This window comes from Lactuca saligna, chromosome 3 (assembly GCF_052625555.1).
Source record: "Lactuca saligna cultivar CGN05327 chromosome 3, ASM5262555v1, whole genome shotgun sequence".
In the NCBI taxonomy this organism is placed as follows: domain Eukaryota; kingdom Viridiplantae; phylum Streptophyta; class Magnoliopsida; order Asterales; family Asteraceae; genus Lactuca; species Lactuca saligna.
The window spans coordinates 139,582,590-139,654,678 of record NC_136419.1 but is presented as its reverse complement, the minus strand read 5'-3'; the positions used below and the strand labels follow the sequence as shown (position 1 = coordinate 139,654,678).

Below are 72,089 nucleotides of genomic sequence, written 5' to 3'. Positions count from 1 at the left end.
TACGGGTGACAAATGTCATTTCAGTTTTCGCGACGCCTGAGAACGTCGTGGCAGGTTCACATAGTCATAGTATGATTATAGCGACTCACATAGGGATATAACAATCCATAAGTTTACGGGATTTTATTTTTAAAACCTAAATGAGTTTTTTTTTTGTCGATTTAAAATCACTTTTTATCTCTATGAGTACAGATATTACTGTACACTTTTGGTTTTGGTAGTTATGACTACACATCATTTGAAACCACATTTATACCTTTAAGTATGGTCAATGCTTGTTATTATTCGGTCCTCTAATTTAGGACTACATATATATAAAGTATTAACAAACATGAGAACATACAGAAATTTCATTTAATTCAAACGCGTCCATGTCCATTTAAGTACATAACATTTTCTATTAATAAGAAAGGTTACTTATACATTTTGGTCTTCAGTCATAAGACTACATTACACAAATTTTAAAGAAAATATCAGATTTTCTGGATACATATTCTAACGCTTTTACAGGGAAAACGATTTACTTTTCTAACGAAATCTCTTATGAACTCACCAACCTTTGTGTTGACACTTTTCAAAACTACTTGTATTCTCAGGAATTCAGTGAAAACAGGAAATCAACAACGTTTTGAGGATGGGACGATAAATCGTCAAACAGTTCATTTTGTATCATAATGTAATTGATGTGAATCGTGTAAACATGTGCTTTGATGTAACGTTTTCAATTATATTTGTGTTGGTTGTATTTACTTTGAGCACTATTATACTCATTGTTGTGATACTCTACATGAAGTCCTCCACCCCCAGACGTTTCCGCCATCCTTGGTTTGGAGGTGTGACACACTCTTTGACCGTTTGTTCATTCAGGAACAAGCAACACTGTCAAGACGCACAAGGAATACAACAAGTTGATTACTCATGAACAGAAGATGCCACAAGATGAAAAGGACAAGCTATTATGTAATGTGAAGGCCATGAGAATGATAAGATTCGCTTTCCAATCTGACACTTTTCGATTGGTAAGTTCATGCCCGACGGCTAAAGAAATCTGGGACAGGTTGAAGAAGCTTTACTCGACTGATGAAGATCTGGAACACTCCATTCAAACCTCGTTGCTGTCAGAATTTGGAGTTTTCGAATACAAACCTGAAGAGAAGCTGATTCAGACCTTTGATCGATTCAGTCATCTCTTAAGTAAGATGATAAAGCATGGAATAGAGAGGTAGTTGATTGAGCAGAAAGTAACCTTCATGAATGGACTCAGACCAGAATGGATGGCTGTGGTTTCTACTGTAAAAGCACATAAACAATTCAACTCTTACTCGCTAGAGAAACTTGTTGGAATACTCAAGTCCCATGAAAGTTTTGTAACTAAAGAAGCAAAGGTGGTTTCTGGTGTAGGATATTTGGCTCTTGTCTCAAAAGAAAAAGGTGTTGCAGAAGAATAAGAAGAAGAGTCAGATCTGTCTGAGTGTGACCTTACAAGTGAGGAGTATGCTATGATGGTCACCAATCCGAAGAAGTTTGCAAGAATAAAATTTCCGGTCAGCAAGAACCGAAACTAGCAGGGAAGTTATAGCTCTGAAAAGATGAAGGATGAAGCGAATGTCTCTTCTCAAAAGGATGAAGACAAGAGGGAGAGAAAACTTGCAGGAGACTCTGGATACGACTGCAATTACTATCATGGCAAGAACCACTTTTCCAAGGATTGCATGCTCAGAAAGATGGCTGAGAAAAGAGATGGTGAAGATGATGAGGCCTACTACAAGCACAAGCTGGAAGAAATCAAAAACAGGAAAACAGCTAATGGAACAAAAGGTACAATGAATGCTTTAATTGTGTAGGAAGATGCTGATGAAGATGAGTTCGGTGGTGTAAAAGTGTGGTCAACTGAATCTGAAGATGAAGAGGTGAGAAAACCCTTTCATGGAAAGGCTTATGAAGCAAAGGAAGGAGATTTAGATGAAAAGGACAAGCTATTATGTAATATGTGAAGGCCATGAGAATGATAAGATTCCCTTTCCAATCTGACACTTTTCGATTGGTAAGTTCATGCCCGACGGCTAAAGAAATCTGGGACAGGTTCAAGGAGCTTTACTCGACTGATGAAGATCTGGAACACTCTATTCAAACCTTGCTGCTGTCAGAATTTGGAGTTTTCGAACATAAACATGAAGAGAAGCTGATTCAGACCTTTCATCGATTCAATCATCTCTTAAGTAAGATGATAAAGCATGGAATAGAGAGGAAGTTGATTGAGCAGAAAGTAACCTTCATGAACAGACTCAGACCAGAATGGATGGCTGTGGTTTCTACTGTAATAGCACATGAACAATTCAACTCTTACTCGCTAGCGAAACTCGTTGGAATATTCAAGTCCCATGAAAGTGTTGTAACTAAAGAAGAAAAGGTGGTTGCTAGTGTAGAATATTTGGCTCTTGTCTCAAAAGCAAAAGGTGTTGCAGAAGAAGAAGGAGAAGAGTCAGATATGTCTGAGTGTGACCTTACAAGTGAGGAGTATGCTATGATGGTCACCAATCCGAAGAAGTTTGCAAGAATAAAATTTCCGGTCAGCAAGAACCGAAACTGGTAGGGATGTTATAGCTCTGAAAAGCTGAAGGATGAAGCGAAGGTCTCTTCTCAAAACGATGAAGACAAGAGGGAGAGAAAACTTGCAGGAGACTCTGGATACGACTGCAGTTACTATCATGGCAAGAACCACTTTTCCAAGGATTGCATGCTCAGAAAGATGGCTGAGAAAAGAGATGGTAAAGATGATGAGGCCTACTACAAGCACAGGCTAGAAGAAATCAAAAACAAGAAAACAGCTAATGGAACAAAAGGTACAATGAATGCTTTAATTGTGTAGGAAGATGCTGATGAAGATGAGTTCGGTGGTGTAGAAGTGTGGTCAACCGAATCTAAAGATGAAGAGTTGAGAAAACCCTTTCATGGAAAGGCTTATGAAGCAAAGGAAGGAGATTTGGCTGGGAAGTGCTTTATGGTCACTGCTGGATCATCAACCAAAAGTACACTTGAAGAACCGAATCTGACTGATAACAAATGTTTTGCAGCAAAGCCAGTTAGTGAGCTAATCAACGACTGTGATCGTTTGATCAAAAAGGTACAATCCATTCTTGAATCACTTAAAGTTCCAATAACCATTTATGAAGAAGAATTAAATGAATTAAAATTTAAATTCACCAACTAAAGTGGTAGTCTCATGCAAACTCGCTTAGCGAATTCTAACCTAACTAACAAACTCAGTAGGGTGTCTTCAAAGAGTGAGGAGAGAAGAATGTGGATTGAGCTGAAGGAGGCGGAACTAATTAGAGCTAGGGATGAAAGTTTTTATTTGCAAAAAGACAATTTAAAGTTTTTAAAACAGAGAAATGTTTTTTGTTAAATTGCTAAGCGTTTATATACTAATATAGCTCAATTATATTTAAGTTGTGAGGTAGGAAAGAAAATTCACAAGATGATTTTGCCAATCCTTGAATTTCAGGAAGACAATGTAATAGCAGAATGTGAATCTGTAGTTTCATCTAAAGAAACGTCCATGTCATACAAAATTGGATTGGATAAAATCGAAACTTTTATTAATTCAAAGGAACACAAATGCATGTTAAAAGATATTTTAGCTGAAAACAATAGATTGAAAATTAAGATGGACACTATTCACTCATTCGACCAATCCAATGCCAAACTACCTTCTGAAAATAAATTAGACTTAGAACATGCATCTGAATTTGATGAAGAAAGTGAGATGAGCGAGATATCAGTAGAAGATGAAGTTGATTGCTCTTAGTTTATGAAGAGAGAAATTGAGCATGAGCAACCACTAATCTCAGAAAATTCAGTGGAATTTGCTCATCTAGCAAAGGATAAGGAAAAAAAGCTCAAAGAAAAGGTTGTAGTTTATCAAAAGGTTCAAACTATGCCGAACCAAGTTTATGTGACTAAAGGAGTCACTTCTAAACAAACAACAGATCTGAGAGTCTTGGTAGAAAAAGACAATGCGGGAGGGTGCGAAGATTTCTTTTGGTCTGCTCCTATTGATAATGCAGACGAAACTGTAGGCCTATCTGAGCAAACTTCCTGGAGAGTTAAAGGAAGGTACGTAGCTGAACCTATAAATAAACCCTCAAGTTTTGACAAACCGAGCAGAAGTGGAACCAAAGAATTCCTTGTGGAACCAAGAGAAGAACCGAAAGCTCAAGTCAATACAAGAGAAAATCCAATAAAGAATTCAAAGTCCAGTTACAATATCCACAAGTCTGAGAAGGAGCTAGCAGAACAGAAACGCTTAAGAAATCAAAGATATGCAAAGAATACGAATGAGCGAAAGACTTACTGGAACTCTAAATATCCCAACTATTTTCCTCCTAAGAAGAACCCAACGGACAAGGGAAAGGAAAAGGTGATGGAAAATTTCAACCCAAGTTCTTATTATTCAAAGTCTCAAAACCGAAAGTCCACAGACCAGATTCGGTCCGAACGTCACTCAAGATGAAAACCGAAAGTTCACATTCGGTCCACAGACCAAATTCGGTCCGAACGTCACTAAAGATGAAAACCGAAAGTCCACATTCGGTCCACATACCAGATTTGGTCCGAACGGAAACCGAAAGTCCACTTTCGGTCAGTAGACTGGTTTTGGTCTAAAGTCAAGTTTCGGTCACACCAAGTCCCAAGGAAAATCACATTCCAGGGAACACATCAAAGGAAAAGGAAAGCTAACATCTGATTCTAAGCTCAATAATAAGAAGTCATCAGCTGATCCTAGGTGTCAAATTCCATCAAACAATCTAACCAACGAATTAAAATTTAAGCAAGATAAAACCAAAATCAAAGTTTACACAATTAAAAGAAAAGATCAAACCACCTTAGTAAAACGAACATAATTGGTTGATATTTCTACTACAATTCCTTTTTCTGTGAAAAACTCACAAGGATCGAAGCGACTTTGGGTTCCTAAATCTGCTTAAATTTGCAGGTAATAAGTGACGAGTAGTTCGATGAAGAATGGTATATAGACAATGGCTGTTCGTGTCACATGACAGGTAGGAAGGAAGAACTAAGGGAGTTTCGATCTCTGAAAGATGGTGGCTGTGTGAAATATGGAAATAACTCATATGGAACAGTCAAGGGATATGGCATGATAACAAATGGTGACTTCACAATTTGGAAAGTAGCTTATGTAGAAGGTTTGTAGCACAACCTCATTAGTGTGTAACAATTAGTTGTGGGCACAGGTCTGAAAGTATCATTTGATGATGAGGGCTATGATATAATTGAGAAACAATCCAAGAATGTTCTGTTGAAATCTGAACGTAAGGGAGAGATGTATCCTTTAAATCTCAATCCCATACGAGGAAAACCAGCAATATGTTTGCTGACAAAGGCAAATACGGATGATAGTTGGTTGTGGCATAGACGACTATCACACTTGAACTTTAAAGACATTAATAAGTTAGTGCTTGGTGATCATGTTCGTGGACTTCCTCTTCTCAAGTTCGACAAGGACCATCTGTGTGCAGCATGTGAAATGGGCAAACAAAGCAGAAAGAGCCACCCTACTCGAATCAACATGAAGATAATTAAAGCCCTTGAACTCTTGCACATCGACTTGTGTGGACCCTTGGCTATTGAAAGCTTTGGTGGAAGTAAGTATATTCTTGTAATAGTAGATGACTTTTCACGCTTCACCTGGGTTTTCTTTCTTAAACAGAAATCAGATGCAACTTCGAAGTTGAAAACATTCATCAAGCAAGTGGAAGTACAACTAAGGAAAACGGTGCTGAATATCAGAAGCGACAATGGTCTGGAATTTAAGAATAATGATTTTGAGAGCTTTCTGGCTGACAAGGGAATAACTCAAAATTTTTCGGCCCCTTATACACCTAAACAGAATGGAATCGTTGAAAGACGAAACTGTTCATTGTGTGAAGCTGCCAGAACCATGCTCAGTTTTGCTTCACTTCCCTTATATTTCTGGGCTGATGCTGTTGCAACTGCGTGTTATACTCAGAATCGGTCCCTGCTAAATAAAAGATTCTCAATCACTCTATATGAGATCTTGAACAACCGAAAGCCAAATGTCAAAATTTTCCACATATTCAGTTCAAGGTGTTTTATTTTCAACTCTAAAGAGAACCGAAACAAGTTCGATGTCAAAGCCGATGAAGGAATTTTTCTGGGTTACTCACTCACGTCGAAAGCATACAGAGTGTTGAAAAAACGCTTAAAAAGAATTGAAGAAACTTATTATGTAACCTTCGAGGATAATTACATGAAGAAAGTTCAAGGAAGTGAAGGTAACCTGGGAGACATTTTTCCAGAATCAGGACAAGTCTCGGTTCCCATAGCTAACCTATTTGAAGAATACATGCGACTGTTTGATGAACCAGAGAAAGCAGCAACCTCAGAAGCGAAAGCCTCAGACAACAAAATTGAAAGTCTCAAGGAAATTATCGAATAAGCTGCTAAAGAAATGGAAGATCAACCTCAAATTGCTAAGAGTAATCCACCATGTCAAGGGGAAAGCTCAAAAGCATCAGAAACAAAGAAAGCATCTCTAGAGGGGGAGGATCCACTTTCAAATCAATTTCCTAAAGGCTCAGAAGATGGTTATTTTCAAAATCCACCTATCAGTAGTACAACAGAGGGGGATGATTCTACTCCCACATCGAGTGAAATCACCAGTGAAGACATAGATTATAGCTCACAAGTCAAGGGGGAGAAAGAGACCGAAAGTATAACTGATGAAGGCGAAGGTGATCTATCTGAAGCTGAAATCGAAGTGAACGCTGAATTGGATCCAGCATATGACCCAAATTATCCTCCATTTGTGAAATGGACCAAAGACCATCCCAAAGAACAAATTATTGGTGAAACTTCTGAAAAATTCCATACTCGGTCTCACTTAAAAGGCAAAACAAACTATATTGTTCTCTAAAGTCGAATTTTGCATGTTTAATTTGTTTGTTTCCAAGATTGAACCAGAAACTATAAATGATGCACTTGATCATTTAGATTAGGTCCAAGTAATGCAAGATGAGATCCATGAGTTTGAGTGGAACCAAGTTTGGAGGTTGATACCTACACCAAAGGATGCGTCTATAGTTGGCTTGAAGTGGGTTTTCAGAAATAAGTTGGATAAAGAAGGGAATGTAATTCACAACAAGGTACGATTGGTGGTGAAAGGATATTGTCAAGAAGAAGGGATAGATTATGAGGAAACCTTTGCTCTGTTAGCTAGGTTGGAATCAGTAAGGATCTTCTTGGCATATGATGCTCATAAAAACTTCGAAGTTTTCCAAATGGATGTAAAATGTGCCTTCTTGAATGGAGAATTAGAAGAAACAGTTTATGTTGAGCAACCACCTAGGTTCGTAAATGAGAAATTCCTTGATCACTATTATGTGCTACATAAAGCAGTCTATGGATTAAAGCAACCACCGAGACCCTGGTATGAAACATTAAATCATTTTCTAAAAATGTCAAAATTTAAGCAAGGTTCGGTTGACCCTACCTTCTTTCGAAAGAAAGAAGGAGAACATCTAATGACTGTTCAAATTTATGTCGATGATATCAGCTTCGACTCTACGAATCCTAGCTTAACCTCTGAATTCATGAAGTTGATGGAGACTAAATTTGAAATAAGCGCAATGGGTTCAATTAACTTTTTTCTTGGTTTAAACATTAGACAAGGAACAGAAGGCATATTTATCAACCAGGAGGCTTATACAAAGACATTACTAACGAAATTTGGTATGACATGCGACTCAAAAGTGAAGGTCCCAATGGCGTTTAACACTAAATTAACACCATCTCTGGATAAACTTGATGTTGACATAACATAATATCGTCAAATGATAGGGTCACTTATGTATTTAACAGCTAGTAGACCGGACATGATGTTTTCTGTGTGTTATTGTGCTAGGTTTCAAGCTAATCCAAGAGAACCTCACATGATTGCTATGAATAACATATTCCGTTAGCTAAAGTGTACTTCATCTCTCGGTCTTTGGTATCCTGCAAGAACTGGATTCTTCATTCAATCTTATTCTGATGCTGATCTAGGAGGATGTGGACTGGACAGAAAGAGCACTACAGATGGGTGCCAATTCCTTGATGGAAGACTTGTTAGTTGGCAGTCCAAGAAGCAAACTTGTGTGTCATTATCTACAGCCGAAGAAGAGTATATTGATGCAGCCTCTTGCACTTCTCAAGTAATCTGGATTCAAAATCAACTAAGAGATTACAGGCTAATCATGAAGAACATACCACTTTATTGTGATTCTGAAAGTGCAATAAGGATTTGTCACAATCCGGTGCAACATTCAAAGACTAAGCATATTGCACTTAGATATCACTTCATTAAGGATCATGTGGAAGATGGGAACGTAGAAGTAGACTTTGTTCGATCTAGTGATCAATTGGCCGATATATTCACTAAAGCATTACCTGAAGCACTCTTTAACATAATCTTACAAGGCTTGGGTATGATGGAAGCAGAGTCGGTACCGAATCCTCAATCCTTTCTCTAAAAATCAGACAAGCAAAATGGAGTGATCGCTCGGTGATTTCGGCTCCTCAGATTATGAGAACTGAAATGAACCGACCGCTCGGTCTATTTCGGCTCCTTAAAATTTGGGAACTGAAATGAACCGATCGCTCGATCTATTTCGCTTCACTCAAGATAAGGTTTCGGTTGTAAATTTTTTTCTTCTCTTTTCTTATCTTCCGTTTGCTTTATGCTTATTCAAAAATTCAAAAATATTTTCTTTTTCTGTTTTTATTCTTTTTCAGAAAACTTCAAAAATTCAAAAATATTATCTTTTTCTGTTTTTATAATTTTTCAGAATACTTAATCTCTTGAAAATATTTTTTGTTTTGCTTGTGTGGTATCTTTGTTTTACATTTTTCAGAATATTCAGTAACAAGGGTACACATATCATAGAATTTGGAGTCTGGAAAGGTATGATGTTTCTTCAATGAATTAGTTAACGGTCCGTAGAAGCATGCTGCTATTTGTTGACCTAAGCCTCTACGACCAACAACAAGGCCTTCATGATTCAATCAATACCTATCGTTTCTTTCTAATGAGGCTATTTTTCTTTAGTCGGTCTAGAGCCACCTTATTCTTCTCACATGAGTTAAGAGTTTCTCTGCTTTGTCCTGTTATATAGCATAAGGTGCTTCTGTTTCTTTAACCATCCTCAAACTATTCTCCATCTACTCTCAGTTCATAATTGTAACCCTTGAGACTCTCGGTTTTTACCACTGAGGTTTATGGTTGCACAAAATCTGTGTTTATGATCTTAGATGCGTATACCACGTGCTGAGTGAAACCCAAAATTCAACACCTATAATGAATTATCAGTGAATTTCTATATTCAAGATCTTACTTGTTACCAAATGAAATCTGTTTTCTTTGCGAGGTCTTTTATGAATTTGTCTAAAACCAAGACTATTCTTCCCAAAAAGATCCAATTTTATTTTTTTTGAGATTTCTACACACTCTTTTGTCATAACATAATATACCCTACCTACTTGTTCAACAGACCACATCGGTCTCACAAGTACTTCTTCCAACACTCGGTCTTATTTTGAGAATCGGTGTTTGGTTGAAGATAAGCCACCCTGAGCCTATGTTATAAAAAAAAAGCCTTTCAATGTTTATTTGCAAACACTTGATCATATTCTCGGGAATCCACACAAGCACTTCCAGTCATTCTTGACTTCGAAGGAAGCAATTCTTGCCCGGAATCCCCTATTTCGTGTCTAATGATCAGACATCACTCACATCCCATACACATTTTCTTTATTACCTTATCGTTTGTCACTCTAATGCATGAAATTTTTTAATTTTCCCACATTCTGTTGATGGTTTGTTTGAGTTTATTTCTCCTCTAGTGAATCAAAGGCAATTCAGATTCGGATGGTGTCATCTATTTCAAAAGCAGATTGTTGAAATCTTTTTGGGCGCGTGAATTTGAACGGTCACTCTATGCACGCGTGCTGCCGCATACCTAGGAACACTCAACCTATCAAATCCCGCTTTTTCAGGCTACAGTTGAGCTATAACATCACTATCATCATGATTTTCTCTCTCCTGGCAACGGTATATAAAGGGCTTGCATGATTCATTGTCTTCTACTAGTCACAAAATTTCTACACTGTAACGGCGATTATAACTGTTCATCTTCTTCAGTTGTTCAACAATGGCGACCTCATCTTCTACACAAGATCAAACAACTTCATCTGCTTTTCTGACCATCAAACCTAATCAGAATATGATTATAGAACTTAATCCGTTTCTATATGACTGTTATATGCTGCAAGTTGTTTAGTGCTTGAAGTACTTTCCTTTGGTCATTGCATTAACCCGGTTCGATGCTGTTCCGATGTCCTTATTATCTCAAGTTTATTCTTCAGCATCATATGACAAGAACAAGGAATGCATGTATTTTCAAATACACTCCAAGAAAGCCTCTATTTCCAAAGGGAGGTTTTGTTCCTTACTTCATCTGGTGGTAAATTCTTCGGTGATTTCTCAGGAATTTATCACAACAACACAGATCTTTTCAATGCTGTATGAGATGGGCTATACAGACGTATTGACCACTATTTCCAAAGTTAAGAAGTTGTGTCTGCCTTCGCAGTGGAATGGTCTTCTCACCTTACTCATTAAAGGCTTGGCGGAAAGAAGTGCTGGATCGGATGACACAAGTAAAGGGTTCTTGACCATTCTCTATGGTATGTATAATGGTATCAACATGGACTATGGATCCATCATATGGTCTCAGGTTGTGCAGAGCCTTAACACTTCCACTCGTCAATTAGAAATTTCATGTGGAAGGTTTTGGACTCTCATCACGCGATGGGCAATCGATACTCTGGAGGTTCCAACGATGAAGGATGCTCTTATCACTTCCATTGCCACTTTCCATACCAAGATGATCATTCTCTCGGACCCCACAAAGTTTCCTATTATGGTTCTATACCGGAAACCATGTACAGGGGTGTGACAGCCGAAAGCAAAGTGATGGCTGATTACCGTCTACTTCCACCAAAGGAGCCGAGAGTTCTTACTCCTGAAGAACAGGATGCCTTAGAAGATGTTGATAAACCGAGCAACAGGGGGAAATGAGTTGCTGCCAAGAAGGAACCAACCAAGGAGGAAAAACCGAAACCCTCCAAATCGAAGCGAAGGTTAGAGTCAGAGTCCTCTTCCAAGCCAAAGAAGATAAAGAAAATCGCGAGGCGGTCAAAACAATAAATTCCTCCAAGTCCTGATCCTTCTGAATAAGATGAAGAGGATAATGTCCCTCCAGCATCTCCACGAGGTAATACTCCTCCTCGTTCACCTCCGTAAACTGAATCTACACCACATGAAATTCCAACCCCATCTTCATCACCAAAACAAACATCCCCAAAGCCGACACCGAAAGTTGTTGTTTTGGTTGCTCCAATTACACCAACAGAAACTTCTCTACCACCTCCACCAGTTTCTTATGTTCCTATTTCTCTACCATTTTTGTCAACTCCAATCATTATCCACACCATTACCACTACCCTTCCAGAACAATCAGCAAGGGTCAACGTATCTGATACGGGGGCACCTACTGAAATTGAAACCCCTGTTATCACTAAGCTTATCTCTCCAACTTGCTCAACAGAGTCCGGTGCTACTCTTGGAGGAGATAATGACGAGTTTGATTCTACATACTTTAGCCCCTATTGGCTTCAGTCTGATGAAGACACCGATGCTTCTATCAATAGCCAACATTTAGAGAGCATTCACGAGAAGTTGGATAAGCTGCTTGCTGACAATAAAGCTTATGGGTGAGTTGTTCTCAAGACTTTTGTGGAGACAGCTATTAAACAATATACACAAGCCATGGATAAATCCACCGATGCCATCAAGGAATCCACTTTGACTTGCAAGAAAGCATCTGGTGATGTTGCTGAAGTTATTCGCACCACACAGATATTCTTAGATTCTTTGAAAGGGCATGCTGATACGAATGCTGCCAAAATTCATGAATCGGTTGAATCTCTTTCCCAATCCTTAAAGGAAGAACAACAGAAGTTTGAAGAAGTTCGTTCTTCTATCAAAGCTGATAACGCTTCTCTGATTGGTCCGGTCTCTTCTAGACTTGACTCACTGCATTCTTATATTGCCAAAGAGAGTGTCTTGAAAGAGGAGATAGCTTGTCAAGCCTCTACAATTGGAGTTCAGCAAGTTCAACTTGCTCAAACAGAGAAGTAGATTTCGTTATTAAAAACCGAGAGAACTGTCTTTTGCAGCTGTGCAAGTGATGTCAAGGACATGTTGACCAATCTCCTTGGTGCTCATGATTCGATTCTTACTCTCACAATTCGCAATCACTTAACTAGAAAACTCCTCCTTTCCCTTGCAATGCTTCATGAAATGAAAGGTGTTTCAGAGCCTTTCGTTACTCCAAAACAAGGGGAGAAGGACCACAGAAAGTCATTGTTACAAAAGAACTGAAGGTTAATGTAGCTTCAGGTTCTGGTCCAACAGAAAAACTGAAACAAATTATTGACAACACTAATAGTGAAGAAGAAGAAACTATAGCTGATGCGCTTAAACGGAAGAAAAGAGACAAAGAACTAGATGAAAATTTAAGAGTCACAAAGGAGGTTGAAGAGATAGAGAGGCGCAATAAAGAACAAGAAGACATCTTGCAATGCAAGAATGCTCTGTTTCAACAATGGACGAGGGAGGTGTTAATCAGTCAAGCAATTGAGTCACCAAGTATCTATTGGTTGGAACCGATTGCCTCTTTTGACTGGGATAACTCAAAGGACTCACAGTTTGATATGCCAATTACCAGAAAGGCATTTACATTTCATTGTTTTGATTCAACTGTTGAGGTTCCTTTTCCACACCTGAAGGTTGACCGCGAGCTTATAGACTCTTACTTGAAGTATGGCCAACCTCAATACTTGACATGGAGTGCCCAGAAAATTACAACTGTCAAGGTATTGAAACCGACTCCCTCCGGTAAATTTGTGAATGTAAATTTCAAGATCACAAGAGGGTCTACAAATTCTATCTAGACGATATCCTTGGCAGATCTTCCCAATCTTAATCCACACGATTGGATATTGCTATACAACATTCTGCTCACCAATTCTAAGGAGTAAGAGCCGATTTTGGAGCACTTAAAACGAATGTTGGCCTCCTACATCTATGAAGTTGCAACAATGGATCAGGAGATTGCAAGAGTGGTGAATAAGAAGCTGACAGTCAAACCTACTCAAAAGTCGGGGGATGTGAACAAGATGAAGATCGGTCAGATTGATTCTAAGCATTTGACTATGATGTTTACGAAGGGTGAAGTTAACAATTTCTTGTTCGCCTTGGTAGATAAACATCTGTTTTCTACTAACTGCTTGGAACGCATTATTAATTTGATACATCGGTGCAAGCAGAACTCAGATGCTGATAAGAAAATTTTTACTGATATGCTTCGTTGGTACATTATGTTTCGGTACCATTTGTTAGCTATCATACCGAGAGTGTTCAAAACGGTGAAGAAGCCCTCGGGTTCTAAATAAAGTTGAAGTTTCGGTACTGAAGACCCAAAGGGGGAGATTATTGGGCTTATTGTATTGCGTCTTAGGTGTTTTGTATATATCCGGATTGGGCCTATCCATCCGTGATTATCTCTTAGGGTTACACTATATATATGCATGCATGTATCCATTATGCATAGATGTTCTTTTATATATACGCTTGAGTTTTGTAATCCTAATACACCTCTACAGTCGAAGTTCTTAATCAAGCTCTTCTGAGGTTTTGAAGTATTAAATCATTCAACGTATTCAAGCCATATTTGTGTTTACTTTACGTACTTGTTTGTTTGCATGTTTAGAATCAATCGATCCTGATAGAATTACGTTCTAACAACACCCAAATAAAATATTATGGCTAGGACCCAACACAAATCTTCTACAATTCGGAAGAGGGATGTCGTAATCCAATTGCAAAATTTTTAAAGGTAGGTAAATGACGATTTACAAATTTCCACCATGAAAAATTAAATTGAATATTAAGTTTTAAATGAATTGAAATTCCTAGATTCTTTGAGATTCATTAAACTTTTCAATGACATGTTTAAATCTCGATTATGCCCTTCAAGTTTGTAACTGGGATACCGAGGATCACCAACAAGCTTTGAATAACCATGCAAATATGCTTGGTACTCTCGATTTCATTTATTACCTAATCAATGTGTCGGTTAACCACACACACTCCATTAATCTATGATAAAAATCGAGCTACCCTTTTCCACTTTTGATAGTCCAAGTTAGTGTGCTAGTTAACCACACACACTCCACTAACGCCTTGGCAAGGTGCAAAGTACAATTTCATGGAATAGCATCATTTTCACATTTTTTCAAAAGTAACTAAGATTGGGAATTTATGAAAAAACATTTAGGTACTTTATAATATCATTATACTTATTAATAAGGATTAATGTCCTATCCTACGCGTTCGGCTCAAGACCCTCCACCAATCAAGGAAGCGGTGGGTGAGAGTGGACACCCATTCAACTGCCATTTTATAGGCAATTTTCTTATACCCGCTTATAGACCGACTTCGTGAATGAGGCCTACTAACAATAAGACCGACTGTCTTATATATATATATATATATATATATATATATATATATAAGCTTTAAACTTTTAATATTATAATAATATAAAGATTGAATTTTAAACTTTTAAAATTCTAGAGTTTCGAATTTAATATTTCATAAATGAGACTTTTCAAATTCCAAGACTTGAGGACAAGTTTTGAAACTCTTCAAAACCTCTTAGATCAATTTGAAAAAAATTAATTTAATCATATAATTTATCTATTATCAATTTGACCTAATTCTACTCATATTGCAAGACAATTCAAATCAAATAATACAAATAATTAGCTTATCATATAATCTAGTAATTAACTTAATATTTGACAATTATCTTTTAATTGGATAAGGATAATCACTACCATATTAGAAAAATCAAATTTATGAGACTAAACAGTTTATGGTAATAATCCAAATCCAATTATGGCCAAAAAAACATGAAAAATTGCAAACAAATGATCCAACTCGTCGAGTCAGGCAATGGACTCGTCGAGTCCTTCATAGGACTCATCGAGTCCAGCAGTCAGAGAGCAGATTTCAATTTGCTTCAACTTTGAACAATTAACAAATGCATCTATATAATAGAAAACAACTTATGCTCTTATACAACTCATGGTTTTTTAGCACTATAACATCCCTATGGTGCACATACAACCCTAATGCTTTGGATCTAAGTTTTCTCAAGTTATACATGCAATTTTCATTTTTCCAAAGCATAAACCCTAACTAGCATACAACTTTTATATTTACAACATAAAAACAAGTTAGATGAATATAACTTTGTTGTAGTTTCTATAACCTTGCCTTACAAGAGCTTAGTACCTCAAATGTGATACCTCAAATGAATCACAAACACCAAGAATATTGGAGAACAATGAGACAGAGGTTAGGAGGCAAAAATCGGCTAGGATTTTTTCTTAGAATACTCTTGTACTGGTTTTATGAGCTTAGGGGTTACATTCATAACGTAAAATTCCTAGGGTCACTTGTAAACCCTAATTTATTCATATAGGATTTTAATCCAATAACTCATATCATAACCTTTTGGATTGAATCTTCATGTACTCTCACATAAACTTAGTCCATCACTAATCAATAATTGATCATTAGTCCAAACTATATGTATCACTGATTTACATAATCAGTCCCCGTTAATTTAATTAGTCTCATTTGATCACTAAATTACTTCCAAATTAATTCTTGATCAATACCAATTAAATAATATGATTTCTCAATTAATATATTATTCTAATAATATATAAATAAATCAAAAATAACCTATTTCTCAAATATCCATCCGATCAAATTGCTCAGGTGAAGGCAACTTAAATGGACCATGCTACTATCTGGTCAAGTACATACCAATTATAGTTATTGGCTTAGACACCTAATCCAATAGTTTCTGCGGCTTATCTTTTACTTTTGTTTTTACTATTTAGAGGAGAATACATGCGTGTCTATTAGCATTTTGTCTGAATGTCGTTTAAATTTTAGTTATATATAATTGTACATGTATATAAATATAAAGGTTATTTCATTCAGTTTCAATACCCTTTGTAACTTGTTGAGCAAGGGGTTAGTGTATAATTCAATTATAGGTGCAACGGATGAATTGTAATTGTTCAATAGATGAACAAAAGAAGCAATTCTAGAACTATACAATGTATGAACGGTTTTGGATTGATTCCTAGGCTTCTGGAAGCCTCTTAGATGCAAATAAGGGGAAAAATTTAATTAGGATTAAGTCTATTATTTAATTAATTCAAATATGGCTTTGCCTGGAAGTTACCTAAATGATAAAGAGGACCCCCAAGACCAACAAATTTCGTTCATACCTTTACCTACAAGCTTAGGAATGAAATTTATATCCCTCTCCTCCTTACCCTCTTCATTCTAATGTTTATAGGGTTTTGGGTGTGAGCTATTAGAGGCATCATACTTTTGATGCTTGCTTTTTAAAGACACAAAGGAAATGATCAAATATTTATTTTCTATAATAAATGTAAAGGTATGTAAACCCTAATTCATGAATTTCTATTTTCATGGAGTTTCTTTAGGGTTCTTGAAGTTCATAATATGTTGCTATTAATTAGAAAAAAATATAGATCCTTTATAGGTTTCATATGAACTTAAGTGTTAACATTTTCTGTTTTGTATGTTCTGATAACCTATAAAACCCATCAAGTCCATCATGGATTATTATTAGATCATTCATGGATATGAACATGGCTCGGAGATGAGAATAATACTCATTAGTACTTGAGTTGTACCGGTGTAGCCTGCACTTAAAGCTTACTTTATGGATTTTGTCATAAGCAATTCGAAGATGATACTATCGTATATTCTTCAATATGGAGATGCATGAAACGTTTTTCCTGTACTTTGTTGTATCTTGGTCGTCTCCAACATTGCCTGCAAACGACATTTGTCTAGGGATTGTCCAAATATTACATGAGGAAGAGGCGAAGTCTATGTTGTCAATGTTTTTTTTTGTTTTTTCTTTCTTTTTCTTTTTTTTTTCTTAACAATAGAAGTTGGTATCTCTGGCACCATAATGATTTGGTGTTGACATCAAAATGCATGGTCGTACTCATATTGAATTGATAATGGATCAATGGTGTAGTCTGTTGTGGTCGACACAATTCTTTATCAAGATACATAGCCTTGAGTGGTAGAGATTGGCATATTACTATGTCTCATGTTCATATAGATATCATGAAAAGCAAAGGAACATTTGATTACTTTTATAAGGGTTGTATCATAACTTAGAGTTATGAGTATGCCATTGTTCATTGGAAGGAACACTATATGTTGATTACTAGTGAATATTGTTGGGTGACTTGTGAAAGTGGGAGACTGTTGAAGTTAGTGCATATAGTTACAACAGTTGGTAATATTACTATTTATAGTAGAGTCATTTTGGGTTACATACAATGACATATATTAGCATCAAATGACATGATAATTTTATCGGGGTGTATTTTGTTAATTAATTAAGGGCTTAATTAATTAATAGAAACTTGTAAACTTACGGGCTTTTATGTGTGAAGGTTTGAAAGTGAACTCTTTTGGATAATTACATAGTGACCAAGTAATTATCCCATAAGGATTGTAAACCCTCCTTAAAAATACAGAGGCATAATACCGGTTTTTTTCTAGGTGTTCCAAAACCTAATGTTTGGCTAACCTCTCACCTATTCTCTTAATCCTGGATTTCCTAGAAAATCGCAACGTGAGTATCTTAAATCAATATACGAAATTCAATTCGAAGGCTAAATCGTTTAGAATTAGGTGTTAATCATTGAAGAATCTATAGAGTGGTTGCTTTGTTGCTTCTTTGCTTATTGGGTGCGAATATGAAAGAGGATTTCTAGTTTGGACTCTCTACATCCTATCTCCATCAAGAACAAGCATGATTTCAAAGGTTGTAAGGGTGTGTTATCTTTAAACCCCTTATGGTTGTTTTTGTTCAATTAGATCAAGTTGAACATGTGATCCTCTTTTGGATTATGGTATAATACTTGTATTGCTTGTGCTATGTCTTTGTGGCTTATTGGTTTGTTTATATACCTAGAATCAATCATATTCAACTTACAATCAATCAAAGATAGGTGGTTATAGACTCTAAAAGCAACATTTATTATTTCCTTCAATGTTGATGAGTTAAAGCTCCTTAGGAGATTGAGATCGCTAAGTAGAATTCTTGGATATCGATTAAATTGAATATATTGACTTCGTGGGCTAAGGACAATGGTCTGTGTGCTCGTATTGGTCTTGACCGATGTGGAGTCAACATCCACTGTATTCTTTCATCCTCTGCCTCATTTGTCATACGGATTCAGAAACCGTAAAAAACAAAGACATTTTGGATCAGTTCCAAGAAAGAATTTGTGTTAATGTTTACAATTGGTACGGTTGTACATGCTCTTCCGACTATTTAAACATGCACTCACTCATGAACTTTGTAAAATGACCCAATTAAGTGTTGTACGAAACATACTTTTCGATGCCAACATTCTACCATGTTTTGGTCTTTATAGTTGTCCGTAACAATAATGCATTTTACGGTAATATTTTGCATCTAAAAATGTTAAAATAAATGTATTATCATAAATTAATGATTTTTGTGAAATTCGTGTATTTAAAGGTGTTTATTTTTCTACCTTGCTTCTAAAATATGTTTGTACCAGCCTAGATAGGACCAATGAAGATATATAAGTCGTTACTCGTTAAATACAACTGTGATCAACTCCTTCATATGGATCTGTCACACAAATAGAAGTTTAGATTAGTTTAGTTGGAGCGATTTTCAAATCCCCATTTCGCAGCTAATACTTTTCAACGGTGTTCCACCTTGCCTCTAAAATATGTTTTGTGTCCCTCTTTATTACCTGTGCTTGTAACTTCTTAGCTTATTCAATAAACTGTTGTTTGGAAAAATATATCGTGTTTTCACTATTTAATAAATGTCTTTACCGATCGTTTGATATATTAAATAGATATATTGAAACGAATATTGTATTATTAGATTTGTTATGATTGGGATGTGTTGGAGCCTATCAACCAAATAGAGCAGCCGCAGGAACCGACTTTTGTTTTGGACAAAGTCAACATGAATGTGATTTTTGCATAAGAAAGTTGTATTTTGGATTTGATCAAATCTGTACATTATATGACTTCATATCTTATATTCAAAGCATTATATTTAACTATATCTAACAGGTAACACGACGTGTTATTTAACAATTAAATTAGCATTTATTATTTAGAAATATTATATGTTACATAATGTAGTTTCATTGTTGTTTCCTTGGACAGTTTTAAGCGCTAATTACATAATGTCTCGTTTTAAAAGTGGGCCACCTATTATTTTAGATATATTATTTTTAATATTTACCTGTCTTTTTTAATAAATAAAAATACTTTTTGCATTATTTTATTTTTTTAAATTTTGACACATATAATTTTATAGTTATTTTCAATTAAACTATTTTCGCATGCTATCGTGTGGGTTTTTTACATTTTAAAATCATTTATCTTATATTAAATTCAATAATAGTAAATAAGGTAATTAGGTAGCAAATCAAGAATTTTGATCACAGTTACACGGTTTTCTACTTTCCTTGCCTAAACGAAAATCCAATGGGTTTCCTATTTGGGAAATGATTCATACGCAACATTTTTTTGCTATACACAACAATTTATGCATTATTGAGTTGTACAATACAATATTTTACAGCATTAATCGTTGTGTTTAAAAAAATTATTGTGTAGAAATCACTTTCCTTTCTATTTTATTCTTCACCGTTGCTGTTGCTGTTGCTCTTTACAGATAGCTTTGTTGGTTGACATTTGATCTAATGTTTTCAGGTCTCTCTGTAATTCACCATTTTTACTTTGTTTAACTTTGATTTTCAGTCTCCACTGATTCACCAATTCTAATGGGTTAGTATTACATCAACTAAAATTTAGCGATTTCTTAATGAAATCTCTACTATAGATATGTTAATCCATTCAAAATATATTAACATATATTGGAAAAGGATACGCTCTCTAACGAACAAAACAAGAAATGAGCAACCGATGAGTAACGATTCTCAGTTGATTAGCATCACGAAGGTAATCGCCGCGAAGTTATCGAACATTATTGTCACACCATTTTTTTTTTGATAAATCATTTAAAGATTTAAAAAACAATATTTGGTTCATATGTATTTACCATATAAATATGTATAAATACATATTTTATAGATAAATATAAAAGAAATACATATTTATACTTGCCGAGGGCCTTTAGTCCGTATATATATGCATGTGTGATAATAAAAGGTGATGAAAATTGATAGTGAAGTGACATTTTCCTGGCTAAGTTTAATATCATGTTGGGAAGGTAAGTTTTCAACCAATCAAGTCAATACAAGTGGCCAACTGAGTGAATAAAATAATATATCCTTACATATTATTTCATGAAAATATGCTTTAAGGCTTCAATTTTGGCATAAAATAGGAGTTTTGTTAGTTATACTTAGGAAAGTTACGTGTTTGAGGGAATTTACGGAGTCAATATCACTTAAAGTCATTAAAAATTCCGAAATGGTCAAAAATACGGAGTGCAGTTCGGATCTGCGGGGGTTCCAGAGTCACTATGCCAATTCCAGAGCCAAAAGTGTAAATTCCGAAGCTAACTCTAAGTTCTGGAGTGGGTCAGCAGCTTCCAAAGCGGATCAGAGGCTTCCCAGGCGTGCGAGATGGTCCGAAGCAGGGCATTCTAGGGCTAAACTTTCTAGAGTGAAGGAGTTCCGAAGCTGAGGGAGGTCCGAAGATGCGAAATTGTCCGGTTCTTAAGAAGGGTTTCGGACTAAGAGGGTTCTGGAGCAAGAGGGTCCTTTTGGGTTTTCTCCTTCGATTTTGAGCTGTTTTCGACAAAGGAAAGGATTGGGATGGTACATATGTTTAAAATAAGTTGAGAGAGATATGAGAGAGATTTGGGAGAGATTTAGGATACAAAGAGATATTTGGGAGAGAGAGATAAATTGTTAGAGATTGAGAGAGACTTTGTTGGGGGTCTTTATTAGTGTTTTTCTTCGTAGTACAAGGACCGTAGACTTCGTTACACCATATTTCGAGTGTTATACACCCCCGAAGGGCACGTAATAGGGTTTTATAGAGTCGTTACTCCACTCAACCCGCTTAGGGTTTAGAATTTCTGAACATTTGAAACTTCCCAGTGATACTTTGCATTAAGATTTAGAGTTGTAAATTAGTAAACATATAGTAAGCCCTAACATATAAGCACTAGTTGAGTTGACCAATTTGACCCATTGACTTGACCAGAAATTAACGATTGTCACAAGTAATGCTTTTAGCAAATTTCCATCTGATGAAATTCCTAGATCTTTTGTGACTGGGATATCGAGGATCACAAATGAGATGTGAATAACCATGCAAATTAGATTGGTACTCTTGATGTCATTTATCATCTTGTTTTAATGTGTCGGTTGACAACATGTGCTCCATTAATCAACAATAATTTTTGAGACACCCATTACCGCTCTTTATTAGTCCCTACTAGTGTGTCGGTTAACCACACGCTCCACTAACAATTTATAAAGTGTAATGTACAATTTCATGGATTATCATACAAATTCACATTTTTCTAAAGTAACTAAGAGTGGGATTTTAGAAAATAATTTAGTTACTTTATATCATTATACTTTTAATGAGGTTATGTCATATCAAATTCGTTCAGATAACGACATTCCATCACACAAGTGAGTGGTGGATGAGAGTGGACACGCATTCAACAACCATTTTACAGGGCACTTCCTTATAACCTCTTTATAGCATTGTTTCGTGAATGAGGCGTAATAGCGATTTGACTGACTATTCTGATACATATAATATATATTTAACTTTTTATTATATACATAGTATAAGATGTATTTTAACACATTTTAAAATAGCAAGGGTTTTATCTTTTAACAAATTACTTTTAATTTAATTAATTTTAAACCATTTTATGGATTTATTAATTTTATTTTAATTGATTACTTAATTAAATTAATAATACGATCCATGGGGATGTATTTTTAACTTTTCAAAATACATTATTTGACATCACTTATTAAGTTTAATTAATACCTAGATTTATTATTTAACCATTTAAAAAATCAATCATATTAATCACAAAACAATTAATCAAGTCAAATAATTATCTCCTAAATTCTAGCCTTTTAATTTATCGTCATAGATACACCAAAATCGAATTTGGAGGATAAGTATAGCAAGTGAATATCAAACAAAAGCAGATTAGGTAGAAACTATCCCAACTTTCGGATCTAGACTGAGCTCATGTCATGAGCCTCATTGCTCACATCGTAATGTGTGACAAACCAAAAAAAAAACTAGGTTTCTTTTATTGATTCACTAATGTGCAAACACATGAAAGAAAACACTAGGCTATGATAGCACTGATGGTTATTAGGAGTAAAACTACAATCCACTAAGTGGAAAACATTTAAACAATTCAAATGATTAGGGCACATGCAACCTAATATGATCTAAGTCTTACACAAATGGCAACATACTATGAATCATGATATTATAAAATTTTCCTATCAACAAACTAATTCATAAGACAAAGAAATTTACCTTAAAGATTGTTGTAGTGAACAATCTTGAATTCATCCTTAAAAGACTCTTGGAGGCAAGCGCCACAAGTGTCGTGTCTCTAATAGTTCACACCCAAACGCTAGCAAACAAAGAGATTTAAGAGAAAAGAGAGAGGAGAAAGGTAGAGTTTTGGCCATGAGCCTCTGAAAGAATGTCATTGCCGAAATTCTAAGGATAAGGATCATTTTATAGCTAAGGTAGCTTGGTGCCAAAACTAAGCTTTAAGGAGGAAACCATAATCACTTTGGTTGGAGACTAAGCAACCCATTCCCCTCTTTCAAGGGGTTTGGATAAATAATTCTTTGGGCTTACCCAAGTGATTTTCATCCACCTCATCCAATAAGGTCTATGGGCTCCTTTCCTTAACTTCCAAAAAATAATCAAACAGACCCTACACTATGAATTAGTCCAATTAATCCCAAAATTAATTCGAATCAATTTCTTATTAACGATTAATTAAATAATACTATTTCCAATAAATATATTATTCTCATAATATATAAAAAAAACTATTTATTTTGATTTCCAATTAATTTATTAACCATATAATTAATTCACAAATCAGTCTCTCTCTAAAAGTTATCTTATTCAATTGCCATGTTTGAGGGCATCCCAAAGGGTCCGTGCTACTATCAATTCAAGTATATACAAATTATAATTATGGGCTTAGACACCTAATCCAACAACATCAACCATTGGGTTAGAATGCCCTACGGTTTGTTTGCTCATGCACAAAGTAGTAAAGCCTCAACAACAACTCAAAATATGTAGACATATACATAACAGATAAACATATAATCAACCAATAGAAAAACAGACAGATCTATAAATCATTACCACATAACAACATCCTATAAACTAGGATATAGACATAACAGATCACTACTTCATGACAACATAAGATAAACCAAAATATCAATCCAATAGGCCAGTCTTGGTTCTTTCGACCATAAAGTATAGTGAGGAAAACTTACCACACAATCTGAGGAATAGTTGATGAGGTCCTAACTCCGACTATCAGCTCTAACCGTGACTTATCCAACCAGATGACCAATTCTCAACACATTCCAAAATACTTAGAATTTTTTAAAGTCAAACTTGTTTAATCCTGGTCAAGGTGAAAGTCAACGATCAACATTTCCATTATTTGCCACTAACATCATGACTAGACCTGGTCATGTCTTGACAATGTTCTCGGTCCGTTTCCAACTTGACTGGGTCCAACCTAGTCAAATCAGTTAAAGATTTGACATGAGTTGTCATCATGACGTGAACACTCTTCCTCACATTGTGAGCTTCAATGATCTTAACAGAAAACGGGGGCTCCTCGAATCTCACGTCACGACTCATGTTAGTGGATAATGGTTACTACTTTAGGTCCTTAGAGCGTTAAGTCCTTGAAACCATTTCATCCAGAAGATAAAGGGAACTCCTAATATCCATAAAAATGTTTCCTTTATGGTCATGCATGCACCATGCATCACCTAACCACTTTCTAGGTCAAAAAGGAAGAAATAAGCTTCAATCTTTCATGCATGCCTCAAATCCATAGCATCTTTCAGATATGAACAATATAATGACCTAAGGATTCTTAAAATCTATAAAGTTGCAATAACATGAATATGATGGACAAAACTCTAAATCTATCCATAATAAGGAATAAAGTTGGAACCTTTGATACTTAGAAAGGTCCAAAAGAAGGAAAAGATAGTGATGACGGTGCTACTTTGCTAGGGCCGGTCCAATGGTTTTTGGTGCCCAGGGCATGATTAACTAAAAATGCCCCTATATGTATACAATATAGTACAAAAACAGATACTACATAATCTTATTAAATGTAGTGCAATACATTATTTATTTATTATTTTCTTATCAATAAAAGTAAAATTTAGAACTACCCACAACTATGTTTTCTTGATAATTTCTTTGTTCTAGACGATGTGATTCAAGATTTATATTTTGCTGAATTGCTAACAATTGTTTTCATCATATCCAGTTTCATTACTCCTTAGAATTGGAACTTCCATGACTTCTGATACATCAACAACAGAAACCAACAAATAAATACAACAAAAAACATTGTTAGTATAAAATCTATAAGATTAAGTACTACTATAAGTAACATATCTTATATGTCAATTACATCATAAAAACTAGTCTGACAATAACGAAATCTACTAAATCAAGATTCATTATCTCTGTTTAACCTAATTTCCTTTTTTGGTGTATAATTAGCTACTTAGACTTCTTTTTTTCAAAATCATAGAAACATTGAACAATTTATAACTCGGATCAAGAAACTACTCTTAAAATGAAGACAAATACCAATATTGAATGAACAATGTTCCAAAAGGATGAAATATTACTCAAAGAGGTGATGTAACAGCATCATGGGGTGACCAAAATTTTGCTATAATGTTTTTAAAATGCATACTACAACTTTCCACACAGCCGTATCACAATTGTCATCTATAATGACATGTAGCTTTTTCACCAAATGTTGAGTATACTGGTACTGAAAAGGAAAGAGTTATGTCAAAAAGTTGAATGAGGAACACAACTAAAAAAATAACTAAAACTTAAAATAGCTGTTGTATTGAAGATAGTCTTAAACAAAATCAATATCCAAATAGAAAAATAAATAATTAATATTGCATGAACAACAAATAGAGTAGAAACTAACAAAAGCAACAATTGTGAATCAATATTTAACATCAGTATCTACAAATATGTAAATTTCTTCCAAATCTGAACTTTGAAATACCTCAATCCCTTAATGGTCCTCGTCCTTGAGTTATCAGCTGTACAAATTATTCAATCTCAAATTGGAAACCAAAGATGGGGTATTTACAATTTCACGAAGCTAATCACTAAACAAAATCAAAAATTATGAAGCCATATCTGAATCAGAAATGTGAAACCAATGTATGATAAACTGATAAATAAATTGATTTCTTTTACCGGTGTTGGATAACAGTGCCACATTCGAGATTTCAAAGTTTCAAAGTGACGGGAGAATCTGATTGTGTGAATGTATGTCTTCTCATTTTATGAATTGGCATGAAGTCTTTTTGCCTTCTGAAATTTTTTCGCCTTCAAGATGTGTGTGCGTGCACTCATGTTGCGATCCCCATATCTTGGATGCCCTACTGGTGGACTTGGACCTTTATTTCTATTAGAATTTGGGACAGATGATTACTAGACCTATAAGAGGTTGACTAAAACAGTGCCCCTATTAAGTTGACGCCCTAGGTAGTGGCCCAGCTCGCCCTGCCCTTAGGCCGACCCTGTACTTTGCCCACATAACACTATAGTACTTCTTTCTTCTTTTACTCCTCTTCTTCAAGCTAGAAATGCACCAAGATCTTCATAAATGGATAGAAGAGGAAATAAGAGGATCAAAATGGTGAAAGGGAGGCTAGGGTTTCTGTCAAGATGATCTCGAGATGATGGAGGCTCATAAAATGCCCTAAAACACGGAACCAACTCTTATATATGTTGAAATACCTAAGAGTTTATGATCTTGGTCTGCACAACTCTCATGTTGTGAGCACAGTTAAAATCAACATTTCTTCTTAATTTCTTCTCACTTCGCGAGTTCTAATTATTCACGTTGTAAGTTTAGATTTCCCCCAAATCCTTATCAACTTCGAACAATCATAACTTCTTAGTTTCAACTCCGCTTTCGGTGATCTTTATATCCACATAAATTTTTTGAAGAGCTATAAAATTTCATCTAGCTATCTTGGACTAAAAACTTCTCGAACAAAAATCCATATTTCATCCAAGAACCTGGCCTATGGCTTTTCCCTTTCTACCCTCTGACGCAAAACAGAATTCAAGGGTAAAATCTCTTAACCAAGCTTACCTCCTTCCACAAGGAATAAACTTTGCCTCCTTAAGCCTCAAAGCCTTACACAATCGAGTTCCGGCCCACGGCCCAAAAATGGCAGGAAACAGGATGTTACAATTCTCCCCCACTTAAATTAGATTTTGTCCTTCAATTCCATCTCAGTTATGATTTTCTAAAACAACACCAACATTTTCCATAAACTCCACTTAACCAGTTCGAAATCAAGTAATCATATAAATCTAACTTGAGAGATCACTCGAAAACCGAAAACTGCTAACAAGAAACCTAATAACTTGAAAAATGCTCAAACACAACAATTCCTTACTCTCCATAACTATATGACCCAAATTCCAGAGAGAGCCACATAAACCAGGAACTCTCGATATTACAACCACAAACTATCCTCGTCAAGATACTTCCTGAAACTAGGAACCGATTTGTCTATTCTCAGAAACCTTACCTTAAGACTGATGAGCATCAATTCATGAAACTAACCCTAGTCCATGACTAGGGACAACACTAAAACATGGAAAAAGGATACAAAAAACATATCGAACATGAACTACATCCAATTCCAAATCCATAAGATGTACCAAAAACCTTAAATTAACCCTTGACTCCCTAACATGACATTACCATTCACTGCTCCTACGAGCAAAGATGATCAATCCAAGAATTTTCACATGGCATCTAACCCTTATCAGCTCAGGATCTGGAAAATCACTTAAGACATTCACAATGAACTTCAAGACTCAAGACTCCATAACCGATACCTAACCTTGGTAACCAAACCCCTAATAATAGCTTGCGAACAAACAAGATTTAATGTAGACACTCCAAAGAGTCTTTTTGATGCACGACTGATACTCCTAACGACGCTTAACTGCTCACTTTATCCAAACTAGCTGGTTACCGAGTCTCCCGACTCCCAAGAACAACACACTGCATCTATCCATGACAATAAGATTAATGATTTGAGACCTAATAGTCTCAACCAAATGACTACTAGGTCTAAAGATAGTTAACTATCAATCCACTATCTTGCAAAAAACCCATTTAACATTCCTTTTGATGCTAACCAAACATAGCCCAAATAAGAACCATGCATATAAATTGAAGCAAGTACTCCATTCCTATCTTGAGCAACCCACCTACACCCCACACGAAAATATCTAATGAACTTGCCACAATACACACCCTTAAGGAACCTATAACCTTACTCAAAAGGAGCGAAGTTCCAGGGTTCTAACAAAATGATGAACCTAAATCATAAACACAAGACATTATCATGAATGATCAAAACATGATCCCATACCTTGATTGAGACTTAACAGACCCCATCAATATGTAAATATCTCGATAAAACTTTGAAGGTTATATAGAAATGCTGCTAATAATCTACATGGATCCATCCAAATACCAGCTCTGTCAACACAGCATGCCCAAAAATTAGATTCCACGCAGATCTAAGGTCCCGCCTGGAGAACTGAGCAATAGTGTCCCAAATTCTAGACTCCCAAAAAACTAAGAACATCTTCCAAACTTGAGGCAAACTTGATGATAGCTCGGTCAAACCGTTGAACTTCAACTGACACAACCCAAAAATTCCAAAGAATATCCTCTTTAATGATGTATAAAATGACCAACGATCAATTGACACCAAATCTAGTGAACCAACCCCACACGGAGTTGAACATACCCATCTCTGAGACTGATATACCGATCAATAGTTGCCCAATATATTCTGAAAAACAGCAATCCCTCAACAACCAATACTCAACCTGAGTGACCCAAATGACTCTTGATCAATTCCTCGACGATTCTAAAAGAGCCACTGGATACAACGAGCCCTTGTTCAATAACTTCTTGCCATGAACATGACTCTTGAATTCTTGTCTACATACATCTGATGGTAACTTGCTCTGCACTCCAATCTTGCCTAAATCTTGAACCAAAGTTACACATATCTGAACCACAATTCCCCATGACCCATTCTTCTAAAACCAAAACTCGAACAGGTTGCTGCTCCTCTAAACAAAACATCCATCCCTCCCCCACTTGGGTTCTTACCACCACTAAATGATCTTGCAAACAACCAAAAGTCCTAATCAGCTCATCCATATACATAGCATCCCTGATCCTTGGGATATATCTTAACGTAATATAATAGTCCAAATAGAGACCAAGCAAACTCAAAAGATTCTGAATCTCAAATAGAGACCTCAGGAACTCCCTAATCTTGGCTACCTCCATCATCAAGAATTCCCTGTAAATGCACAAGAAAAACACCAACTTCCTATCTAGAAACAATTGGATTAGTATACTCTTTGCTTGAAACCATCAGCTAGCACTTGGCATACTTATATCCAAAGGATGCTGATCCTTGACATTTCTCATACAACCATACGAAAATGATCCTCTTGTGCATTACGACACTACCATATTGTTGCCAAAATCCGCAACACCTATCCCCTTGTAGTGCCTCAATTTCAGCTCTAAATATCACATGCTCACACTCTATTTCCACTAAACCACAGAAAGCTAAAAGAACCTAGCTGCTACCATAGATAGGACATTAAAGTCCATCTTCTCAACACTCAGCCTCCAGCTGAAAACCCCGAGACAATCATAACAATTGCTTCTTTCTTGAGTCTTGCGACTCAACTGGCACTACTTTGAGCAAGGCCCTTGGGGCGTCAAAATAATCTAACTAACCTAGGTCAACACCATTCAAACACAAACTGACATGGCTACTAAGGCCTAAATAATCACCATACACATATCAATATGAATAACCATCACCAATCAGATCAACATATATGAGAACACTTGCCATGGGTCATGGTATCAAACCATGTTATCTTCTTCGAGCAACTCCTTAGAATCCCCTAAATTTTCCTCGATTTGAGTATGGATCCTATGCTTCTAGTATTATGGGCCAAATACTACCTTCCCCACCTATCCATATTCTCCTCCAGGATCATCTCCGTTCTCTAACTCACCTACTCTTAAGAATACTCCCAATACCTACTTAATAGCGTAGCAACCACACTAAAATACTTCTTAGGCTCTCCTAGGATTCCCCACCCCTAACATCTACTGATGTCGAATATTATTATGAGATGTTGAAGTCTGTCTGAGTCAGTCTTAGTATCGAAAGCTAGTTTGTATGTTTTTTATAAGGGCAATATTTTTGTCGAATCCAAAATATTTTAGTCCTTTATATTTTTTTATGCTTTTGTTATCACTATAAATATCGGATGGGTACTAGAGTTTGATGAGTTCTTAGAGTCTTCGACTTGTACTCTCTATTTTTCCTCTGCATCTTTCAAAGCGTAATTGAGCCAAACAGTTCATATTTACATCTCGTATTCATAATTCATTCTAAGCTCTGATCTCGTTTCATAAACTCAGTTAATAACAACTTCACCATCAACATCTGAAGAACCAACACTAATGTCACCTAAACACTTCATGAATACATTTACAAGCAACAAAGCTTAAATAATCTTTCGACTAAAGGACTCAACCCTACAACGGTTAGACTTATATAAGAGTTGTGCAATAGGACCAAATCCTTCACTCTAAGATTATTTAACCTTCATAGCATGTAATTTAAATTTATTCATTTGATAGTTAACTCACATAAATATCAGTACTACAAACCGTGAAGCAAGCAACATTCAACAAGTGAGGTCCATTGGCACTAAGACAAAATTATATCAGGAAAATCCTCATACGAAATTCCCAACCACTAGGACCAGGCATCTAGGATACACCCTCATCCTGTCCTCACTGTATCAAGAGTGGCTAATCATTCCTCATGATGACATGCTTTGAACTGCAACCGCTCATGAGACTTCCTCCAACCGTGCAACCACTCATGCATGCTAATCATACATAACTCTGGATCCCATAGACACTCGAATAATGGACTCTACTCTAAGTTGTTTATCAAACAAGAACATGAAATAAAGCTAAATCAAACATTCTCAGGCTATAGAATTCGACTCTACTCATAAGTGAATTCGGGTCCCCCTAACACATATGATAATTATCACTTGTTAACACTCTAATCACAACTCTAAATAAACCAAATGCTATTTTCTCTTTCTAAATCTTGGGGTAGGTAAAAGACCATTTTAACCCTCCATGATCCCCATAATCCCTATCTTGACTGAACCCCAAAGTAAACAGAAGTCAACACTCGGGTCAACAGTTCATGTTGACCGGACTTGTCGAGTGCATCTATGAGACACGCCGAGTCCCCTCATTCCTTTAGCAATGTCACAAAATCCCACTTAACTCATTTAGTAGTCTCACTAACTCGTCGAGTTACTCATGTCCAGACTCGTCGGGGAAAACCCTAACCGACTCGTCGAGTCGGCTCGTTGACTCGTCAAGTCCTTTCAGACTATTTTGTCTTTCAGATGTTTTAAGGCATATTTACAACCCCAAACTCTAGATCTAGCCTTCCAAGGCTAACATACCACGTAAAGTTACAAGCTTTACGTCCATGCATCATACTAAAGGTTTGAAATGCCAAAACAAGTTCCATTTAGGGTCATAAGCATAAAATCTCTTTTATAGATGGATAAAGCTTGTACCTTTGGACTCTAAGGACCTCACAAGGTCCAGATCTGAAGTCTCAATCTCTTGGTAATCTCAACAAACTCAAAGTCTCAAGGAAAGATGGAAAAATCCCTTAAACTCCACTGAAGTGAGATCTAATTAAAATAATGAGCAAGGTGGAGACTTTTTACCTTCAACAGAAGTTATAGATGAAATAAAACCAGATCCAATAGTCCCTTCTTGTTCCTTGTTTTGATACACTTCTCTTCTCCTCCAAAAGTGTACTAAAATACCCAAAGATTAGCTCTCTTTATCTCTTAGATATATGGACGATTAGGGTTTCACCCAGGGGAGTAAGTTGGCTGGTGAGGTGGAAATGAGCGCTTAAGGTCCTTTAAATAGGACCCAACACTGGAGAATTAGGGTTTCCTCTCACAGCTCTAACTCGTCGAGTTGGTGTCACACCCCAAAAACCAGAACAGCGGAAACGTTCTGGGGCGGAGGACGTCATGTAATGTATCATAACAATGTAAAGTAGTAAACAAGCAACAACATCATCCATTGCATTAATAGTATAATTTTGATTGCAAGTGTGTTCTTTCATAATATACAACAATATAATGACCAATCAGAATAAGACGAGTCTGGACTGCTCCGTCTTCACAAACCTGGTCGTCGTACCTGTCTATGAGTGACCTGAGAATAAAAGTTATTTCGAAAGTGAGTATCAGCCAAAAAGCTGGTGAATTCATAAGTATTAATGTGTCTTTGATTTGTAAAACTGTAAAGCAATGACTTGTAAACCTTTGGAAAAGATTGTATAAGTATGAACTATTTGAAAGCAGTTGAAAGCATTTGAATACCCTAGAAAATCCCTATGACTTCTATTAGTATAAAGAGTAGCCTTCTACCAAGACCCGAATGTTTTGAAAGTAATCTTCTACCAAGACTTGTATGTTTTGAAAGTATTCTTCTACCAAGACTCAAATGTATGGAAGGTAGTCTTCTACCAAGAATCAAATGTTTTGCTATAACAAAGATGGTTTTCTCCTCTATAACTACTATTAACAATATAAAGTCTACCTCATCGTTTATGTGAATGGTTCACAAAATAAAAGTAATATGAAAAATATAGCCATGTTAGTGTTATCCTTTTGTATTAGGATCAAGTCGACATCACGACTGCTAAAATGTATAACCTTGAACATCTGTAGATTGTTCATTGTCCTCTGTAGCTGGCAGCAGGTTGAAGGAATGGTTAGTCTCGTAAAGCTACTCCTAATATAAGTATTAACCATAGGCATCCGTAGATGTTCATTTACCTCTGTAGCGAATAACATGTTAAAGGAATGGTCAGTCCCGTAAAGGTGCCCCTAATATAAGTAATAACCGTAGGTATCCATAGATGTTCATTTACCTCTGTAGCGAACAACATATTAAAGGAATGGTTAGTCCCGTAAAGCTACACCTAATATAAGTAATAACCGTAAGCATCCGTAGATGTTCATTATTGTTGTTGCTAATAGGTGGTTTCTGTAATGGTTAGTCCCATCTAGTTATCCTTTTGTACTAGGATGGGTAGAACAATTTACAAATAATGTACTAGTAACTCATCATATTGAATCTAGGTACATGTATCCATGTAAGTGTATACCAATAAATGTATATATGTAAATGTATTCATGTAAGCATAGATGTAGACGTATTTATGTAACATGTAATGTATAGTATAGACTCATGAATTAACTGACTCTGGTGTAATTCCTTATAATAGGAATAGCAAGTAGTATCTCCTAACTATACCTATAATAGTTACTAGAAATGTACAAGTATCAATGAAAGTATAGTTATACATATATGGGCATGCATTTGATAACATAAAAGCATGAAAGAAGTTTTGTAAAACCTTTGAAAGTATTTTGATAAGACAGTTTAAGTATAAAGGAGCCTTTGTTTGAAAACACATTTGTAACTGATTTTAAAATGAAACTTACAGAATGTAAGATAGTTTGATAAAGAGTTTTATACATGTAAAAATGTTTAAGAAAGTCAATTGAAGAAATCTGTTTGGTAAAACAGCTAACGTATAGTGAATCCATTTGCATGTTATTTATTAATCACTTGTGATTGATATAATAACTAGCATGTTTCAACTTGTATTCCCCCACCCCCCATAAAGCATTTTAAAAACGTTTAGAAACATTTAAAAGGTTAATTCAAGGGGTACGAACTCACCTGTAGATGGTGGTTTGGATGAACTGAAGATGTAGGATTGCTAATTGTCAAGTGACGACTTGAACACACTCTACGATCCTAGTTAACATATAATATTACATATGTGTATCCAATTCATAGTTAAACAACTAATAAACAACGTTAAGGCACACTAGGACATGCTAAACACCTCATATAAGTGTTATAAGTCCCTAGAATTGCTTCCAAGTGTTGTAGGGAAAGGCTATTGATCTTGGGTTTCAAGGGAACCCTGTTTGTGAGTTTATGGTTTGGAGACCATAACTCATTGGGTTTATGGTTGTAAACTCTTGATTTTAAAATCGTAAACTCAAACTTGTTTGACCATTTTGTGCTTTGAAGCCTTCTAAGTCATTTTAAGTATTCCTACATTGAAGTATAAGCCTATGGAAGTGTTTGTGGCATCAAAGCACCCCTAAATGGAGTTTACGGCCCATGGACCATTTCTCCATGATTTTTCTACCGTAAACTCCTATGGAACATGGATTTGTGATGTATTCAAGTCCTAAACACTTCAAGGTAATAGTGTAGGCTTGATTCAAGGCATAAGGAAGGAATATGCGCCATTTATGGTCACTTTAGGGTGTTTACGGTCTTGGGAGATCCCCAAACCGTAAACACCTAAAAATGGGGTAACTCGTTGATTTTTATATGCTAAACACATGAAGGGAAGGTTCCATACACGATTCTAAGCATAAGCTCCCCAAATTAGGGTTTACGGTCCAAGAAGATCTTGGGCCGTAAACTCCTTCTTCTTATGATTGAAGAGTGTTTTCAATCATATCTAAGTATGTAATACACATTAGTACACTCTAGGTTTAAGGTACATACAATACAGAGCAAAAGATTGAAGATCCTTGGGAGAGAATTCGGCTTTTCTCTAGTTGAAAATGGATGTAACATCCCAAAAATACGAGCCAAAAATTTCATTTTTGAGAACATATGTTTAGCAAAACATTAGTAGTAAAACATACACCGATCATATCATTCATAAAAGTGTGCGTGTCTGGAATTCAGTTTATAAAAACATAACAACGTCAGAGGACAATCCCCAGGAAATCTCATAGTGCGGAATACAAGGCGTGTGTGTGTGATGTGCCTCTACCGCGCCATCTCTTTCCCCCTCGAAGAAGAGGTACCTGAAACCAAAACTGAAAACTGTAAGCACGAAGCTTAGTGAGTTCCCCCACTGTACCACATACCATAAAATCACATAACATAAAAATACTATCGGGCATATCTAGGTGCCCGACGTACCCCTTCGGTCCTTGCGACCGGATGCTGTCGGGCATATCTGGGTGCCCGACCTACCTTTCGGTCCTTGCGACTGAATAATGTCGGGCATATCTGGGTGCCCGACCTACCCTTCGGTCCTTGCGACCAAATACTGTCGGGCATATCTGGATGCCCGACCTACCCTTCGATCCTTGCGACCGAATACTGGCAGGCATATCTGGGTTCCCGACCTACCCTTCGGTCCTTGCGACCGAATATCGGAGACTATTTCACCCCCTACTACTACCACATAACACATATCACATAGCATCATATCATACTAGCACATAAACATAACACAGGTAGTAGTAACCCTAGATGAATATCACGGAGACCATCATCTATCATACAACTCCTACTGGTGGGTCGGCATTGTGGCCGTAGACCCACCGCTACTGGAAGGCAACTCACCTCGTAGCTGCTGCTCTGTGTGGGAACTATTTGTCTGCTGCTCCTGCTCCGGAAATCCTCCGGCTGCAATTCCCACCAAACACTTAGTCAAATACTGCTAACCGACCCTAGGGTAAACTGACCATTTACCCTTAACCAAACCATAAGTCAAAGTCAACTACCAGAAGACCCGACTCGCCGAGTTGGCTTGTCAACTCGCCGAGTCCCTATCCCTTTGTCTGACCACTAACCCATCTCTACTCGTTGATTTTGGCATTGACTCGACGAGTTTTCTTTCTAAGCTGGTGACCAAACGTTCTTCATTCTACTTGCTAAGTTGTATGAACAACTCGCCGAGTTCATCATCATCTAAAGAATACTCTATGCTGAGACTTGCTGAGTTGTATGAACAACTTGCCGAGTCTGTTCTTGAGACAAGGAGATTGCCTTGAACTCGCCGAGTCATGGCATTGACTCGTCGAGTTACAACATGAATGAGTCTGGCTTCCAACCCAAAGAGTCACACCCTATGACTCACTACTCAAACTCGCAAACACGCAAAGGGGAAAAACTCAGGGACTCGCAACTCGACTCGCCGAGTCAGATGAACGACTCGCCGATTCTACCGCATGCAATTACTATACACGCGATCTGCTTGGATCTAACCCATGCCATTCATAGATCTGGGTTCCTAGGGCCTGGTTTACACGTAAAGTTTCCAAGTTTATGTGTAAATAAACACCCATGAGGGTTTTTGGGGCTCAAAATGCACCAAAAGAGTAGATCTAGGGCTTTCATGCACTATGGCTCCATAAAGGCAATAGATCCAAGCTCCTGGAGCTCAATCATGCCTAGATCTAGAGGCTAAACAACTTATTACGAACCCTAAGACACAACAAGCTTGGGAAAAAGGTCCAAGAAGGGCTTTCATGGAGCTACAAGGGATAATGAGCATGAAAATATAGGGAAACTGAGTTATACCTCAAGGAAATCACTAAAATAACACCAAGATGTCTGGCCTCCTTCTTCTCTTCTTGATCTACTATCCTTTTCTCTCAAAATCTTCAAGAAAACACACGAAAGCACTTCAATCTCACAAGGAACAATGGTTGGATGTTATGGGCAGCTCTGAGGGTGAAGGGGGGGGGAGCTTAGGGGAGGATAAGAGGGTTTAAATATGGTGCAAACCCTTGAAATTTAGGGTTTCATCAGACAGCGGGGACTCGCCGAGTCCAGAATATGGACTTGCCGAGTCGCCAACTTAAACGTGTTCCAGACCCCTTCCCTACTCGGCGAGTCAGACATACAACTCGCCGAGTCCAAGGCTAAAAATGAAAATACTAAGATAAATTTACGTACCAAGAACCAGGTGCTACAATGGAAGAAACGAACTAAAATGGCTAAGTGTCCTTTATGTAGTCTGTTGAGTTTTCGGTCCAAAAATATTATTTGAGTTGTAAACTCCAAACTTGTGGAGTTTTTGAAACCTTCAATAAGAACAAAATACTTTAGGTCATCCTCTCTCCTGCTATCAACCGAAGTGTAAATCCTAAAATACTCAAACTTGTTCCAAAAAGTTTGAAACTTAGCAGCAACTGTTCTGACTTCTATTGACTTGGTATGTTGTACATAATGAAAATTTCGGGTTGTCACCTCATCCTCCCGTTAGAGGGAATTTCATCCCGAAATCAGAATTTAGGTAAATGAGTAGGCATGAATAATCGAGCAAGGAGACGGGAAAACTTCCTAATCGATTGGTTCTCGCGCTCATAAGTGAATTCGGGTCCTCGGTTGGTATCCCAACGAACCTTCACCAATGGGCAACAGCGTTTGCCCCGTCTGTTTGACCACTCGGTCAAGGGTCACTACGGTTCTTCCACGAAGGCTAAGATCTCGTTGATCTCGATCTCGTCGAGTGGACTTACGAGAGTCCTAACAGAAAGGTACGGTTTCAAGTTCAAGACGTGAAGGGTAAAATGTACGTCACTGAGTTCATGGTGTAGGTTGGGTTTGTGAGTTACATGACCGATTCCGGCAAGAATCTCGGAGGTCCTAAATCTTCTTGATTTGGCTTGTCACGCTTTCTGAAGCGTATCAAGCCTTCTCAGAGTGAGATTTCCAAAAGGATGTTGCCTCTCACCTGAAATTCCAAGGTTTTCTTACTCTTGCTTGTCTTCCCAGTCAAGGGCCTCTCCCTTCTGAGTCAAAGTCATAAGAGGTTTCGTAATCCGCGAGGAGTTCCAAATGAACTCTCGACAGTAGGCCAGCGAGACCTAGAATTAGGCGAATTCTTGTCGGCATCCTTGGTGTTGATAAATTCTCAGCGGTTTTGATTTTTAACAGGGTCCTCAAGAATTCCCACATCACTGGTAATGTGTCTTAGGAATTTGACTCTTCGAATCTAAAAAAACTCGCATTTTAGAGAACTTCGTGTAAATCTTCTCTTATCGTAATGTTCCTAGGGTTTGTTGTAGATGCTATTTATGATTTCCTTCTTACTACGAGGGTAGATAAGTAAGCCATTTCCAAAAAGACAATGACGAACTGATCCTAGTAGGAATGGCGTACCCTATTCATTAAGTTCATAAATATATGGATGTATTGGTCCTATCCGAGAGGTATCACTATGGACTCGTAGTGTCTGCATCGAGTTTGGAAGGTTGTCTTCTGGACACCCTTCACTAACACTCGTAACTAGTGATATTCAGATCTTAGGTTCATTTCCGAAAGGTACGTCATTCTGTGCGGTGGGTCAACCAATTCATCTATGTGTGGCAGAAGGTAAAGATTTCTAATGGAAGTCCTGTTGAGGTATGCACCATGAGGACTTCCCAGGGTATCACCCCTCCTAGTATTACTCTCGCCCAAGCACGCTTAATTACGGAGTTCTGATTGGATCCGGTGCATTAGTGTTGGTATGATCGCACCCGCTAAAGTCTATCTTCTTGAAGAATAAGAACAGATCTCTCATAGGTGAGAAGCTAGGTCCTTTCATTCTTTTGCTGAGATTTCTTCGGAACGAATTAGAAACATGAGGTACTCCATGAATGAGTACTTCAGTGTTTTGGAATGACAGTTTCGCTATAAAGACGATTTCGGAGAAGGAGATGTGCACATGAGACTGATATTGCGAGGGTCGAATTTACTCCAGTTGTATGATAATGTCGGAATCATATGGAAACTAAAGACATTAGATTTGAACATAAGGTGTTACAGATAAAACCCAACAGTGCAACTTTTAACAGAGTTACTGTACTTTAGATTTACTACAAGACTATTGCTGCCAACAAGGTATACTACAAAAGACAAGTATACGCAGCACGAGGATCCCGTAACTGATAGGATCTTGCAAAAGATAAGACTCTAGTTGCACTAGTTTTAAATAGTTTATAAGTACGTTATAACGAAACACCTTAATTACTTTAACGTGGTCCAGAGTAGTCTCTCCTACGGCAGTGGTCGGTAGCATACTTCGGTTTGTACTAGCATTTGCTGCCTCTGGGCAGTTCCTTTTGTAGTGACCCACCTTGCCACAACCGTAGCAAGCCTTGTTCACACCGGTTTTGGGCACTTGGTTGCTCGGCCTTGCTAGGCTCTTGCAGTAACTTATGGTGTGTCCCTTTCTGTTGCAATTTGAGCACTTCATCTCCCGACAAGGTCCGCGGTGGTGGTAGTTGCATTTGTTGTACTTTGGGAGGTGTCCAACATATTGTATGGTTCGGTTAGGTACAATTGGGATACACGAAGAGATGGTAGTAAGAGGTACCGATGTCGTGGCTGTGAAGGTTGTTATCAGTGGTTGTTTCTTGTTCGCCCTTCGAAGCGATCTGTTCGTAGACTTAGCCTAAGATTTCCATCTGTTACTCTTGATCTTGGGGCTCGAGGTGTCATGGTAGTTTGTTTCTCATTGAGGTACTTGCTTTTTACCTGGATTGGAATTATTGTTAATAATCCCACTAACATTTGCATTGTTAGCATTAAGGTGGTTCAGAATGGCTGACACGGTACCCGAAACTGCAGCTTGAAAGGTAGCTGCATCAATCTGTAGAGTTTGGTTGATAGGTTGATCGTTTTTCCAGTGGTGACATGATTTTGTTTCACGGAAAGAAAATGAATTTGTGAGCGATTATGGTTGAACCTAGACGTATTTCGATTGCTCAAGTAAAGAATAGAAGTATGTTCTCTAAGGTTTGACCTACATCCCTATGATGCAGTCCTAGTACGGAATGGAAGTATGTTCACGACGATTTAACCTACATCCCTATGATGCAGTCCTAGCAAGGAGTGGAAGTAAGTTCATATAATGGTGTCAAGATGTTTGTCGTTCGCACCGAGGTACTATAGGTTGGTGGATAATATGATGCAACCACTGAAAGAGACTTGGAAATGTCTCCGGAGCTTAAATTACTATAGTCTAATTACTTGACTAAAGCATGATTCAGATAGACTCCAATGAAAGTATGAGGAGAGTATTTTCACAAAAACATGACACGGAAGTTAGCCGACTGTTAATATCAACGGTGTTTAAGATGTAAATAGTTTAGGGAAAATTGAGCTTGAAGTAGGTCTTACATCATATCCGGAGTAGCAAAAGTTTTTTCCACATAAAGGCCTAACTAAAAGTATTTACAACACAAGGCAGTTTCATAGAAAATGCCGCATAGGACATAGACAGGAACACGGTTCTTTAAACAAAGAAGGGAAGTAAAGTATCTCCTACTGGCGACGGTCATCCCTCTGATGAACTCTCAGTTCAGCCAGTTGGCGTTCCACATCAAGCAGGTGTCTTTCGTACACCCTCTGGCATACTTGGAGTTCTATGACTTCGGCTCGTGATTCAGCCAAGGCTTGCAGTAGGATTTTGTGGTCTCTCCCAGATCTCTCACAAGCATATTCAAGGTGGTTGGTGCGAAGGATATGCATTCATCCATTGGTGTCAACTTCTGCGATACGATGTAGAGCGGTCCTGCCCTGAATTTCATTTTGGGCAACTCTACGGATCAGGATTGGTAGAACTCTGTCTGCTGTGCTCCCTTCAATTATGTTGTAGAAGCTTCGGTCTCCATTGAACAGCATAGGTTGATCTTGATCTTCGCTCCATGTTTCCAAACATTCAACCCAAGGGGGCATCGGGCAATGAAAAGCCGGACGAGGGTTAGGATTTGGAATGGGAGCTATCGAGGGTAGGTTCTCAACTTCGGGTTTGGAGCTAGCATCATCCGAAAGGTCTTCATCATGGTGATCATTCAAAGGGATTGGATGATCATTCTCTGATTCTTCTCCAAACCATCCAGCAATGACTTCATTCGGAAGGTACGGGTTGTCGTGGGGATAGAGTCCAACCATGTTATCTACGCGAGAATTAGGGTAAGGAAATAATTATTAGACGAATTCTCTAGATAATTATTAGAAAATCTTCATTACTTACATCGCTATTTGTAAAATGCATACCAGTCATATGTAATCGACATAGGATATGCCTTCGAATAAGTGACCTTAACTCCAAATTCACAAGGAATAGGGGTAAAGCAAAATTTCACAGATTCTAAGTCTATAACATCCTAGTTACATATAGCCTTAGTGTATCAACTTAGCGACTATCAACTTAGTAATGAAGATCCTTTTTAGTTCTCAAGTAAGTAATTATAGTAACAAAAAACACCCCTATGGTATTTTAGACTTAGGTTGTTTTATAATGTTCTCATTGTAGTGGTATTGGTAAGTTTTTAGACTTGTTGACACATCACATCCATTCTTGGGCATGTGCTAATCACTCCTCAGAACAGCATAGTTGATCAGGCTATGCCACACCCAATACTGACTATACATCCCCGAGCTTACCTGTGATATTCAACAATCGTAATACTTTTGTTCTTGTCTTTGTGACACGGATTTTAGTATGAATGCATGCACGTATACTTTGTTAAATATTTTATTATTTAAAAGTATAAACTCTTAGATAGAGTTTTTTAATCCCAATGTATATATAGTTAGTATATCTTTTATTGGTTGATATACTATATTCACTATAAACAATGCTCTGATACCAATTTGTCACACCCCAAAAACCAGAAAGGCGGAAACGTTCTGGGTCGGAGGACATCATGTAATGTATCACAACAATGTAAGGTAGTAAACAAGCAACAACATCATCCATTGCATTAATAGTATAATTTTGATTACAAGTGTGTTCTTTCATAATATACAACAATAAAATGAATAATCAGAATAAGACGAGTCTGGACTGCTCCGTCTTCACAAACCTGGTCGTTGTACCTGTCTATGTGTGACCTGAGAATACAAGTTATTTTGAAAGCGAGTATTAGCCAAAAAGCTAGTGAATTCATAAGTATTAATGTGTCTTTGATTTGTAAAACTGTAAAGCAATGACTTTTAAAACTTTGGAAAAAGATTGTATAAGTATGAACTGTTTGAAAGCAGTTGAAAGCGTTTGAATACAATAGGAAATCCCTATGATTTCTATTAGTATAAAGAGTAGCCTTCTACCAAGACTCGAATGTTTTGAAAATAATCTACTACCAAGACTTGTATGTTTTAAAGGTAGTCTTCTACCAAGACTCAAATGTATTGAAGGTAGTCTTCTACCAAGACTCAAATGTTTTGCTATAACAAAGATGGTTTTCTCCTCTATAACTACTATTAACAATATAAAGTGTACCTCATCATTTATGTGAATGGTTCACAAAATAAAAGTAATAGGAAAAATATAAGCATGTAAGTGTTATCCTTTTATATTATGATCAACTCGACATCACGACTGCCGAAATGTATAACCTTGAACATCTGTATATTGTTCATTGTCCTCTGTAGCTGGCAGCAAGTTGAAGGAATGGTTAGTCCCATAAAGCTACTCCTAATATAAGTATTAACCATAGGCATCCGTAGATGTTCATTTACCTCTGTAGCGAATAACATGTTAAAGGAATGGTCAGTCCCATAAAGGTGCCCCTAATATAAGTAATAACCGTAGGCATCCGTAGATGTTCATTACCGTTGTTGCTAACAGGTGGGTTCCGGAATGGTTAGTCTCGTCTAGTTATCCTTTTATACTAGGATAGGCAGAACAATGTACAAATAATGTACTAGTAACTCATCATATTTAATCTAGGTACAGGTATCCATGTAAGTGTATACCAATAAATGTATATATGTAAATGTATTCATGTAAGCGTATCAATGTAGACGTATTCATGTAACATGTAATGTATATTATAGACTCATGAATGAACTGACTCTGGTGTAATTCCTTGTAATAGGAATAGCAAGTAGTATCTCCTAACTATACCTATAATACTTACTAGAAATGTACAAGTATCAATGAAAGTATACCTATACATATATGGACATGCATTTGATAACATAAAAGCGTGAAAGAAGTTTTGTAAAACCTTTGAAAGTATTTTGATAAGACAGTTTAAGTATAAAGGAGCCTTTGTTTCAAAACACATTTGTAACTGATTTTAAAATGAAACTTACAGAATATAAGATAGTTTGATAAAGAGTTTTATACATGTAAAAATGTTTAAGAAAGTCAATTGAAGAAATCTGTTTGGCAAAACAGGTAACGTATGGTGAATCCATTTGCATTATAGTTATTAATCACATGTGATTGATATAATAACTAGCATGTTTCAACTGGTATTCCCCCCCCCCCCCCCCCCATAAAGCATTTTAAAAACGTTTAGAAACATTTAAAAGGATAATTCAAGGGGTATGAACTCACCTGTAGATGGTGGTTTGGATGAACTGAAGATGTAGGATTGCTTGGTGTCAAGTGAAGACTTGAACACACTCTATGATCCTATTTAACATATAATATTACATATATGTATCCAATTCATAGTTAAACAACTAAAAAACAAAGTTAAGACACACTAGGACATGCTAAACACCTCATACAAGTGTTATAAGTCCCTAGGATTGCTTCCAAGTGTTGTAGGGAACGGTTATTGAGCTTGGGTTTCATGGGAACCCTCTTTGTGAGTTTACGGTTTGGAGACCATAACTCATTGGGTTTACAGTCGTAAACTCTTGAGTTTAATATCATAAACTCAAACTTCTTTGACCATTATGTGATTTGAAGCCTTCTATGTCATTCTTAGTATTCCTACATTAAAGTATAAGCCTATGGAAGTGTTTGTGGCATCAAAACACCCCTAAATGGAGTTTACGGCCCATGGACCATTTCTCCATGAGTTTGCTACCGTAAAATCCTATGGAACATGGTTTTGTGATGTTTTCAAGTCCTAAAGACTTCAAGGTAAGAGTCTAGGCTTGATTAAAGGCATAAGGAAGGAATATGGGCCATTTATGATCACTTTGGGGTGTTTACGGTTTTGGGAGATCCCCAAACCGTAAACACCTAAAAATGGGGTAACTTGTTGAATTTTATGTGCTAAACACATCAAGGGAAGGTTCCATACACAATTTTAAGCATAAGGAATGAGTTGGGAGCACTTTGGCATCCAAATTAGGGTTTACGGTCCAAGAAGATCTTGGGCCGTAAACTCCTTCTTTTGATTCAAGAGTGTTTTCAATCATATCTAAGTATGTAATGCACATTAATACACTCTAGGGTTGATGTACTTACAATACGGAGCAAAATATTGAAGATCCATGGGAGAGAATTCAGCTTTTCTCTAGTTGAAATTAGAAGAAATGAACTAAAATGGCTACATGTCCTTTATATAGTCCGTTGAGTTTTCGGTCCAAAAATATTATTTGAGCCGTAAACTCCAAACCTGTGGAGTTTTTAAAACCTTCAAGAAGCACCAAATACTCTAGGGCATCCTCTCTCCTGCTATCAACCGAAGTGTAACTCCTAAAACACTCAAACTTGTTCCAAAAAGTTTGAAACTTAGCAGCATCTGTTTTGACTTCTATTGACTTGGTATGTTGTACAGAATGGAAATTCCGGGTTGTCACAGTTGGTCCCTCCGACTCATCGAGTTAGTCATAAAACCCACGTGGCCAAATCCGTCTCTGCTCGACGAGTTGGGGCATCCAACTCATCGAATTGCTCAATCAACTCATAAATCAATATATAAATATTATACTTGGGAATCGGGATGTTACAAATTTAGGATAAAATTTCTTGTTCTGGCTGATCGGAAAAATGACATCCTTCCTTGATTATTTTGAAATTAAATTTGAATTTAGTTTTGAAAATAATTTGGAATTTTTGAAGATAATTTTAAAAATTTCATAGATCCGTAGTTTGAGTCTTGATTCACAAGAATGTTTATCCAGTTCACTCAAACTAGGGCTCTAATACGAACTTCTAACACTCCAAAAACCATAATGAATTTTAAATTTTCAAAATTAACCGTTTAACATAATTATTTACAAAAGAGTAATTGTTCCAAAACATTATTTCTAAATAAAAGTTTTCCCAATACCCAAAGCCATAAACACAGGAAGTTGTGCACGATCACACTTTTGCTTTCCTAGGATCCTGTAAAGTACTTGAAACCATAAAATAAAATTGTAAGAACAAAGTTTAGTGAGTTTCGCACAAAGTACCACTTACTAACAAATAATATATACAAACAAGCATGTCTGGTCCAATCAACCATCGAGTTACAATACCCTAGGCCCAGTCAACCTCCAGGTCCAGTCATCCTTGGGAAAGAATACCCAGGCTTAAATGCTAGTATACAATAGGTCTAATCATCATCGAGATGGATTACACTAGGTTCCAATCAACCATCACGTTGGATTGCCAATATATGATGGGTCCAATCATCCTCGGGATGGAATATCCTCGGGCCCGATTAACTATCAGGTTGGAATTCCCCTAGGTCTGTTGGCTCACGCACAAAGCCGTAAAGGCTCAAGGACAACTCAAAATATGTCAAAATATACATAATAGATAAACATATAATCAGCCAGCAGATAAACAGGCGGATCTACAAATCACTACCGCATAGCAATGTCCTATAAACTAGGATACGGATCTAACAAATCGCTTCAACATGACAGCATACGATAAACTAGAATATAAATCCAATGGGTCAGCTTTGGTGCTTTTGACCTGAAAGTATAGTGAGGAAGACTCACTTACAGTATGAACAATAGTAGATGAGGTCCCAACTCTTCATCCTAGCTCTAAACATCACTTATACAGCCAAATGACAAATTGTCATCAAATTCCAAAATACCCTGAATATCTTTAAGTCAAACTTGTTCAACTCTAGTCAAGGACAAAGTCAACAGTCAATATTTCCATTAGTTGACACTCATGTCATGACCAAGTCTTGTTCACGTCGTGACAATTTTCTTGTTCTGATTCCAACTTGGCTCAGTCCAACCTACTCAACTGAGTTAAATATTTCACATGATCTGTCATCACAATGTGAACAATGTTCCTCATTCCAGGTCCTTCAATGATCTTAACAACAATCAAGGACTCCTTTAATCTCACATCGTGAGATCTTGCATCTTACGTCATGAGTATTTTCTGTGGCTAAAGACTACAACTATAAGTCCTTAATTCACTAAGTCTGTAAAACCCATAAAATCAAGCCAATTTAAAACTTTTTCAAACATCCATAACCATTAGTTATTACAAAATATTTTCCAAATAGTTTAATATCAGAGTATCCAAGAAACCATAAGTCCAAAACACGAGGATATGTACGGTGACGCCTTCGCCTTGTCGAAACATTTGAAGCACCTGAAACAATAAACTGAAACCGTAAGCACAAAGCTTAGTGAGTTCCCCAAAAATACCCATACACACAAAAATACACATATAATCACAAACAACATACTATGGGTCCAGTCAAGCATCAGGTTGGAATACCCCAGTGTCACACCCCCGAACCAGACGGCGGAAACATCCGGGGGCTGTCGTGACTCAATTGAATACCATCACAATGAATATACATGAAACATAACATTATACATCACCAACATTTGGAATGATACAACTGGTAGCGTTTACATCCATTACATTGTTCCAAAACATTACTTTCTCAAAAATAACTATTCGATACAAAATTAAACCACAGCAAAACATCATAGAGTACAATTCATCCTTCACTTTATCTGTTACCTGAGAATACAAGTATTTTGAAAAAAGTCAACATATGAAATGTTGGTGAGTTCATAAGTAATGTTTAAAATCCAATGTTTGTAATGTTTTGAAAAACCACCAGAAAATCCGATATTTTTTGAAAATAGTATAGTCAAAAAGGTGTGAAGATCCATAGGTATGTGTGTTTGTTTCTATACTTGTAAAAATTGTTCATTTAAAATTGTGTGCATTCTGAATCTGTATGTATTGAAATACCCTAGGAAAACCCCATGTTTTCCTAATTCTTTGAATTACATGAAGGTACATTGAAACAATTGCAACGCGTGAAATTATCAGTACCAGGCGACGTTGGATTATTTTTGAGCATGATTATTTGCTACAAACCCACGTTACACAAACGACTAGTCTATAGCAATACTAACGATCCCGTAGGCGTCGTCCGTACCAATCACGTTATCTAACCGCCCTGACTACGTGTAGTCCCACACCCGAAGAGGATGACGACACGAAGGCCTCGATGACTCCATTAGCCGGTTGGGGATAAAAAGGTACGAGGGGTCCCAGACTCGCCTCGCATGAAAAGGTAGACTCTACTAGCAATACCAAAGGACCCTTGGGGACCAGTAGTATACAAGCCATTGAAAGTCCTTTTACGTTATGTTGGATAGGTAAAACCCAACACTTCGTAAGATAGAGGTCTTCGGGCCTTAAGATCAGGTCATTGGGCTAGCTAGGCTCAACAAACAAGATTTTACACTTTTGGGGCCCAAAGATGGTGCGTAGACGTCTGTGCACACTCGCATGTATATTGAATTCCCAAACGTTATTAGTTATGAATCGTAATGTCGTAGTGTCATAGTGTCGTCGTGTTAGTAGTTTCGGATTTTTATTGGTTCGAGACCGAACCAATTCGTTTAACGACTTTTGGTGTTGTAATGTATTGTATTTCGTCGATAGTCGTGGTACCATCATTTGGTCAAATTGCATGTATTGAATTAGCCTTGAAACTTTTCTGTTTTCAGCCCCTCCTTGTTTGTAAAAATTTACTTTTTCAACCCTTTATTTAAATACTTTCCGGTTTGGTCCTTAAATCAATTTTCTTGACATTTTAATACCAAAAATTATTGAAATAAATATTTTCCAGCATATTTTTCCTAGAAAACAGCTTAAGTCCCTGAAATTTCAGTTTTCTCGGTTATAACCCTTCTTTTTCGCAAGTTTGACAATTTTGACCCAAATTGTAAAATTTTGCAACTTTAGTCCCTTTTAAATTTAAAAAGCATTTTAAACCTTTGAAAAGGACTTGGATCACATATAGTCCACTGTTTTACAGAAAAACACAGTTTTGGCCCTCCAAAACAGAAAATTTCGCATAATGGGCCTCATTGGGCCAAAAATGTCATTTTTAGCCCATTAAGCTTGAAATTTATGTTTTTAATCCTCTAAATGAGTATATTTCCAGAAATTGTTTTATTGAAACTGTTTTGACACAGTTCATCCATCAGAATTCGTGATTTGTCAATTTGGGCCCTTAATTTTTGTATTTTTCACATTTTAGGTCCAAAAATTGTGTTTTTAGTCCAAAGAAATTATTACTAAACCACTTAGCTATTTTTCTAGAGACACTTAGTATGTAGAAATATAGTAGAGGCTAAAATCATTTAACATAAGGTAAATCTCGGTTTTGAGGAGTTTTATGGCTAAATCCAACATTATAACTCACAAAAGCACACATATAAGCATGTAAATCATACAAAGCATACAAAACACATATAGATCTACACTTTCACTTGTATTCCCCCCCCCCCCCCAAAAAAAAAAAAAAACTCATAAAAACAGAAAATAGGGGGTATGAAGCTCACCTTGAGTTGTAGTTTCGGTTTTGAAGAGAGAAAAGAAGAAAATTTTGATCCTAGCAAGTTTCCTTGGTAGATCTCGAGTTTAGTGACTTCTTAGATGATGTGTTTGTGGAAAAAACCTCCTTGAAAAGCTCTTGATTCTCAAAACTTTTGAAGAAGGAGGAAGGAGATGTCCTTCAAGACTTAGAGAGAATGAAATGGATTTTTGTGAGTGTGTGTGTTGTGTTCGGCCGAGAGCAAGAAGAGAGAGGAGAGGAGGTGACCTTTGAAGTGCTATGCATGGAGATATGGGATGAGTTGCATGGATATCCAAAAGGCAATAATGAAGTGGCAAGACAAAGTCAACTCTCATCTTATCCTTGGGTTTGGGCCTTGGGCCGAGATTTTTGGAAGGAAAAAGGGAAAATTTGGGCTTTAATGCCCACAAGCCCATGTGTATATTAAGTTGGGTGAGTTTTAACCAAAAAAAATTATAATATGATTCTTACACTTTGTTGGGATAGTTTAGGTTAATCATGCTTCAAAATTTTGAATTTATTTCATTCTAGGCCCAATATAGCCCAAAATGTTGAAACAAATAGATGTGGGTCCAATTAGAGCCCATTTAAGAGTTCTAAACCCAAGATAGTCAAATTGGAAGTTTATTGGTCCATTAGGCCCAATAAGGAAGTTCTAGTCCAAAATGGACCTAAATAAGAACTTCTAGGGTTTCCAATTGCTTGTTGACTATTTGTAATGCTTGTATGGTGTATTTGATTGAAATTTTGTTGTCGCAATCATAGGTGTTACACATGTTCTTAAGCTTTTGATTCACTTTAGCTTGAGTGTATAGTTTACAAGACACAAAATTTCCAGTTGTGACATCATCCCCCCGTTAGAGGGAATTTCGTCCCGAAATTCTGTTTGAAAGCTAGATTTGAGAATGCTAAAATAGGTGAGGGTACTTTTGCTTCATTTGATCTTCGCGTTCCCAAGTGAATTCTAGCCCACGCTTTGCGTTCCACCATACCTTCACGATCGGGATGCGACTCTGTTTAGTACGCTTCACCTCCTTGTCCATGATTTCGATTGGTTCTTCGACGAACAGGAGATTCTCATTGATTTCGATTTCGTCAAGAGGAATGACAAGGGTTTCGTCTGGTAGGCACTTCTTTTGGTTAGAGACATGAAACACGGGGTGTACACCATTTAGCTCTGCGGGTAGTTGTAGTCTGTATGCTATTGGACCAATTCAGGCGACGATTTCGAAAGGTCCAATGTATCGTGGATTTAGTTTTCCCCACTTCCCAAAATGAATGACTCCTTTCCAGGGCGAGACTTTTAACAGTACACGATCACCGACCTGAAATTCTAAGGGCTTTCGCCGTTTGTCAGCGTAGCTCTTTTGTCGGTCACGCGATGCTTGCAATCGAGCTCTGATTTGAACGATCTTTTTCGTGGTTTCACGGATGATCTCCGGTCCTGTTAGTGCTTTGTCCAACGTATGTGTTTTTGCAAGCTGGGTGTCACCTACTTCAGCCCAACATAACGGTGATCTACATTTATGCCCGTACAGTGCTTCGAAAGGAGCCACCTTAATGCTCGAATGGTAACTATTGTTGTATGAGAACTCGATTAAGGGTAGGTGGGTATCCCAAGACTTTCCAAAGTCTATCACGCATGCGCGGAGCATATCTTCGAGCGTTTGGATGGTTCGCTCGCTTTAACCATCCGTTTGTGGATGATAAGCGGTGCTCATATCGAGGTTTGTTCCCATCACCTTACGAAGTGATTGCCAAAATCGGGACGTGAACCTATTGTCCCTATCCGAGATGATAGATGTTGGTATTCCGTGGAGTCTCATGATCTCTCGAATGTATAAACGCGTCAATCTCTCCATCTTGTACGATTCTTTAATTGGCAGGAAATGGGCAGATTTCGTCAGTCGGTCGATTATTACCCATATGGTGTCTAATCCATCCGACGTTTTGGGTAGCTTGGTCACGAAGTCCATAGAAATCCCCTCCCATTTCCACTCAGGGATTGCCGGTTGCTGTAACAATCCTGAGGGTTTTTGGTATTCCACCTTTACTTTGGCGCACGTAAGGCACTTACTGACGTAGGTCGCGATTTCCGCCTTCATGTTAGGCCACCAATAGTGTTGTTTAATATCCAAATACATCTTATCGGAACCGGGATGAATGGAGTATCGCGTCTTGTGGGCTTCCTTCATGACAACATCTCTAAACCCTCCAAATTTAGGGACCCAAATACGGTTCATGAAATAGTATACTCCATTCTCCTTTGCCTCCAGGTTCTTTTCCATTCCGCGCAATACTTCGCTTGCTCTATTTTCCGTCTTCATGGCCTCTGACTGGGCTACTGCAATTTGAGTGGCCAGGTGAGATTGAATGGTTATTGAGAGAGTTTTCGTACAATGATTAGAGTACTCCTTCCGACTTAATGCATCAGCTACCACGTTGGCCTTGCCTGGGTGGTACTTAATCTCACACTCATAATCGTTTAGCAATTCAACCCATCTTCGTTGCCTCATGTTCAGATCCTTTTGGTTTAAGATGTGTTGGAGACTCTTGTGATCCGTGAAGACGGTGCACTTTGTACCGTAAAGGTAATGCCTCCAAATTTTTAGGGCAAAGACTACAGCTCCCAACTCTAGGTCATGGGTCATGTAGTTTACTTCATGCGTTTTTAGTTGGCGGGATGCGTAGGCTATCACTCTCCCACGTTGCATGAGAACGCAACCTAAGCCCTGATTTGACGCGTCACAGTAGACTACAAAATCTTCCGTTCCTTCAGGCAGAGATAGTACAGGTGCACTACAGAGAGCTTGTTTCAAGGTTCGAAACGCAATCTCTTGTTTGTCTGTCCATTTGAATGGTACGCCCTTTTGCGTAAGCGAGGTAAGTGGCTTGGCGATCTTAGAGAAGTTTTGAATGAATCTCCTATAGTGGCCTGCTAAACCCAAGAATTGACGAATTTCTGTGGGCGTTGTCGGGATTGCCCATCCTTCTACAGCTTTGACCTTAGAGGGATCCACATGGATTCCATCTTGGCTGACTACATGACCTAGGAAATTCACACTTCGCAGTCAGAACTCACACTTAGAGAGTTTAGCATAAAGTTTTTCTGATCGCAGAGTTTCTAAGACTTGTCGGAGATGTTGGCCATGCTCTTCCTTGCTTCGAGAATAGACAAGGATGTCATCGATAAAAACAATGACAAAGTTGTCGAGGAACGGTCGGCAGATTCGATTCATTAGGTCCATAAATGCGGCAGGGGCATTCGTTAGACCAAAGGGCATTACGACAAATTCATAATGTCCGTAGCGAGTTCGAAAAGCGGTTTTTGGAATATCCTCTTCCCGGACTTTGAGTTGGTGGTATCCGGACCGTAGATCTATTTTAGAAAAATAACTAGCTCCTTGGAGCTGGTCAAATAGATCATCGATTCGTGGGAGTGGGTAGCGGTTCTTGATTGTGAGTTTATTTAATTCTCTGTAATCGATGCACATTCTAAAAGATCCGTCCTTCTTTTTGACAAAGAGCACCGGAGCTTCCCATGGCGAGTAACTAGGTCGAATAAATCCCTTGTCCAAAAGTTCGCTGAGTTGGCTGGATAATTCCTGCATCTCGGCAGGAGCCAGTCGGTAGGGTGATTTAGCGAGAGGAGTTGCTCCTGGAATGAGGTCGATTCGAAACTCAACCTGTCTCTCTAGGGGTACTCCCGGAAGATCTTCAGGAAACACGTCCGGGAATTCACACGCTATGGGAATGTCTCGAACGTTAATCTCCTCCTTGGTTTTATCCACCACGTGAGCCAGGAACGCCAGATTGTTCCTTCTTAGATATTTCTGTGCCTTGATGCACGAAACGAGGCGAAGGTTCATGCTAGATTTGTCTCCGTAAATTACTAGGGTTTCGTGATTTGGGAGACGAAGACGAACGGCCTTCTCATGGCACATAATTTCGGCATGGTGGGGGCTTAACCAGTCCATGCCGATGATCACATCGAAACTCCTAATTGACACTGGCATTAGATCTATTCGAAAGACGTGTTGATTAAGAGTTAAGGTACATCCGGTGTAGATTTCCCCAGTGGATTCGGTTTTCCCATTGGCCATTTCCACCGTATAGGTTTCATTTAGCTTTTGGGGCAGTTGTTTTAATAAATGCTTAAACTGATTGCTTACGAAGCTTCGCTCCGCTCCAATGTCAAATAAGATGCATGCATAAGCGTGGTTTAAGGGAAACGTACCGGTAACAACAGAGGGGTCTTGAATGGCCTCACCCTGATCCATGGTCAACATCCTTCCTGTTCCTCCATTTCTTAAATTGTTGTTGTTAGGACAGTCTCGGCGGATGTGTCCAGTCTTCCCACATCCGAAGCAGGTGTGGCTAGGCCCTGCGTTATTGCCGCTGGCATGGGTGTTGTTGTTGTTGCGATGGTTGTTGTTGTTGGTTCCCTGATTTTGGTTCTGGGGAGGGTAAGCCTTGCAGTACTTTGCAGTGTGTCCCCTTCGGTTGCAACTGGTGCACTGAAAATCCTTGCATTCTCCATAGTGATGGAAACCGCACTTGTTGCATTTGGGAAGATTACTGGAATAAGGTCTGGAAGCATTTGAAGTGGCTGAGGTTGGAGCATGTGGTGCGGCTGGAACCGGTGCGGTAATAGCATTAACCGCCACTGTCTGCTGCTTCTTGGAGGTGTCGGGGCCCTGGCGCCCCTTCCTCTTATTGTTCTTTCCCCTCTTGTCATCACTTTCCTTCATCTTCTCAGTCTCCACTGGCTTCTCTCCCTTCTTGTTGTTATGGTCATACAACCTTTTTGCCAATCTTTTCGCACTGTCAAATGTTTCGGGGTTTGCAGCTATCACATTCCCTTGAATTGGTGATGTGAGTCCCCAGATGAATCGCTCAATCTTCTTTCCTTCCGAGGTGATCATACCCGGGCACAGCAGAGATAGTTCGCTAAATCTCGATATGTAGGCATCGGTATTCGCGTTCTGCACAGTGAGGTTCCATAGCTCTTGCTCCATCTTCTGTATTTCGCCTCGTGGGCAGTACTCAGCCATTAACATTTCTTTCATCTCTGCCCACGGCATAGAGTTGGCTACAGGAAGCGTCATGGATTCTACATGTCCGTTCCACCAGGTGAGCGCTTGATCCACAAAAGTGCAGGCCGCGAACTTGACCTTCATGTGCTCAGGGCAATCGCATATCTCAAATACCGACTCCACCTTTTCGATCCATCGCTTCAGAGTGATCACCCCTCCAGTGCCATTAAAAGTTCGTGGTTTGGCGTTTGTGAAGTCCTTGTAGGTACATGTCTTGGGGGGTCCTTGATTCATTCCGTTGTTCGAACTTCCGGCTCCTTGCCCATTGACTCCTCCATTGTTCCCTTGATGAATTTGCGCAATCGCTGCAGTGACTGCTGCAGATACAGCTGCCTGGAAAGCGGCTGAGTCAACTTCAGGTGAGGTTGGTCCTGGGTTTCCGCGAGTAGGTCGGGGAGGCATCTTTCTGTCACAATACGGAAAGATGTTGAGGGTATGTTGTTTCTGTGAGGTCGTGATCCTACAGACTAGGTGCATGGTACAAACTTAAACACTACTACCATTGACCAATCAATCATAATTTCTCAACACATAGCAATTTGTAATATCGTAACACGTAAAAAAATTTATTAATATTATCCGCATTTGATACATGAAAATTTTGCTCGTAAGAGCATACATGAGTGATACTAGTTCGACAGCATAACGACTCTATGAGTAGTGTAGTCACTTAAACATAGAGTCGAAGTACATAGCATATTTCCTAACGACCTACTATGATAAGTCTATCCCTAACCGCGATGAGCTGCGTCTGGAGGTGGTGCCGAGGATGTGGATGCTCCCTGAAGACGATCCACCAAGCGTTCTGCGTCCCGAAGTCGAGACTCCCACCGAACCTGCCTCATGTGAAACTCTCGAAGGACGTCACGCGTCTCCTGCTCCGCACGCTCAACCCTAGTCCTCAACTGGCACACCTGATCAGCAGTGTCCTGGGCAAGGTCGCCCGTATTCCGTAACCGTTTCACCATGACTAGAAGGGCTCGATCAGCCGGTCCTCCGTCTCTCAGGTCAAAGAACTCGCGTGACATGCCGTACGGGGGTCGCTGTCCCTGCTGTCTGCTCCATCTCCAAAGATCAATACCCCAGGGAGGTGTAGCACCAGTGGGGCCTACACGATAGGCAGGCACCCTGATCGGGTAAGGGGGGTTGATGACTTCGGACTCCGCATCCGAATCACCCCCTTCACTATCATCATTATCCTCCTCGAGGCTTCCTTCATCTTCCTCTGATTCGGCAGGCTCGCCTTCAACTTCGGCCTCTGGTTCCCCGTCAGATTCCTCTTCGGGCTCTTCCTCAGGCTCTTCCTCGGGCTCCTCCTCTAGCCATCCGTTGTTCCCCTGGTTAGGGAAGTAGGGGTCTCCAGGGTGATGAAAACCAGCCATGCAGTCTGCGAGAGTGCGTAATTATGCTAACGTTATTCCTAGGATGCTACGATTTTCGCATAGATCAAGTAGGCGTTTTCTTTTCGGTGGTAGGGGTATAGTTTTAGATTCCCTAGCTATCCTGATCTCATCAAGACGTGTGTTAGTTATACTTTGGAGAGAGTGTAGTTGATCAGGCTACATCCACTCCTTGGTACCACTAAGAGCAGTCCTGAATTTAACCGAGATACTAGTATTATTTTTGTTTGGTTCGGCGTTATGTTCCTACTCCTAATGCAAGCAAGGGTGTTTTATTTACTTGTTTTGTTCAGAGTTATCTTAGTCCCTCTTTTTGGTTTATAGTTTCATATCCATGTGTGGCTTGATATGCTAGTTCACTATAAACAAAGCTCTGATACCAACCTGTCACACCCCCGAACCAGACGGCGGAAACGTCTGGGGGCTATCGTGACTCAATTGAATACCATCACAATGAATATACATGAAACATAACATTATACATCACCAACATTTGGAATGATACAACTGGTAGCGTTTACATCCATTACATTGTTCCAAAACATTACTTTCTCAAAAATAACTGTTCGATACAAAATTAAACCACAGCAAAACGTCATAGAGTACAATTCATCCTTCACTTTATCTGTTACCTGAGAATACAAGTATTTTGAAAAACATCAACATATGAAATGTTGGTGAGTTCATAAGTAATGTTTAAAATCCAATGTTTGTAATGTTTTGAAAAACCACCAGAAAATCCGATATTTTCTGAAAATAGTATAGTTTAAAAGGTGTGAAGATCCATAGGTATGCTTGTTTGTTTCTATACTTGTAAAAATTGTTCATTTAAAATTGTGTGCATTCTGAATCCGTATGTATTGAAATACCCTAGGAAAACCCGATGTTTTCCTAATTCTTTGAATTACATGAAGGTACATTGAAACAATTGCAACGCGTGAAATTATCAGTACCAGGCGACGTTGGATTATTTTTGAGCATGATTATTTGCTACAAATCCACGTTACACAAACGACTAGTCTATAGCAATACTAACGATCCCGTAGGCGTCGTCCGTACCAATCACGTTATCCAACCGCCCTGACTACGTGTAGTCCCACACCCGAAGAGGATGACGACACGAAGGCCTCGATGACTCCATTAGCCGGTTGGGGATAAAAAGGTACGAGGGGTCCCAGACCCGCCTCGCATGAAAAGGTAGACTCTACTAGCAATACCAAAGGACCCTTGGGGACCAGTAGTATACAAGCCATTGAAAGTCCTTTTACGTTATGTTGGATCGGTAAAACCCAACACTTCGTAAGATAGAGGTCTTCGGGCCTTAAGATCAGGTCATTGGGCTAGCTAGGCTCAACAAACAAGATTTTACACTTTTGGGGCCCAAAGATGGTGCGTAGACGTCTGTGCACACTCGCATGTATATTGAATTCCCAAATGTTATTAGTTATGAATCGTAATGTCGTAGTGTCATAGTGTCGTCGTGTTAGTAGTTTCAGATTTTTATTGGTTCGAGACCGAACCAATTCGTTTAACGACTTTTGGTGTTGTAATGTATTGTATTTCGTCGATAGTCGTGGTACCATCATTTGGTCAAATTGCATGTATTGAATTAGCCTTGAAAATTTTCTGTTTTCAGCCCCTCCTTGTTTGTAAAAATTTACTTTTTCAACCCTTTATTTAAATACTTTCCGGTTTGGTCCTTAAATCAATTTTCTTGACATTTTAATACCAAAAATTATTGAAATAAATATTTTCCAGCATATTTTTCCTAGAAAACAGCTTAAGTCCCTGAAATTTCAGTTTTCTCGGTTATAACCCTTCTTTTTCGCAAGTTTGACAATTTTGGCCCAAATTGTAAAATTTTGCAACTTTAGTCCCTTTTAAATTTAAAAAGCATTTTAAACCTTTGAAAAGGACTTGGATCACTTATAGTCCACTGTTTTACATAAAAACACAGTTTTGGCCCTCCAAAACAGAAAATTTCGCATAATGGGCCTCATTGGGCCAAAAATGTCATTTTTAGCCCATTAAGCTTGAAATTTATGTTTTTAATCCTCTAAATGAGTATATTTCCAGAAATTGTTTTATTGAAACTATTTTGACACAGTTCATCCATCAGAATTCGTGATTTGTCAATTTGGGCCCTTAATTTTTGTATTTTTCACATTTTAGGTCCAAAAATTGTGTTTTTAGTCCAAAGAAATTATTACTAAACCACTTAGCTATTTTTCTAGAGACACTTAGTATGTAGAAATATAGTAGAGGCTAAAATCATTTAACATAAGGTAAATCTCGGTTTTGAGGAGTTTTATGGCTAAATCCAACATTATAACTCACAAAAGCACACATATAAGCATGAAAATCATACAAAGCATACAAAACACATATAGATCTACACTTTCACTTGTATTCCCTCCCCCCCCCCCCCCCCCCCAAAAAAAAACTCATAAAAACAGAAAATAGGGGGTATGAAGCTCACCTTGAGTTGTAGTTTCGGTTTTGAAGAGAGAAAAGAAGAAAATTTCGATCCTAGCAAGTTTCCTTGGTAGATCTCGAGTTTAGTGACTTCTTAGATGATGTGTTTGTGGGAAAAACCTCCTTGAAAAGCTCTTGATTCTCAAAACTTTTGAAGAAGGAGGAAGGAGATGTCCTTCAAGACTTAGAGAGAATGAAATGGATTTTTGTGAGTGTGTGTGTGTTGTGGTCGGCCGAGAGCAAGAAGAGAGAGGAGAGGAGGTGACCTTTGAAGTGCTATGCATGGAGATATGGGATGAGTTGCATGGATATCCAAAAGGCAATAATGAAGTGGCAAGACAAAGTCAACTCTCATCTTATCCTTGGGTTTGGGCCTTGGGCCGAGATTTTTGGAAGGAAAAAGGGAAAATTTGGGCTTTAATGCCCACAAGCCCATGTGTATATTAAGTTGGGTGAGTTTTAACCAAAAAAAATTATAATATGATTCTTACACTTTGTTGGGATAGTTTAGGTTAATCATGCTTCAAAATTTTGAATTTATTTCATTCTAGGCCCAATATAGCCCAAAATGTTGAAACAAATAGATGTGGGTCCAATTAGAGCCCATTTAAGAGTTCTAAACCCAAGATAGTCAAATTGGAAGTTTATTGGTCCATTAGGCCCAATAAGGAAGTTCTAGTCCAAAATGGACCTAAATAAGAACTTCTAGGGTTTCCAATTGCTTGTTGACTATTTGTAATGCTTGTATGGTGTATTTGATTGAAATTTTGTTGTCGCAATCATAGGTGTTACACATGTTCTTAAGCTTTTGATTCACTTTAGCTTGAGTGTATAGTTTACAAGACACAAAATTTCCAGTTGTGACACCCAGGCCCTAAACCATGCGGTTGGAATTCCAACATACTATAGGTCTAATCATCCTCGAGATAGAATACCCTAGGCCCACGACCAACACGTTGGAATGCCTACACATTATGAGTCCAATCATCCTCTAGATGGAATACTCACGGCCCACAACCATCAGGTTAGAATGCTCACACACTACAAGTCCAATCATCCTCGAGATGGAAGACTCAAGGCCCACAACCATCGGGTTGGAATGCCCAGGTCTATTGGCTTTTTTACAAATTAGATAAGCCTAAACCACCAATCAAACTTGTGCACATATAAAAAATAATCACATAACAGTTTATAGACAGATAAACCGATCTACTAATCATAACAACATAATAACATCCTATCTACCAGGATATTGAGCTAATAGATCATAATAGCATACACCATCCTATCTACCAGGATACCCATCTAACAGATCACGCTAGCATAACATATCAAGATAACAATCCAAAAGAGCCGACCTGGGTGCCTTAGACCATTAAGTATAGTGAGGAAAACTCACCTGGCACTACTGAAGTCCCGCAGATAAAACTCCAGCTCCTGGTTGATAGATTCTTGAACTGTCAACATCAAACAATACCCAATTAATAATTGGGTTCCAAGCCCAAGGTCCAACTCACACTCCAAAGACCCAAAATTCAAGTAATGGGCCAAAGCCCAACATATGGCCTAATTTTCCAAATTGGGCCCAGACCTCTACATGGTGTTTCCTTCAGGCCCATTCAACTATTCTACTCCAAACTCTTGGTGTTCCCATGGCTCAATATCACATAATCATAAAGGCCCAATTACGGCCCATCTATAGCCTAATTTTCCAAATTGGGCCCAAGACTCTCACATGGGCCTTATCCTAAAACTCATACAATTATTTAGTCTAATTACTTATTCTTGGAAAGCCCATTAATAGTCCAATCACCAAAGCCCAATAGAAAGGCCCAACTCAAGGCCCTAGTGAAATTAGGGTTTCCACATGAAATGACGATTAGGGTACTTGTTTCTGACTTAACCCATTAAGGACATAATCCCTTAAGTCTAATATTTCCTTAGGTTAATTTGCCAATGATTATTAATTAGTATTTTAGGTTTAGTAATTAATTCTCGTGCAGTCCCGATCAAATCTCAAAATTAAGGTTTCAAGGCATTAGGGTTTTCCAACTCAAATATTAGCCCATTAATCAACTGGTTGGGTTTCAGGTCAACTGGGTTTCATTAGGACCATTAGGGTTTTATTAGGCCCACTAGGGTTTCTTTGGGCCTATTTTGTCCAAGCATCACCAAACAAGTCAAAATGCAAACGAGGCACACCGCCACCTAACACGGTGGCTGGTGGTGGTAGGAGGCGGCAGCCAGCACCATATAGTGGTGGTTATAAGCTTATTATTATTATTCTGACTAATTACTATTTTGCAATTAACTTCCAATAACTCAAATAAAAAAACACACACAAATAACATACACACACACACAACCGCAGTGTGGTGGCAGGTAATGGTCGGAGGTGCTAGCCACCACCTCACGGTGGTGGTGGTGGTCACTTTTGTTTCCAGTGCACATAAACCACACACACTCTTAATGTAATGCAACAATAGTACACACACACACACCTAAATACATAGCAAAAACATGCACATAGCCACCTTCATGGTGGCGGGTGGCGACGAAAGAAAGGCAGTAGGCAGCCATTGACGGCACAGCTGCTATCACGATGATAGGAAACATCTCACGATGATAGGACGCTAATAGATGGAGAAAAGTGGCTAGAGAAGCACCGACGACTGCAGGGATGGTGACTTCGAACAACGGAAGCCGCAATAGAAGGACATGACCTGCTGGTGGTCCCCGTTGTCATTGGAAAATAGCTATAGCGTTGGAGGGCATCATGGACATCGGCGGTTGTTGGACTGGACGATGGCGAAGGACAGTTGGAGTAGCACTGGCGAAACAAAGGAGGCCATTGGTTCACGAATGGCAGCAATGACAATACATGTCTGGCTGCCCATTGGCTCGACGTCGTGCCTGGCTTCTCTTCGCTTGGCGATACGGGCGGCTAGGAGACGGGGGACGAAAACATTAGGAAGTGAGTGGCAGCTAGAGGATGAAGAGGGAGAAGTGGCGGCTGAAGTTTGGAGCATTTAGGGTTAGGGTTCAGAAGGTGAGGGGTAGTGAGGTTATATACCCGGTCCTTTAAACTAATTTCCATAATAGTGCCTTTGGTCCCTCCTTGTATTATTATTTTCAAAACAAATCCCTAATTTACCAATTAAACCCTGCATTCTAAAAATCTTTCCAAATCAAGTCAAAAATGTTACCCATCAGCCCATCCTCTACAAAATCTTGTCATCTTAGGTCCAAAACATACTCTTTAGTCCCTGCTTCCATAAATCCTTACATATTAAGTCCAACTAATACTAAACTACACTTTATCCCTTGTAGATTCAAATCTTATCATTTGGCTTCCCGAAACCAAATCCCTACTAATTATTATTTGATTTTGGGCTATAATAATATAAAATAATAATAATAATTTTTTCTCGGGGTTTCTGGGTTTATTATTTAATTATTCTATTTTAAACGGGATGTTACAACTCCCCACCCCCCACTTAAATTTGATTTTGTCCATGAAATTGTTTCATGTCAACCCTTACACGCCATACAACTTGAACTATGTGGTCACAATCCCATGCATAATCCCAACCTTCCCAATGAGATAAAAACAAACCCTAACATGGTTTTAAAACCCAAAATTGGATGAATTCCCCGAATTATAATCACATTACTCAATCAGAAATCTGAAGTCTCGAGATGGTTTGGCTCCCTAACAGACCTCTCATACCAAATCATTATTGTTGAGCCCAGTCCGCTTGTCTCTCATCTAACTATTCAACTTCTGATATATGGGGGTTCCAACATCTAGATATGTCTCATACACCTGAAGAAAAAACTCGTCAATACCTCCCTAAACAAAGAAACTATCTGAACACTGATATGCTTGAAGCAGTATGCCGCCATATGGCTGCTTTCCAAAATCTACCGAGACCTCCCTAGTCTTAATTCCTTCACCAATCATCTAACATTCCGGGTTCCAGCCTGATCGTGGAGCTAAAGGAGTCCTACATAGTTGCCTCACACGACTTCTGAACGAAATCCTTCCTTGGAACTAGTTGCCACTAGTTATCATGCTACTGCGACTCTAACAACCTCCTGATCCAACCGATCGGATCCATGCGTCAAATCCCTTCGTTACCAAATCCACAGATAAAAGTGATTGCTACATGACCAATGGTAGCCTTACATCACAAGCAACCTTAAGCAATCCATTGCTTCCTTGATCTCATAACTATAGTGATGTTCCTACAGTCTTATCAATAGATTAACCAGATCTAATCCTCTTTGGGGAAACCCATAAACCAATCCATGGATTTTCATATCCTCACCACTACACCCGAACTGGTGGGTACTACTGTGCCTTTTGCGTCCTAATAACGCGCTCATGCTATCTACCAACCTAGTGAATGTTGCGTCTACACCCACAAATTTACATCACTCTAACACTTTTCTGCTAACCTTGTGAATGCTACGACGACACCCGTAGACTTACAACACTCCTCACACTATCTGCCAACCTGGTGAATGCTATGGCTACACTCGCAAAATTACGACACTTCTAGCACTATCTGCTGCTAGTTAATGACACGGCTACCCCAACAGTCTTACAATGCTTTCCATACTACCTGATCGTTATTGAATGCTATGGCTACCCCCACAGTCTTACAACACTTTCCATGCTACGACTACCCCCATATTCTTATAACACTTTCCATACTACCTGATCGCTAGTGAATACTACAACTAACCCCGCAGTCTTACAAGACTTTCCGTACTGGTCGAACAAGCACTCGACTTAACACATAAATGAACATAATTCATGGCTAGATTCCCAACCTGTTTCCCCAATTTCTGCTATCAAGCACCGAGAAGACGCGATTCCCATGCTGGGGATTTTTACCAAACTCCCAACTCACACAACCCTCAAACCAAATACCCACTTGGATTCTCTTCCTTGTTGACAACGATGCGAAACTTATCCCATTTTCAAAACCGCTCATGCTTCTGAATCCCAGGATAATTGTCCCCCACTTAGATTCGACTAAGTCTTCATAATACATGAAAGTTGGAGAATTCCCAATCGTCCTCGCTTTCCAATGATCGATCCGATCATAACCAACTCTTTCCAACTAGTGCTCCATTGATAGCTAATCCAAAATGATCACACTTTTCTTACAGCTAGATGAACACTTCCTGAATCCCAGGGAAACTAACAGTTCCTAATGCTTGAATGCTCATACACTCAAATCTTGAAGTCCAAAAGATAGATGCTCCAACTAATACCTCAACAACGAGCTATTTCCCTTGGCGCTTTCATCCGCCAATCAATAATGGTTATTAAAACCACTAAATCTAGACAATGCTAAATAACCATCATGTGGGACACTGTCTGTAGATCTCCCACATAATACCCTTCTTCCCAAAGTGTTCCCATAACTCTCTCGCTCTCAGCTCTAAATATCATACCATTCAGGGCCTCGCACCCAGACTCACTCACTAACTCAATCATCCGCAGCTGAATTGCAGTAGCTGAAACAACCTTTTCCCTAAACCGACTATAACTACTCCCATGACATAGTCTCCAATCCTAAAAGTGAAATAAATCGCACGATCAATCCTTATCGCCCGATACAAGAGATCCAAGGCGAAACAAATCTTAGCTCCTATGAGTAGGCGCGGAAATCGTGTGCACCTCACAAGATACTCATGTCACATCGACTCACACACGCTCACCAGCATTGAAATACTATCACCAACCTCTGTGATAAATGATCCTAAGCTGGAATACAACGTAATCATGGGGTCACAAGCCTGCTTACTCCTTCGAGCTCGAAGACTAAAAGGGCACAATCCTTTCTCTATAAAACAAATTCCAATCCATCAATTAACCATTCTACTTCCAGCTGCAAAACTCCAGCTGAACATAATCATCACTCCCCTCCGGAGTCCCCGTGACTCGCATTCCAGCCTCGAGCAAACCCCCGAAGCCTTAATTCCAGAAACTTCTGTGATAGCCACTCCCGCTCAGCCCATAGAATGCAATGAGTACAGAATATCTCCCTGGTCGCAAGTAATTGCAACCCTCTGCTCATTAAAATATTTCCCAGTAACAAGTCCCGATACTAAAAAGCTCGACCAGATCCTCCCTTTGTCGTCGTTACAGCTGGTATCGTTGTCGCGACAACCGTCTTGGCAATGGCTGCATAACGCTCATCAAAATACTCAACTATGGTGGTCTTAATAGACCCAAACATCTCTGGAAACTGTCCCCGGACAACCCCAATTACCTCCTCCCGGATGATCTCACTTACATAGTCCTCTGATAATGCTAGTCTATCCTAGCTGCCAGCTCCCGATCCTAACCTTGATCTGATCACAAGACATCTCGTAACCACCATTCTGGTAAGACACCAGAAAGATCTCTGATAATCCATATAATGACAGGGTACCAACTCCCAAACCCAATGGGTTGTGACTTCCTTGCTATACGTATGGGTCATGTGATTTTAGTAGTACGGGCCCATACTACCCTCCACACTTACCTATATTTGTCTCAAGTATCATCACAACGCTCTAGCAATTTACATGATCATGGAGAGCACTCAATCCTCATTCCTAGAGGAAGGCTAATTATCTAACAACTGACCAACCGACCTTACACAACTCACCCATCCATGAAACTTCCACCAACCGTGCAGCACTAGTGTATGCTGGCCATACTTACCCTATAGACATCCGAATACTTTATCATACTCTAAGCCCACAACCAAACAAGGAACAGGAAATAAAGCTAAATAAAATATTCTTAGGCTATAAGATCTTAAGTATTTATAACTTATTATGCATACACTGAGCAACTACAGTAATGATGTCAAGTTCATATAAGGAAAACTCTAGGCTAGTAGACATCATGTAATCAGACAATTCTATCATGCAATTCCTAAAGATCCCTAGCCTAGTAATAGCAAGTTGTTCTATCATATCACATTATCAAATAACCGTATGGTATTTTGGGGTCTACTTACTGGCTACAACTGATCGTACACTCTGCATCCTCCTTTACTTATTTTAAAAACCATTTAGAAATCATTTTGAAAATGTTTCCGTGATTTGAGGCTGGATACACACGAGTGTTCCTCGAATTCACTCAAACAAAGTCTCTGATACCAACTTATAACACCCATAAAAATCAAGCCAATATATAATTTTTTCAAACATCCAAAACCATTAGTTATTACAAATTGTTTTCAAAATAGTTTAATATCAGAGTATCCCAGAAATCATAAGTCCAAAACAGGAGAATGTGTACGGTGATGCCTTCGCCTTGTCGAGACATCTGAAGCACCCGAAACAATAAACTGAAACCATAAGCACAAAGCTTAGTGATTTCTGTTGGATTAATGTCTAAGTCCATAACTATATTTGGTATGTATTTGACCCATCCCGGTATGGTCCATTTGGGTTGCACTTCATCGGCACAATTTATATGGATAGTCTTTTGAGAATAGTATATTTATGATTATATTAATATATTATAAGTTCTAATATATTAATATGGAATCATATTACTTAATTAGTATTCATCAAGAATTAATTTAGAATTAATTAAGTGATCAAAATGAACTAATTAAATATGGATTCATAGATATATGTGTGTGATAGGTCAAGTTCATTTAGGTTGGGCTAAGCTTTCATGGATAGTTCATGGAGTGTTTAACCCATGGATCATATGAAATGAAAGGTCATGGGTTTAACCCTATTCTCCACACTATATAAAGATGTAACGACCCGTTCCCGGTATGTTGATTTATTGGTAATTATAGTGAATTTTTCAAGAGGGACTCGGCGAGTTCTAGCCTGACTCGCCGAGTAGGGTCGCGCCTGAGGGCACGCGTGAGCCGGGGACTCGGCGAGTCCATATCTCTGACTCGGCGAGTCCATCTGTCTGGGTGAAACCCTAAATTCCCCGGGTTGCCCACTATTTAAACCACCTTATAGCCCCCATTCTCGCCTCCCTCACCCTGAGAACGCAGTGATAGAACCCTAATCCTCCCTTGAAGAGCTTATATGTGTTTTGGTGCCATTTTGTGAAGGTGTGAAGAAGGAGAAGAAGGAAGAAGCAAGGAGAAGTGTTGTAGTGCAAAGATCCAAGGCCAAATCAGAGTTAATTGAGGTATTTTCGGAGTTTCATCTTGTTATATGCTTTAAACTTCCATTAGAGCTCTCCTAAGAGCTCGTTGATGCTTGTTCCAAGCCTTACACTTGCATGAATGTCTTATTAAGTCGGAATATCTATGGATCTGAAGGTTGGGGTGTTGTAGAGCCCAGATCTACTGTCTTTTTGGAGTTATATTGCATGATAACCATAGATCTACCCATTTTATGCATCTTTTAGCCTTATTTCCCTTATTCATGAGGTTGTACACGTAAATTTGGAAACTTTACGTGGTAAAACAGCTTATTGGACTCAGATCTATCAATTGTATGCATTGGATTCAAACAAAATCGAGTAAAAATCAGTTGCATGGCGGCAACTCGGCGAGTCGGAAGAACGACTCGACGAGTTGGGTCGCGAGTCCCGAAGTCCTTCAGTTTTATCAGTGTCGAGTGGACGAGGTGAGTTAGAGAGTGGACTCAGCGAGTTGAGGGTGAACTCAGTGATGGAGGGACTCGGCGAGTCGTTCATCAACTCGGCGAGTCCAAGGCAATCTTCTTAAAGATCAAGAACAACTCGTCGAGTTTGTTCATCCGGCTCGGCGAGTCGGATGAAGATTGTCTGAGTTCTTGGATCAATAGGGTACTCATCGAGTCGATGCCAGACTCGACGAGTAGCAGTGAGTAAGAGTGAAAAGTGAGAGTGGGACTCGGCGAGTTGGGTGGCCCAACTCGGCGAGTCAGCCCAAAAGAGAATTGACTTTGACCGAGGGTAAAAGAGTCATTTTACCCCAAGCGCAGTGTTTAGTATTTGATTGAATGTGTTTATGGACTTGTAGCCGAGGAGATTCAGGAGCAGCCGCCGTTAGCTTCCCGAGCCACACACTCAGCAGCCAGCTTACGAGGTGAGTTTCCTTCCAGTAGGAACGGGTCTAAGGCCACAATGCCGGCCCGTTCAGTTAGCAGTAGTTTCCGGATTTAGGTCCGATGCAGTAGTTAGTATGTTCGATGCCTTCGTGGCTCGAACAGGAATTGTGTGCTATGTTTTATGTGTTAAGTATTATGTGTTCCGGGCCACAGCCCGATGTAGCATGTTGTATATGTGTTATGCTAGTTGATGTGTTATGCTATGCCATGTTCAGTCAGACAGTTCCGGACTTCGGTCCGATGCTGTTAGTTCCGGACTTCGGTCCGATGCAGGGGACAGGGTCCCAGTCAGTTCCGGACTTCGGTCCGATGCAGGGGACAGGGTCCCAGTCAGTTCCGGACTTCGGTCCGATGCAGTTAGTTCCGGACTTCGGTCTGATGCAGTTAGTTCCGGACTTCGGTCCGATGCAGGGGACAAGGTCCCAGTCAGTTCCGGACTTCGGTCCGATGTAGTTTTTGGGCTTCGGCCCGATGCAGTGGGCAAGGCCCAATATGTGTTTATATGTTATTGTATGGTATGTGGTAGTTTGGGGGAGCTCACTAAGCTTCGTGCTTACAGTTTCAGTTTGGTTTCAGGTACTTCCGCAAGCAAAGGGAAGAGCTCGGGGTGACAGCATCGCACACACCACAGCATAGCTTTTATCCTGGGGATGTCTTTTGATGTTTTGGATTGATGTTGTATGATACAGTTTTCCGCACAATGTTTTATTATGTTTTGGGGATACATCACGTATGTTTTATGTTATGATACTTATATTATGGTTTTGATTATATTGAAAAACGAAAAATTTTGGGTCGTGTTTTTGGGTCGTTTCAAGTTGGTATCAGAGCCCTGGTTTGAGGGATTCGGATACACTTCTGGGTGTATCTGAACTCAAACTAAGGGAAATAAAAGATTTTAGTAAAATAAAAATGTTTTACAAAAAGAATTTTGAAAGCACTTAGAAAGAAAGAGTTGTTTTTAACGAGATAGAGGTGTGTGCATGCGGTCAGCCAAGCTCAAGTAAGTACTCCCAAATTACCCATACAAGTTATTTGTTCAGTTTCAGTTTCAGTAGAACAGCATGCTAGTATAGGGCTAAGGATCTAGGAGAATGCCTTATGTGCCTGCTTATGTGTTACAGCTTTATGAGTCTTGCATGCTAGAATTGAGTAGACAGCAGTAGGATAGCCTGTTTAGGTTATGCCTGATAGTATGAGCTTAGCATCCTATGCTAGTGCAGTTTCTTGTTATAAGAATAGTTTTGCCTGAGTCTGTTTCCCTTATCCGAATGCTGCTTGCTTCGTGCTTGGTGGGGTTCTGAGTACTGGGAGTTAGCCATTAGGTGAACACGTCACACCACATGTAATCAGGTTTGAATAATCCCAGAGTGCTGGAACTGGCCCTATTGCGCAGCTCTTGTTTGAGTCCAACCGTTGTAGGGACGGATCTTTTACTTGAAGGATTATCTGATCCTCATCACATGTGATGGTGTTTAGGTGGTGGCTAGTTGGCATTATGAGGAGACCTACAGCAGCTGAGGACCAGTCGTGTTGAGCTTGAGGTTTCCCTAGGGCAAGCCTAGGATGAGAGTAGCAGAGAATGGTAGTAGTAGAAGTGACTTGGTGGAGTCAAGGCAGTTCTTGAGGAAAGTACGGATAGATGTGGAAGGTAGTATGGGCCCGTACTACTGAAAGCAGAGGATCCGTACTCGAATCAAGGAAGGCCAAGACAAGACCAGGAAGCTAGTAGTAGTATCATGATCCCTTGAGATATTTCAGTGTTCTGATGTTGTTATGAAATGTTTCAGAATGGTAGTTTTGCATCTGAGACCAGCAGTCGGCAGCTCAGATGCCGGAGGGGGATCAGGATCGGGATCAGGCCCGGAGGTCGGGCAGATGGATGAGCAGACAAGAGAGTTCCTTTCTTCTGAGGTTACCCGCATCATACTGGAGCAGACTCCTGTGATCTTCGGTTCGATCAAGGAGGGTATTTTAGAGCTGATGGATGAGAGATTGAGTACTTTCCGTGCTGAGATGGCGGCCGTGATGGGGTCGCGCACACTTACGTTCAGGGAGTTTAGGGCATGCGGAGCTCCAGACTATCATGGGGCGCGGGACCCCATAGCGAGTACTAGATGGTTGGCGGATGTGACCAATGCTTTCCGCACTAGCAGGTGTCCCAAGGGGGAAAAGGTCAGATTGGCGTCCTGTCTTCTGAAGGACAGGGCACGGGATTGGTGGGAGGAGGTCGGACATGCCATCGGGGATGATGCGGCATTAGATGCCATGACCTGGGCTGATTTTTCTACCAGGTTCAGAGCGGAGTTTGCACCAGTCATTGAGGTGCAGCAGTTAGCTAGGGAGTTTCAGGACCTTACCCAGACTACAGAGACAGTGGCGGAGATCACCGCCAAGTTCAGGGAGAGGGCTCTTCTTGTTCCTCAGTATGCAGCCGATGAGGAGATGAAGAAGGCCCGTTATCATGAGATGTTGCGGAGTGACATCCGCATGTTTGTGAGCCGGTCCAGTTGTAAAACGCTGGACGACATGATTGCCAGAGCTAGAGAGAGGGAGATTGATCTCGAGATGGAGAAGAAGAGGAAACCGGAGGCGGTTTCGGGTTCAGGCAGTGTGGGCAAAAAGCCCAAGGTTTCAGATCACAGGTCTAGGGGTCAGCAGAGCCACGGTCGGTGTGGCAAGTGTGGGAGATTGCACGAGGGGGCGTGCAAGGCAGGGAGTTCCGGCTGCTACAAGTGTGGTCGGACTGGGCATTTGAGTAGGGATTGTACGGCCCCTGCTACTACGGTTACAGCATCAGATCTGATTTGCTTTCAGTGCAATCAGAGGGGACATAAAAGGTCCCAGTGTCCCAGTTTAGCTGCAGCAGGGAAGGTGATTGCACCTGCCCCTGCCACCTTGAGGATTACGGATGGCCGGCAGGGCCGAGCTGATGCACCAGTGGCGAAGAGCAGGGCATTTCAGATGACAGCAGAGGAGGCGCGAGCGACTCCTGATGTGGTGACGGGTATGTATCTTTCCTCCATCTCTTAATTTTTATTATATCGGTTGAGTATTACTTATGTGGGTATGTTTTATTTAGGGTCGTTCTCTGTGAACGGCATTTCTGCTTTGGTATTGTTCGATTCGGGGGCTACCCGATCATTTGTATCGCTTGCGCTTAGCAAGAGATTTAGCAGAGCTCCAGGGGAGCTGGATTGTCCACTAGAGGTTGAGATAGCAGATGATAGGACTGTGAGGGTCGGCAGAGTACATAGAGGATGTTCCCTTCAGATATTTGATGAGCAGTTTTTAGTGGACCTGGTTCCTATTCCCCTGCGTGGGAATAAAGTTATTGTGGGCATGGATTGGCTCAGCCCCAATGGGGCGGTGATTGATTGTGAGCTTCAGCTAGTGAGGGTTCGCACTCCCAGTGGGGGAGAGATAGTGATTCAGGGCGAGAGGCCCCAACGAGGACCGACCTTTTGTTCCGCCGCAAGGGCGAGGCGCTATGTTCAGCAGGGTTGCGCCGGTTTTGTAGCTTACGTCTTGGATGCCCGGGAGAAGGGCAAGACGACGATTGATGATGATCCTATTGTTCGTGACTACCCGGATGTGTTTCCCGAGGATTTGCCGGGGATACCTCCAGAGAGGCAGGTTGAGTTCAGGATCGACCTAGTTCCTGGTGTGGCTCCGATAGCCAAAGCACCGTATCGACTTGCTCCCCCTGAGATGCAGGAGTTGTCTACACAGCTTCAGGAGCTGTTAGACAAGGGTTTCATTCGGCCGAGCAGTTCGCCTTGGGGAGCGCCGATCTTATTTGTGAGGAAGAAGGATGGGTCGCATCGTATGTGCATTGATTATCGGGAGTTGAACAAAGTAACGGTGAAGAACCGTTACCCACTTCCGAGGATAGATGACTTGTTTGATCAGCTTCAAGGAGCGTCTTGGTTCTCCAAGATCGGTCTACACTCCGGTTATCATCAGATGAGGGTTAGAGATGAGGATGTACAGAAGACTGCTTTCAGGACCCGGTATGGTCATTATGAGTTCGTGGTGATGCCATTTGGGCTCACCAATGCCCCAGCCGCGTTCATGGATCTCATGAACCACGTGTGCAGAACGATGCTGGATCGGTCGGTGATAGTGTTTATAGATGACATCTTGGTGTATTCCAAGACACAGGGGCAGCACGAGGAGCACCTGCGGGAGGTGTTGGAGACTTTGAGGAGGGAGAGACTTTTCGCAAAGTTCTCCAAGTGTGAGTTCTGGTTACGCGAGGTGCGGTTTCTTGGTCATCTCGTCGAACAGAAGGGTATTTTGGTAGATCCGGCCAAGATTGAGGCCATGATGCAGTGGGAGGTCCCGAGGTCTCCATCTGAGATTCGGAGCTTCCTGGGGTTGGCAGGGTATTATCGGAGATTTATTCAGGACTTCTCCAAGATAGCAGTGCCGCTCACCCGGCTAACCAAGAAGTCGGTGGTTTTTCGTTGGGGGCCTGAGCAGCAGGCGGCGTTCGAGACTCTCAGGCAGAGATTGTGCGAGGCTCCGATCCTTACCTTGCCAGAAGGAGTAGAGGATTTCGTAGTCTATAGTGATGCATCGATCACAGGCATGGGAGCAGTATTGATGTAGCGAGGCCATGTGGTAGCTTATGCCTCGAGACAGTTGAAGCCTCACGAGGCTAATTATCCTACCCCACGACTTGGAGCTGGGGGCAGTTGTATTTGCCCTCAAGATTTGGAGACATTACCTTTATGGGGTCCGCTGTACTATATACACGGATCACAAGAGCTTGCGATATCTTATGGATCAGCCGAGTTTGAACATGAGACAGAGGAGATGGTTAGACGTGCTGAAGGACTATGACTGTGAGATCCTTTATCATCCAGGGAAGGCCAATGTGGTGGCCGATGCCCTGAGCCGCAAGGTGTCGACGGCCCCTATCAGAGATCTGTGTATGAGGATGACAGTGATCACTCCGTTGTTGTAGCGGATCAAGGAGGCTCAGATGGAAGGCCTCAAGGAAGAGAGGCAGAAGTGCGAGAGGATAGTGGGCCGAGTAGCTTCGTTTGATTACGACAGTCGGGGTTTGTTGACGCTTCATGGTAGGGTGTGGATACCGTACTGGGGTGGGGTACGGCAAGTATTGATGGACGAGGCTCGTAAGTCTCGATTCTCTATCCACCCAGGAGCGACGAAGATGTATCGAGATCTTCGACCTGATTATTGGTGGCCCTGCATGAAGCGAGACGTCGCTTGGTATGTTGAGAGATGTTTGACCTGTCGGAAGGTCAAAGCGGAGCACCAGAGACCTCACGGCAAGATGCAGCCGTTAGACATTCCCGTGTGGAAATGGGAGGATATCACCATGGATTTTATCACCAAACTCCCCAGGACCGCATGCGGGGTGGACTCGATTTGGGTAGTAGTGGATCGGTTGACGAAGAGTGCCCATTTTATTCCGATTCAGGAGAGTATATCGGCGGAAAAGTTAGCCGATATCTATGTGCGAGAGATTGTGGCACGTCATAGAGTGCCGGTATCGGTGGTGTCGGACCGAGATGTTCATTTCACGTCCAGATTCTGGAAGCGATTCCACGACGAGATGGGTACTCGTCTCCATTTCAGCACCGATTTTCATCCTCAGACTGACGGGCAGAGCGAGAGGACGATTCAGACTCTCGAGGACATGCTTAGGGCATGTGTTTTAGATTTTGGGGGCAGTTGGGATACGTATCTTCCGTTAGCGGAATTCTCGTATAACAACAGTTATCATGCGAGCATTGATCGACCTCCTTTTGAGATGTTATATGGCAGGAAGTGCAGGACCCCGATTTGTTGGGGCGAGGTCGGTCAGCGAGTCATCGGGAGCACCGAAGTAGTGCTCAAGACGACTGAGATGATCCAGCAGGTCCGTAGTAG

General features: G+C 39.3%; 1 pseudogene; it reads right to left on the bottom strand.

Moving 5' to 3' along the window:
* Positions 1–38,005: 38,005 nt before the first annotated feature.
* LOC145038068 (5S ribosomal RNA) lies at positions 38,006–38,124 on the bottom strand (annotated as a pseudogene).
* Positions 38,125–72,089: the final 33,965 nt, after the last annotated feature.